This window comes from Oryx dammah, unplaced genomic scaffold, assembly GCF_014754425.2.
Source record: "Oryx dammah isolate SB20612 unplaced genomic scaffold, SCBI_Odam_1.1 HiC_scaffold_3, whole genome shotgun sequence".
NCBI lineage: Eukaryota > Metazoa > Chordata > Mammalia > Artiodactyla > Bovidae > Oryx > Oryx dammah.
The window spans coordinates 2555683-2627771 of NW_024070187.1; the positions used below are offsets into that span (position 1 = coordinate 2555683).

General features: G+C 38.4%; 2 protein-coding genes across 5 annotated transcripts; one reads left to right on the forward strand and one right to left on the reverse strand.

Annotated features, from left to right (window-relative positions):
• Positions 1-6597: 6597 nt before the first annotated feature.
• Positions 6598-9029, reverse strand: NPY5R (neuropeptide Y receptor Y5). Its single transcript, XM_040237359.1, has one exon. It carries the CDS (start codon positions 8289-8291, stop codon positions 6921-6923), a length of 1371 nt encoding a protein of 456 aa, XP_040093293.1. The 5' UTR covers positions 8292-9029; the 3' UTR covers positions 6598-6920.
• Positions 9030-31341: 22312 nt separating this feature from the next.
• NPY1R (neuropeptide Y receptor Y1) lies at positions 31342-39750 on the forward strand. 4 transcript variants are annotated; one of them, XM_040237364.1, is made up of 4 exons: positions 31342-31543; positions 32771-32903; positions 36754-37372; positions 37711-39750. In XM_040237364.1, the coding sequence occupies exons 3-4, from the start codon at positions 36905-36907 to the stop codon at positions 38161-38163; spliced, it is 921 nt and encodes a 306-aa protein (XP_040093298.1). In that variant the 5' UTR covers positions 31342-31543; positions 32771-32903; positions 36754-36904; the 3' UTR covers positions 38164-39750. The 4 variants fall into 4 exon arrangements, with proteins under 4 accessions (XP_040093298.1, XP_040093296.1, XP_040093295.1 ...); XM_040237362.1 differs by having other exon boundaries at positions 31343-31543; positions 32771-33128; positions 36754-37603; XM_040237361.1 differs by having other exon boundaries at positions 31343-31543; positions 36754-37603.
• The last annotated feature ends 32339 nt before the right edge of the window (positions 39751-72089 follow it).

Below are 72089 nucleotides of genomic sequence, written 5' to 3' on the forward strand. Positions count from 1 at the left end.
GTTGGTCATAACTTTTCTTCCAAGGAGTAAGCGTCTTTTAATTTCATGGCTGCAGTCACCATCTGCAGTGATTTTGGAGCCCCCCAAAAAATAAAGTCTGACACTGTTTCTACTGTTTCCCCATCTATTTCCCATGAAGTGATGGGACTGGATGCCATGATCTTTGTTTTCTGAATGTTGAGCTTTAAGCCAACTTTTTCACTCTCCTCTTTCACTTTCATCAAGAGGCTTTTTAGCTCCTCTTCACTTTCTGCCATAAGGGTGGTGTCATCTGCATATCTGAGATTATTGATATTTCTCCTGGAAATCTTGATTCCAGCTTGTATTTCTTCCAGTCCAGGGTTTCTCATGATGTACTCTGCATATAAGTTAAATAAGCAGGGTGACAATATACAGCCTTGATGTACTCCCTTTCCTATTTGGAACCAGTCTGTTGTTCCATGTCCAGTTCTAACTGTTGCTTCCTGGCCTGCATACAGATTTCTCAAGAGGCAGGTCAGGTGGTCTGGTATTCCCATCTCTTGCAGAATTTTCCAGTTTATTGTGTTCCACACAGTCAAAGGCTTTGGCATAGTCAATAAAGCAGAAATAGATGTTTTTCTGGAACTCTCTTGCTTTTTCCATGATCCAGAGGATGGTGGCAATTTGATCTCTGGTTCCTCTGCCTTTTCTAAAACCAGCTTGAACATCAGGGTGTTCACGGTTCACATATTGCTGAAGCCTGGCTTGGAGAATTTTGAGCATTACTTTACTAGCATGTTAGATGAGTGCAATTGTGCGGTAGTTGGAGCATTCTTTGGCATTGCCTTTCTTTGGAATTGGAATGAAAACTGACCTTTTCCAGTCCTGTGGCCACTGCTGAGTTTTCCAAATTTGCTGTCAAATAAGTGCTGAACTGATCATAAATCTGACTTTGTTTGCACAAAACAGTAGAGTAACCTTACACCTTCTTGCCTCAAACCCTTCTTTCTTCTCTTGCTTATTAATGAATATCTTTTATGGCAATTTTTCCAGAAAAGGACTATTTTATCTGCATTAAAAACCTGTTCAGGCAGATACCCTTTCTTCTCAATTGTCTTAATGTTATTTTGGAACTCATCGCTGACTCTTGGTGTGCAGAAGTTTCTTCTGTTCAGTTCAGCCAATCAGTCATGTGTGGCTCTTTGCGGCCCCACGGACTGCAGCATGCCAGGCCTCCCTGTCCATCACCAACTCCCGGAGCTTGCTCAAACTCATGTCCATCTAGGCAGTGATGCCATCCAACCATCTCATCCTCTGTCATCCCCTTCTCCTGCCATCCATCTTTCCCAGCATCAGGGTCTTTTCCAATGAGTCAGTTCTTCACATTGGGTGGCCAAATATTGGAGTTTCAGCTTCAGTTGGGATCTTGCTCCTGTTATCTTGACTTTTTTAAAGGCAAACTTCTTTTCTAAAATTATCAAACCATCCTTTACTGGCATTAAATTATCCATCTTTGGATTGTTCATCTTTCTTTAGTTGTCATATAATGGCCTCATGTTAGTCTAGAGATGTAAATTTCTTATAACAATCCTGTATCCACAAAAAAAGCTAATTTCATGGCTGCAGTCACTGTCTGTAGTGATTTTGGAGCCCAAGAAACTAAAACTTGTCACTGCTTCCACTTTTTTCTTATTTGTCATGAAGTGATGGGACCTGATGCCATGATCTTAGTCCTGTGATGTAGTCCACTGGCAAGGACCATCAAAGACTGCTGATAAAAGATATTCATTAATACCTAGAAGAGGTCTTGGTAGACATCAGTCATTCAATACATATCTGAATAGACTCATCCTCATATATGTTTCTTCATCATTTAGCCATTTTAGATGCTCTTTGTACATTTCCCTTTGGGCTTTTGCTCTTTGGGCTTCCCTGGTGGCTCAGATGGTAAAGCGTCTGCCTGCAATGCAGGAGACCTGGGTTCAATCCCTGGGTTGTGAAGATCCACTGGAGAAGGAAATGGCAGCCCACTCCAGTGTTCTTGCCTGGAAAATTCCATGGACAGAGGAGCCTGGTAGGTACAGTCCATGGGATCACAAAGAGTTGCTCATGACTGAACAACTTCACTTGTGTATTTCCCAGCTTCTCCCCCCCCCCCAACTTAGTGCTTTATTATCTATAATAATGGGCAATATACCTAGCAGGAAAATTTAAATAACAATTAAAATTTAATTTACCATCTTTTTTAATTGAATACTTTAAAACTATTGTTAAAATTTAGTGAGGGTGACCGTTTCTAACTTCATCTCCATTTATTTTAGCCATGCTTTCTTTGTGGAGGTGTTACAAAAGAGGCAATCAAGTCAAACACCAAAAGAGAAAAGGAAAAAAAAAAACCAACTCTTGAGCAACTGAGAGTAGACGGAACATAAATTGTTTAACTCACTAAGCAAGTCTCCATGGAGGAAATTATTATGCATAATGGCTCTAAAACCATAATCCTCCCCTTAATGACTTCTATCTACTGATCTATTCAAACTTCTCATCTTTCAACTATTAAGAACATTGAGTCATTTCTGGTTAGGGAAGATAAATGGCTTCCTTTGAGTTCAATAGTTTAAGAGCTTCAATAGATTAAGATTAAATTAGTTAATCCTATTTAACTAAACTCATCTATTAGGAACCATAAAATCTGTGGTTTGACAATTATTGTATATTTGCTAAATAAGATACTCTGACAGGATAAACCCACTCTTATGGCAGAAAATGAAGAAGAACTAAAGAGCCTCTTGATGAAAATGAAAGAGAAAAATGAAAAAGTTGGCTTAAAACTCAACATTCAGAAAACTAAGATCAGGCATCTGGTCCCATCACTTCATGGCAAATAGATGCGGAAACAGTGGAAACAGTGACAGACTTTATTTTCTTGGGTTCCAAAATCACTGCAGATGTTGACTTTAGCCATGAAATTAAAAGACGCTTTCTCCTTGAAAGAAAAGTTATGACCAACCTAGACAGCTTATTAAAAAGCAGAGACATTACTTTACCAACAAAGGTCCATCTAGTCAAAGCTATGGTTTTCCCAGTAGTCATGTATGGATGTGAAAGTTTGACTATAAAGAAAGCTGAATGCCAAAGAATTGATGCTTTTGAATTGTGGTGTTGGAGAAGACTCTTGAGAGTCCTTTGGATTGCAAGGAGATCCAACCAGTCCATCCTAAAGGAAATCAGTCCTGAATATTCGTTGGAAGGGCTGATGATGAAGCTGAAACTCCATTACTTTGGCCACCTGATGCGAAAAACTGACTCATTTGAAAAGATCCTGATGCTGGGAAAGATTGAAGGCAGGAGAAGGGGATGACAGAGGATGAGATAGTCAGATGGCATCACTGACTCAATGGACATGAGTTTGAGCAAACTCTGGCAGTTGGTGATGGACAGGGAGGCCTGATGTGCTGCAGTCCATAGGGTTGCAAAGTAGGACACAATTGAATAACTGAACTGAACTGAACAGGATAAAATACCTCCCTATGTTTTTATATTTGTCCTTATCAGCAAGTTTCCCCCCTTTGGACACTAATGTTAAATTGATTGTCCTAATGAAAGTGAAAATAGCTATTTCTTTTAAATAAGAGGTCATTTTTAAACTGAGACTTTTTTGTTTTGGGTCTGAGGTGACACTATAGTCTTGAATTTAAGCATTTAAAAGGGAAAGTGTTTTTTTTTTTTAATTTTTTAAAGATATTTTTAATGTAGACCATTTTTAAAATCTTTATTGAATATGTTACAATATTGCCTCTGTTTTCTTAGCTTTTTTTGGTCACAAAGCACATGGGATTTTAGCTGCTTGACCAGGGCTTGAGCTCATACTCCCTCACTAGAAGGCAAAGTCTGCACCACTGGACCAATAGGGCAGTCCTGGGGGAAAGATTTTAAATCACAAAAGCTTTCTTTTCCAAAAACTAACCTTGATATTCTGTAGTTTTACCACATGCTATAGAGCAGAGAAAAATGAAGATTTTATTAGTAAGGGACATTCTTAGTAGGCAGAAAGAAGCAGAAGACCTTACAGTAAGAAGAAGAAGGAAAGAGAAAAGAAAAGTGAACCAAGTTTTCTCTGCTATCATGTCAAAATTTAGGACACTCATATAACCCCAGACAGATTAGAGGAAAGCTAAAAGCAGAGAGGCTTGTACCTAGTTTTGTGTTAGAAAATCTAGAAAGAAACTGAAAAGCAGATGTTTTTTGTCACAACATGAGATGACATAACAGTATGGATGGGGAGGCTTGTAGTGATTGGCAGAGAATGCCCTGGGAACCCCAAGCTGCCTCATTTCTAGGTGAGCTATGTGAGCAGTGCATTCAGCATTATAATAATCCAAGGCTATGCCCCAACCACTGATGCTGAAGAAGCTGAAGTAGGATGGTTCTGTGAAGACGTAAAATTCCATATAGAACTAACACCAAAAATACAGGGGACTGGAATGCAAAAGGAGGAAGTCAAGAAGTACCTGGAGAACAGACAGGTTTGGCCTTGTAGAACAAAACAAATCAGGGCAAAGGCTAACAGAGTTTTGCTAAGAGAGTGCTCTGATCATAATATACATCCTCTTCCAACAACACAAGAGATAGCTCTACACATGGACATCACCAGAGGTCAATATTGAAATCAGATTGATTATATTCTTTGCAGCTGAAGATGGAGAAGCTCTATACAGTCAGGAAGAATAAGACTGGGAGCTGACTGTGGCTCAGATCATGAACTCCTCGTGGCAAAATTCAGATTTAAATTGAAGAAAGTACAGAAAACCACTAGGAAGCATTACTACAAACAAGGGTAGCGGAGGTAATGGAATTCCAGCTGAGTTATTTAAAATCCTAAACTGTGATGCTGTTGAAACGCTGCACTCAGTATGCCAGCAAATTTGGAAAAACTCAGCAGTGGCCACAGGACTACAAAAGGTCAGTTTTCATTCCAACCCCAAAGAAGGGCAATACTAAAGAATGATCAAACTACAGCACAATTGTGCTCATTTCACATGCTAGCAAGGTAATACTTCAAGCTATGCTATAACAGTACATGAACTGAGAACTTCCAGATGTATAAATTGGACTTAGTAGAGGCAGAGAAGCCAGAAATCAATTGCCAACATCTGCTGGATCACAGAAAAAGCAAGAGAAATCCAAAGAAACATTCTCTTTTGCTTCATTGACTGTGTTAAAGCCTTTGACTATGTGGATCACCACTGTGGAAAATCCTTAAAGAGATGGGAATATCAGATCGCCTTACCTGCCTCCTCAGAAACCTGTATGCAGGTCAAGAAGCAACAGTTAGAAACATCAATAACCTCAGATAAGCAGATGATACCACCCTAGTGGCAAAAAGTAAAAAGGAACCTAGAACTTCCTGATGGTGAAAGAGTAAAGTGAAAAAGCTGACTTAAAACCCAACATTCAAAAAAGTACGATCATGGCATCAGTCTCATCACTTCATGGCAAATAGATGTGGAAACAATGGAAACAGTGACAGACTTTATTTTCTTTGGCTCCAAAATCACTGCAGATGGTGACTGCAGCCCTGAAATTAAAAGATGCTTGCTCTTTGGAAGAAAAGCTATGACAAACCTAGACAGGGTATTAAAAAGCACAGACATTACTTTGCCTATGGTTTTTGAAGAAGTCATATACAGATGTGAGAGCTGACCCACACAGAAGGCTAAGTGCCAAAGAATTGATGCTTTCAAACTGTGATGCTGGTGAAGGTTCTTGAGAGTCCTTTGGACAGCAGGAGTTCTAACCAGTCAACCCTAAAGGAAATCAATCCTGAATATTCATTGGAAGGACTGATGCTGAAGCTGAACCATCAATACTTTGGACAAAGTACTTTGATACGAAGAGCTGACTCACTGGAAAAGCAAAACAAACACAACTCTTTCCCTGGTGCTGGGAAAGATTGAGGGCAGGTGGAGAAGGGGTCAACAGAGGATGAGATGGTCGGATGGAATCATTGACTCAATGGACATGAGTTTGAGCAAACCCCAGGAGATAGTGAAAGACAGGTAAGCCTGGCATGCAGCAGTCTATGGGGTTGCAAAGAGTTGGACATGACTTAGCAACTGAACAAAAACAAGGAAAATAATAAACTGATAACTTGAGCAATCATCAATGATAGGAAATAAATATTTTCCTGTGGAGGTTCCAAAACTGTACCCACTGTTGGCAATTAAATTTATGACTTAGGCCTATATCCAAGGGGGAATTCCCTAGTGACTTAGCAATAAAGAATCCACCTGCCAATGCAGGAGATGGGGTTCCATCCATGGGTTGGGAAGATTCCCTGGAGAACGAAATAGCAACCCATCCAGTATTCTTGTGTGGGAAATCCCATGGACAGAGGAGCATGCAGTCTCAAAGAGTCAGACATGACTCAGTGACTAAACAAGAACAACAACATATATCTGTCATTTAGTTATGGTTTTCTGGGCATACTGAAAGTTTTCTGTATTTTCAGAAGTAAAATATTAAGAAATCTGTGAAGTAAAAGTGAAGACTAATAGATATTTCTCATATTTGAAATTAAATGTCTTAGGAAGAATAAGATTTTTTTTTCTACTTAAAATTTTGAACAACAAATGCTGAGATGGTTAAATACAATTTTTATTTTAAGCAAGAACTTACAATTCATTGGTTTACAGACAAGCTGAAATAGAAGGTAATATCACTACTCTTTAAAATGAAATTACAGACTGGATTGACAATGACTTTATACAACTAAATGAATTTATCTTACATAACACATTAAAATTATCTTCTATATATTATGAACTGACATCCAAATCCACAGCTCTTATACATAAACTCCACATGTTAACAGAATTTGTTGATTTTAAATACATAGTTACTATGAATATATTTTAGGTGATCACCACACTTTTTTTCTCCTTAGTAAACACTGAGAATTATGACATATGCAGACAGTGTATAAGAGACCTTAAGTCGGCTTTGATCCCATTATTAAGAAATCCATACAGAATTGGATTAAGACAACAGGACATCATGCCTAGCAAGTGACATATGCAATACACCAACTTGAAATGTCTGTTTGAGATCAGGTTATCATTAAAATCGGTCACCACGTGGAAAAGGTGTAGAGGCATCCAGCTCACCGCAAACACTAGTATCAAGATAGTCAGTCTGTAGAAAACACTTCGAGACCTCTTTTTAATTCTCATGATAGACTGGTTTACTCTCATTTCATGAACATCTGAATTTTCTTCCGGTTTCACCTCAAAGCAGGTGGGCACCCCTGGTATGAACTTACTGGATGAAGGGAGCGGACTCTTCCTGGAGCCCGTGTGCTCCAGAAGCCTTCCGGGGCGGTTCTCCAGAGGCGGCCTGGCTGGGGCGGGCAGCACACAGGCCGTCTTCTTGCTGTACCGCCTTCTGTGCTTCCTGATGAATGAGTAGCTCCACTTCTGGCTGCTGGGGAGCTTCACTTGGGGCCCACTCTTTTGGGAAGGATGGAGCGTTAAGTCGATCATCTCCTTTTCTTCCAGTTGGTTTTCTTTGCTGGACAATCCACAGCTTATACTCCTGCAGACACTGGTATGACTTACAGTCAGACAAACTAACGGCAGAATATACTGAACAAGCAATAAACAGATAGTGAAAGCAATTCGATATGCATCAGATGGCCATGACTCGACACATAGATACCTGTTGCTCAGCAATGCCGAGCCAAAGGTCTCCTGAAGTTCCACGAGGCTGTGAAACACTGGGAGAGGAGAACACATTGCAAAACCCAGTGTCCAGACAGTGGCGATCAGGAAATAGCCATGGTTAGCCGTTAAATGATTAGATACAGGATGTTTTATCATATGATACCTGACAATGGCGATGGATATTAAAATTAAAGTGGATACCAGAACCGTCACACACTGAAGGAAGGGCATAAGGTGACACATGACCCTGCCAAACATCCACTGATCCAGCAAGACCGAGGTCAGTGTGAAAGGTGAGCAGAACAGCACAACCAAGATGTCAGAGAAGGCCAGGTTCCCTATGAGGAAGTTGACTGTAGTCTTCTGATTTCTCTTCCTCATGAGAGCCATCAAAATAAGTAGATTCCCCATAAAACCAAGAAGACTTACAAGTGTATAGAGTCCAATCAAAAAATACTGCAAGTCATCAACACTGCTTTTATAGTCATCCCAGACTGGGAAATCAGAGTTCTGAAGAGCAGCAGTATTGTTCTCACCAGCAAATGTTTTATTATAATAATCCTTGAACTCTGAATCCATATTATACTCCTGCTTGGAATAGAAAGACATTAGTTAGGAACAAAAAAAAAAAAAATTCATGACAACTATAAATTAATCCTTTGAGAAGGAAACAAAATTTTACCATTTTCTCTTGTTACCTTATTAATTTACTAAGAAAGGTTAGTGAAGTCTTTACCTGGCACCAAGTACCGTGCAAATATCAGCCATAACATTTATAGTAAGTTTAAATCTTTCATCATCATTTCTATGATGTATTGACTCATGTTAAAATAGTAGACAAAAAAAAAGTAGACCTTTTTTTTCACTTATGTAGGAAAAATGTAAGGGAAAGAAAAGGAAAATGTGGATAAGAACTTCAAGATATCTAATTATAATAGCTAATTAATACTTTGTCTAGTGGAGATACATGTTGTAGTCATATCTTAGACATTTCTTTCTATCCTACATCAATCAAGGTCAAACTTGAAAGTAACCTACCCTAAACTATTCCTTGATCTATTCAATTGGATGTGATCTCCTTTGAATCCCCAATTATTTCTGTTTATAGAATTTGAGACTATATGACACAATTTGCTTTGCACTGCAAGTATAATAAAAAACCAGTTTATCTTATTTATGTATAAGCAATGGGAAAGCAGAAACTGTCCTTTACTCACTGTGATATCGACCATAAAACATGGCACAGTAACTTCATCATGGCACTGTTAAGTACATATATGTGGGAAAATGAAAAATTCAAACCAGAGTCTAATATCCCAAATATACCAAGTTCATAAAATCTTCAGATTTGAGCTTCTCAAGTGTAGATACACTATCATAGGACCTACATGTACAGAGTAGGCACTCAGTAAATGTTTATGTGAACACAATCTTGACAGCAAAATCATCCTGTGATCAATTCTCAGTTCTCTGAGACCTGCAGATTATGGTGAATTAGACCACTTGACTGTATATATATGCTGGTATATTTAAAAACAAAATTTACTTGTTTATTTTTTAATTTAAAAATTGAAAATATATTTCAGCCTTAAAAACACTGAGTAAATTCATTTTGTTTAAGGAAGATATTATAGCATAAAGAAGTGATACTAATATGCTGCTGCTGTTGCTGTTGCTGCCAAGTCACATCAGTCGTGTCCGACTCTGTGCGGCCCCATAGACGGCAGCCCACCAGGCTCCCCCGTCCCTGGAATTCTCCAGGCAAGAACACTGGAGTGGGTTGCCATTTCCTTCTCCAATGCATGAAAGTGAAAAGTGAAAGTGAAGTCGCTCAGTCATATCCGACTCTTAGCGACACCATGGACTGTAGCCTACTAGGCTCTTCTGTCCATGGGATTCTCCAGGCAAGAGTACTGGAGTGAGTTGCCATTGCCTTCTCCAGATACTAATATAACATATAAATTTTGTCACCTCAGGGATATTAATAATATTAATACCACAATGATATTACTTATTTACTGTTACATATTACAGATTTTATATTATTGTCTAATGAAGTACACAATTGCTTATAATATATCAAGAAGAGGCAAAAGGAAAACCTTCTTCCCTTTAAAAAAGCAAGTGCTTCCCATTTTTTTCTAAACAAGAATATCCTATAGAATACTCAGGATAGCAACAGTTAGTTAATTCTGATGAGTATACCTTGTAACAGAGATCCTGATATAGATAGACAGATATATATATATATATATGGAGATATATGGAGATACATATATCTTAAAAAATCAGCATAATCAATCTATTTCTAGATCTATAGTTGGGTAATTATGTTTAAAACTATAAAAATACATATATATTTAAATTAATAGTAAACAATTATCTCCTATTTATAAGGGATATATAGATCCTGGGCCAATAAATTTCCAAAGGGCAAATCTTACTGTGCACATACATTTGTCATAAATAACTTTTCAAGTATACATAGAGCAATTTTCAAATAGCATGATATAAGCATTGTTGTACTATGAGAAACTTAAAAGTTTTTTTCACAACTTCTATAACAGATCCTACATTATTAAATTTCTGAAGGCCAGTTGCATTCCTTTAAAGTGAGACATCACTCAATCATGTCCGACTCTTTGTCCATGGAATTCTCCAGGCCAGAATACTGGAGTGGGTTGTCTTCCCTTCTCCAGGGGATCTTCCCAACCCAGGGATCAAACCCAGGTCTCCCACATTGCAGGCGGATCCTTTACCAGACAAGCCACCAGGGAAGCCCCTTTTAAAGATAAATGAATTCAAAAATTCAGGATCTTATTCATTTATTCTTAGGTATTAATCAATAATTTACGCTGATATTGTCTCAAGTTGAAAAAGATAACTGGTAAGTACGATAATGACTCACCTGGCTTACTGAATCATCCCACTCATCATATTCCCAGTCAATGTGTTTCCTACCACTCCCCTGGACAGGTCCATAAGCTTTTAATCAGAGCAGCCTGGATTGGCCTTCCTGCCTCATTTCCTGAGCTCCAGTGACCCCCTGGCTCCATCTGGCTTCTTCTCTATCCTATTTACACTATGTACACTCACAGTCTGTAAGGCTGCTTGTTACTATGATTCCTTTATACTCAGCTGTTCTTCTCTGGATTCACTTTTTGAAAACAGTCCTTTTTAGTTGAACAGCAGTAGCTACTGATTGTCCCCGCTGTGACCCAGGCAAAGACAGAAGAGAAACTGGACAGTATACTCCATAATGGCTTTGTGTTTTCTGGGGACATGTAATTGTAGGGTAAAACGTCTTGAGAGTAAAAATTACTGTCCCAAATGTGAAGTAAGCGGAGAAGCAGCACTTATTGGTGATGACAGAAGACTGTGGCGTGAGTCTAAAATTCAGACTGCCTCCAGTGCATGGTCAGGTCTCTCTGTGAGACTCTGATGGAGAAAAGGGAAAATGTCTTAATTATTTTCATGATTTGAATGATGCTTAATAGAGTATGTTGTACATAGTAGATGCTAAATAAACATGTTACTTAATCAAATGACAAAAGTAGTTTAATTTTCTCAGCTTTAAAATAACAGAAATGAGTCACCCTGGAAACATGGACAAATTTAGCATAGAGTATGACTATATGTGTATATGTGTGTGTGTGTGTGCTTAGTTATGTCTGACTCTTTGCAACCCCATGGACTGTAAACCACCAGACTCCTCTGCCCATGGAATTTTCCAGGCAAGAATACTGGAGCAGGTTGCCATTTTCTCTTTCACAGAATCTTTCCCAACTCAGAGATGGAACCTGGGTCTCTTGCATTGCAGGCAGATTCTTTACCATCTGAGCCATGGTTCTAGTATATGTGTATATATAAACATACATGCATACATATATGTACATATGTATAAACATGTTATATCTATACAATGTATACAATAATATATGTATATATTCATGTATTGAATATACATGGACATATTAATACATATTAATATATTGAATATTGAATGTCTACTTATATTCTATATTCATATATATTTAATACTCAATGTATGAATATATAGAATATTGAATATATATGCATATATGTATGTATGTCTATTTACATATACACATATATTAGAACCATTGAAATTAGACAAGGTTTCAAAAGGCCCCAAAATGAAATGAAGAGTACCTACATAGACAATTGTGATAATTTACCATGTTTCAACTTTAAATTATGATCAGGCCTCATTATAAAATGTGTCCACTTTATTTCACTTATAGTGTGTTTTTACAAACTGAAGGTTTGTGGCAACCCTGCATAGAACAAGTACATCAGCATCATTTCTCCAACAGCACATACTTACTTTGTGTCTCGGTGCCACATTCAGTAATTCTCTCGATAGTTCGAATTTTTCATGACTACTTGTTATTTTGATCTGTGGTCAGTGATTGTTGATGTACCATTGTAATTGCTTTGGGACACCATGAACTGTATCCATATAAGATGCGACTTAATCCACACACATTGTGTCTGTTTTGACTGCTCCACTATCTGTTCCCCCACCTCTCCCCCTCTCCTTAGGCCTCCCTACTCTCTGAGACACAACAATATTGAAATTAGGCCAGTTGTTAATTCTACAATGGCCTCTAAGCATTCAACTGAAAAGAAGAGTTTCAAGTCTTTCACTTTAAATCAAAAGCTAGAAACAATTAAGCTTAGTAGGCAAGGCATGTCAAAAGCCCAGATAGGCTGAAAGCTATGTTTCTTGTGCCAAACTTGTAAACGCAAAGGAGTTCTTGAAGGAAATTTAAAGTGCTACTACAGTTAATACATGCTGCTGCTGCTAAGTTGCCTCAGTCGTGCCCGACTCTGTGCGACTCCATAGCGGCAGCCCACCAGGCTCCCCCGTCCCTGGGATTCTCCAGGCACGAAAGTTAATACATGAATGATTAGTAAAGAAACTGCCTTATTGTAGATGCAGAGGAAGCTTTAATGGTCTGGATAAAAGTTCAAACCAGTGACATTCCCTTAAACCAAACCCAATCCAGACCAAGGCTCTAACTCTCTCCAATTCTGTCAAGGCTAAGAGAGGTGAGGAAGCTGCAGAAGAGTCTAAAGCTAGCAGAGATTGGTTCATGAGGTTTAAGAAAAGAAGCCTTCTCTATAACCTCAAAGTGCAAGGGGAAGCATCTAGTACTGATGTAGAAGCTGCAGCAAGTAACCCAGAAGATCTAGCTCATAAAAATAATGCAGGTGGTTACAATGAACAGGTTTTCAATGTAAACAAAACAGTCTTATACTGGAAGAAGATGCCCTCTAGGATTTCCATAGCTAGAGAGGACAAGTCAGTACCTGGCTCCAAAGCTTCAAAGGACAGGCTGACTCTCTTGTTAAGGGCTAATGTTCTAGTGACTTTAAATTGAGCCAATTAATGTTTATTATTCAGAGAATACTGGGGCCCTTAAGAATTCTGCTCAGTCTATTCTGTCAGTGCTTAATAAATGGAACAACAAAACATGTCTATTGAAAACATGGCCTACCAAATTTTTTAAGCCTGCTGTTGAAATCTACTGCTCAGAAAAAAAAAAAAAAAGTTCCTATCAAAATATCACTGCACATTGACAATAGAACTGGTCACCCAGAAGGCTGATGAGATGTAAGAGAATTCATGTTTTTTCCATGCCTGCTAACATGACATCCATTCTGCAGCCCATGGATCAAAGAGTAATTTCAACTTTCAAGTTTTATTACTTAAGATAAAGAATTTTGTAAAGCTATAGCTGCCATAGATAATGATTTCTCTGATGGATTTGGGCAAAGTCAATTGAAAAACTTCTAAAAGGTATTCATCATTCTAGATACCATTAAGAATATTTGTGATTTATGAGGACAGTCCACATGTCAATATGAACAGGAGTTGGGAAGAAGTTGATTTCAACCATCATGATGACTAGGAGGAGTCAAGACTTCAGTGGAGGAGGTAACTGCACCTGTGGTGGAAACAGCAAGCGAAGCCTGAAGAACTAACTGAATTGTTACAATCTCATGATAAAACTTTAAGGGGTAAGGAGTTGCTTCTTATGAATGAGCAAAGGAAGTGGTTTCTCAAAATGGAATCTTCTCCCAGTGAAAATGCTGTGAAGTTGTTGAAATGACAACAAAGGATTTAGAATATGACGTAACTTTAGTTGATAAAACAGCAGCACGGCTTGAGAGGACTGACTCCAACTTTGAAAGGAGTTCTACTGCAGGTAAAATACTATTGAACAGCATTGTTTGCTACAGAGAAATCACTCCTAAAAGATACGATTAATGGGACAAACTTCATACTTTAAAAAACTGTCACAGCCACCCCAACCTTCTGCAACCATCACTCCCCTGATCAGTCAGCAGCCACCAACACTGAGGTAAGACCCTTTACAGCAAAAAAATCTATGACTCACTGAAGGCTCAGATGATAGCTTTTTTTTTTTTTTTTAGCAATAATGGATTTTTAATTAAGGTATGTACATTGCTTTGGGGCTCCCCGGATGGTGCTAGAGGTCAAGACTTGCCTGCCAATGCAGGAGGCATAATAAGAGACACTGGGTTCGGAAGATCCCCTGGAGAAGGGCATGGCAACCCACTCCAGTATTCTCTGTCCATGGGATTCTATCCATGGAATTCTCCATGAGGCCCTTGGGATTCTGTTCATGGGATTCTCCATGGGGTTTGGAGAATCCCACGGACAGAAGAGCCTGGTAGGCTATAGTCCATGGGCTTGCAAAGAGTCAGACACAGCTGAAGCTACCTAGCATGCATGCATGCACTTTGTTTTATTAGACATAATATTATTGCATGCTTAATAGACTATAGTGTAAACATAAATTTTATATACACTGGAAAATGAAACTCATGTGACTTGCCTTGTTGTAATGGTCTGGAACCAAGTCTGCAATATGTCTGAGGTTTGCCCCAAAATATCTTCATTGATAAAGGCTATCACATAAGAACACAAACCTGAAAAGGTAAAAAATATTTACAACATTTACACTTAAATGAAAAAGAAGTACATCAGGTTGTATGGTTGGTGGCTGGTACAATTCTATTATAATATATGCACATAAATATTGAACTCATTAAATAAGGAAAAAACCACTCTGTCATAAAAATGTCATCCTGAATATTAACTGGACATGACAAAACTGAAGGCAACACTTCTATCCTTCTCTAAAAGACACTGATTTACACATAATTTAAAAGGGAGGCCTTTTTTGTTAATGAATAGCTAAGAGAGATCAGTTGTTCCTTTATTCATTCAACCAGCATTTATTGAATATCTAATATGCTACGTGCTTTGCCAGGCTGTGGCAAAAGAAAGATAACTGATACAAGGTATGATGTGAAGAATATTCTGAGAGATAAATTAAAGGTCTCTGATGAGTTGTTGCAGACTACAATTGTCTCATACACCAAAGGCCCTCGATGGATGATGAATAAATGAAAGAAAGGCATTCTCCTGATGTCTTTTTTCACTACAGCTTGAACACGTATTTCTGGGGAATCCTATGAATATTTACTTGTACCTACTGATAGATTATCTTTTTTCCCTTATGCTTTCTCTCACCTCACATTCATTCATTCATTCACCATTCATTTATTCATTTTATTTTGCTGTGACTATGTAGTTAAACTTTCTGTGCTCTTCCTGTAGCCCCACTCCACCCCAAGTACACACATAACACCAACGATCATGCTCGACACTAAAGGAACCTTCTGTAAATTTTTTCTTGGATGGATAACTTCTCACAACTAAATAATGGATATTGCAAATGAGAGAAGGGGCCAAAGAGGGAATGTTAAACTTTCTTTCAAAGTGTCTCCTTGTAGCCTGGGAACATTTTGCACATCAGGAAAACTCTCTCTAATAAGATTCAAGTCTTCTGTTTCTTTACTTGAAAAATTTATACCATAGGAATAACTTTAAAATGAAAGGTGAAAAAACAAAGAGGGTTTCTTTCCTTAAACTTACCCCCTAATTTCTCTTACTTCCTGAAAAACACAATAAACAAGCCTATAATAGAAATGGAAATATCTTTAATAACAATCTGCTTTTCAACAAGTGTTGTAATGAATGTGTACAATTTTATGCAGCATAAATATTTTACAGATAATAAAAATAATATTAAATGTGAACTTCTCTTCATCTTAGATCACTAGAGAAATTATGAAATAAAGAATGTTTTTAAAATGAAATATTATTTAGAAGAAATCCGATATTGACTGTGTGAAACCTTTTGTGGTGCATAATTTTTGTTCACTTTTTTACACCTGGTTTTAACCCCCCTCCTCCGCTCAGAATTCCCAGGCTGAAACATCAAACTTTTATCCTCAGCGTAACAAGTTAAATAAACAAAAGTTCCTGGTCCAACTGTGGTGACGTTTTTTAAAAAGCAGTATCTTGTAAAGACACTGTAATTTTGTTATCTTGTAATCGTTTATAAAAATTGATCTATATGTGACACCAAGACTTATGGAATCTTGTGAATAGACTTTCAGTATTTTAATAGTTCTTAAAAAGAATGGGAGGAGCTGCATGGAACTCAGAGGACATAGAGGACTGAGCTTATACATTTAAATAGGTCGCTTTGCTGTGATCTTTTCCTGCCTTATGGAAATACACATCTTTCTTCTCAAAAAGGTTACTAATCACACAAAATAATAAAATATGTGCAATTGTTTCCCCTCTAGCAATGATAAAATATCACCTGTTGCCCACTTTGCTGTGATCCTGGGACAATGGCTATGTTTCACGTTCTCAAATATCCCCATGATCTACTTCTAAAGCCAGAATCTGGCAAAATGTGAATTGTAAAGAAATACTGTTCCGGTCAGCTGATAAACGCGCAGGCACAAGCCACCCTCTCTCCCCATTTCTAACATCAGTTTCTTTTCTCTTGAGAAATCTGAAATTTAAAATTGCATTTGGGAGGCAAATTTCGCTGAGTGCGCCTTAGGTGATTTCCACGGTCTCCCAGCAAAGGTCCGCAAGCTCGGGGATGAACTCCCAGCCTCAGAACTCGAGGCTCTGGGACGTGTCGGGATACCTGCCCCCGGAGCTCAGACCCGGGCGCACCGCTGCGGGGTTCCGGGCGTCAGCGGGCGGCGCTGCAGATGGTCGGCGCCCCGGGCCCCCGCCTGGAGCCCCCCGGAATCCCAGCTCCGAATTTGCCGGGCTTCCCCGGGCTCGCCCTCTCAGGGAGCCGCGTCCTCCCTGCACCAGTGCCCGCAGGACCCTAGACACGCTCTTCCCGCTCAGCTCTGCTCACCCACGCCCCGGCCCCCGGACTCGCACGGAAGCGCCGCTGAATCCTTCCCTCTCCCTCCGCGCCCCGGAGGCGCCCGCTCCCAGCCCGGACCCCTGATTTCAAGCCCGGCCCTACGGGTACCTAAGGGCGCCTCGGCTCCCGGGATCGCGGCTGTTCCTGCTCCCGGCGGCGGCAGGGACTGGGGCCGCCAGAGTAAGGGACCGCTCCCGCCGAGCTCCCCGGCCCTGCTCCCCGAACCCGATCGGGGCGCCCCCTACCTTCCGATTGGTGGGGGAGAGGAGGCACCTCGTCTCCCGGGTAGGGCCCGCCAAGGCTGTGCAAGGAGGTGGGCTCGGGGCCGCCGTGGGCGCAGCAGCGCCGTAGCTCGGGCTCCCCGGGCACTCTTCAAGGCCCAGGTTTTCTCCTTGCTCGAAAACAGAAAAATAATAAAAACCCAAAGCAAGCAGAGCGCCTGTCTTTCTCGCACCTTCCACAGTGAGGCGGGGAGGCGTCTGGGCGGGGGTCGCCTAACCTTCCCGGGCGCGGGGTTGCGAAGGCACCCGGCGGAGCGGGGCCGGCTTCCTCCCCGCGCGGCGCGGGCGGCGCGTGGGCGCCAGGCGGGGAGGCTGCCGCCGAACCCTCGCTTCCACGGGCTGCGCCTGGCAGCTACAGACGACGGGGAGGGAAAGAGTTGTCATAGGTTAAAAAGACCAAACAAAACTTGTCCTCCGTGTCTGCTCAACGTGATTTCCGTCCTGAAGAAGTCCAAATCTGTATCCATCCCGTAGGTTTGCCTTATTTTTGGTTATCAGTTGTCAGGAGCCTATGGTTTCTCTGTGTGAGAGGGTGTGTGTGGGTGTGGATGGGTGGATGAGAGAGAGAGAGAGAAATTAGGGATGAACCGGTAATAAACCCCTGTGTCCCTATTCTTTAAAGTAAAAGTCTTTTCTTTTAGGCTACCGGGTCTCTGAGTTTCTAAGGCTGCTTCAGAGCTAATAATTAGGAATGTGAAGATGTAGAAATAAAGAATAGCTGTTGGACTGGGGAACTGGTAACAATTTAGAATAAATGGACCACGTGGCGGAATCATTAGGTCCCTGAAAGATACAGGCAAAGGGCCGACACATTCCCGGGTTGTTTTTATAGGAAGCAGATCTCCACTAGATGAAAATTTATGACCGTAAGAATATAGACGCTGGACTGTTTGAATCCAGAAGGTTGCTGATGCTTGAAACTTAATATTGAGGACAACCAGTTCAAGAATCGTGCATAAGCTGGTCACTCACCCAGCAGCACTCCCTCTCACACTGCTTTTAAAACCCTCTCCCTGAAAGCCATCTGGGATTTGATTTTGAGCTGCCCATTCTCCCGTGCCTGGCACCTGCAGTAAACACTGCAGGTTCCTTCACGGCAACCTAGTGTCAGTAGACTGGCTTTACTTGCGAGGGTGAGCAGAACCAAGTTTTATTGTGTAACAGGAAGAGGGTCACAAAGAGGGTCTTTGACCATAGCTAGGTCTGAGAAGGGGTGTGCTTATTAATGCACACTTTAAAACTGAAAGCTGCTATAAGACAGTCACAGTATCCCATGTCTAGTGATGAGTGCAATCCGGCGGGAATAGCACTCTCTGAACTGGAGAGGACTGTGTCCCCTGGGAGCAATGTTACTTGCAAATCTAATTTCTGGGGGCAGTAAATATTAACTATTACCCCAGAAGTCAGAGAAAAAAATTCCTGTGCCCCTTTTCTGCTGAATTTTAGTATTTGATATTCAGGGGACCTGTACAGACTGTTGTTGCAGCAGCCAGAGCCATCCAAGAGCTCACGTATATAAACGTCCTATTTCATTTGTCACTATTTTAACACAACAGGCATTCTGAGAACACCCATAGGCTTGTGTGGTGGGTGAAAGGAAAGATGAAAGTGTCAAGAAGCTATGCCTGGGAAGAACAGAAAGCTTGGTTCTTAGACTTCCTTAACTCCAGCATCTATACTGTATAGTGCCATACCTGCCATGTAAATTTCTACCCTTCTATCCCCTGTATAGTTACAATACATGCCTACTTCTGGGACACATGGGCTTTAAAACAACTTCCAAAAGAGGCCCCTTGTGACTATTGTCTGGGAGGGGGGAATGTCCCCCCTCTCACTTTTGGAGTCCTTGTGGCTGGACTAATGATAAAATGGACACAAGGTAGATTTACAGGAGAAAAAGAAGTATATTTAAATTCATTTCCATGGAGAACTTGTAGAAATGAGACCTCAGAAGTGGCCAAACCAAGAAGCTTTTACACTTTTTAGACAATAAATTTGTGAGAAATTGACAGGACAAGGGAGTTTAGGCTTTGGGTGCTTAATTAGTAAGGCATCTAAATAGAGTTTGTGCTTGGAGCAGTAAATACAAGAAATAATGTGGTTTGTTTATACAGGCTCAGTCGTGTCCGATTCTTTGTAACACCTGGACTGTAGCCTACCAGGCTCCTCCATCCAAGGAATTTTCCAAGCAAGAGTACTGGAGTGACCCAGGGATCGAACCCAGGTCTCCCACATTGAAGGCAGACGCTTTACCATCTGAGCCACCAGGGAAGCCTTATACAGGCTTCTCTGCCCAGATTTCCTATCTCGGGTGATGACGATATCTTTCTGCCTCCACAAGCAGGGAGAGGACCTGTCACAGGAGAGATTATTTCTTGATTCCAGAGAGACAGAAGAGTCAGAGTGTCTCTCTCACACTGGTCTTTTTTTTTTTTTTTTTAATAATTTTTTGATGAGGACCATTTTTAAAGTCTATCGAATCTGCTATAATATTGCTTCTGTTTTACGTTTTGGTTTTTTGACCAGAAGTCATGCAGGATCCTAGCTCCCCAACCAGGGATCAAACCTGCGTCCCCTGCACTGGAAGGCTACGTCTTAACTACTGGACCACTAGGGAAGTCCCACATCGGTCATTTAAGTAATTTGATTAGAGGTAACAAACATGCCATCTTGGCATATTTTGAGGTGGCCCACCATGAGCCCTAACACTATCTTCCAAAAACAAATACAGCTGGTCTATGCAATAAGCTTTTGTATGTTAAAAAGAAAATTGTATTTTGTTCTTTCCACAAATTTAGGTTTTTTTCTTTCGATATTAATCTTTAGGTTGGAATTAATTATTAGAGAAAAAAAAAGGACAGCATGTATTTGAGATGCAGATTGTGTTTAAGCCACCATTTCTGTTCTCACCACATGCACAAACATGCAAGCCTCAAAAAGAGAGTCAGAATTTCTTCTTTAATACACATTTGCCATACATCATTAGAAATCCTTTCTTTTGAAAAGAATTGTCAATTTGTAAAATTTCAACAATTTGTTACATAAAGAAAATATGAAGATAACTGTGCTTTTATTTTCAAATTTCTCAGGAAGGATTCAAGATGAATCATTATAATTCTGTAGAGTATAATAGTGTAATTTTGTTTCTACTTGATGGAGTGTCATTCAAACAGAGGAAGTATCAACACTACCCCGGGAATAGATATAGTAATGTCCACCTCTGTTCTATGTATTTTTCCCACTCACTATTTGCAAAATGCTCATTTGGGAAATTAAGTTGGGTTTTATGTGTGTTACAAAATTAAACTGGCCATTTTCCAGTTTTCATGGTTCTTTATCAGTTATGGAAGGAAGCATATCTATAAAGGTAAAAGTTAAAATTGCTCGGGAACTCCTGAGACAAATTATTGAATAATAAAACACTCCAGACAATGCCTGGGGTAACTTTTCTCTGAGGAACGTCTGTTGTTTTTATCAAAGTTATTGCTGCTTTTCAATAACAACTACCATTTGTGCAGACTAGTTACTGAAGTGCTTTGATATAATCTCAAATGATATGTGATCTCAAACATTAGTTATAGTGGGAGTAAATCAATGAAAGAAAATATTTTAGTTGTATTTTTTTCTCTGAGAATTTTTGTTATATTCGCTAAGGGTAAATGTTTCTTTGTCCACTGTTTCTATCATGATAAATTTAAATCTTTAATTCTTAAAAGGTATGGAAAGGGCCATTTCTGTGTATTAAACATATTTTTATGAGCTCGCTGATGCATTGATTTCCTTGGAATCTAGTAGATTGTCATCTAATCAATATTCAGGACTTAAGGCAAGGAACTAACTTATAATTGTGAAATACATGCAATTTAAATAATGAAAGCTAGTTTTTTTTAAAAAGTTACTCCAAAGTATTTGCATGCACAGAGCCGTTTTCTCAGGGAATTCAATTATAACTTTGAGGTGCTAAGAGGAAACTATAAACATTTCATAGTCTTCTGAGTTGCACTGTGCTACTTAAGTAAGCAAAACTCTTTCTTTTTGATGCCTTAATAATTAAAGCACTAAATATAAATCAGTGACTGATGCCAGTTTTTTTCTCAAAGTAATTTTTCATGTTAAAAATACCTACATACTTACATGTAACAAACATTCATATAGTTATATAATCACATATCACCTATGTATTTGTATACTCATCATTTGTCAAAATACCTGGACTGTAGCTAGGTTTTATCCCAAATTAATTATGTGGTTTTAGACATACAATTTTATCTTTTTAGTCTTTACTTTTTTTGTCTGTAAAACAAAATATTTTGACTAGCAGATCTGGAACTCCCTTTCATTAGGCAGGAAGTTAGCTGAGAGCAAGGAGAGGTGCCCCTTCAGCTAAACATCCAATAGCCACCTAATCTCCACCCCCACCTAGCAATTTACTAGCCCTGCCCTAACATACCCCCATCAGTACTCCAAAATAGTCAAGAGGCTGGAAAAATTCCCCACAGGCCTTCTGGCAGGACTTTCCCTACTCTGAGACATGCCCACACTTCACACTATCATGTACTAAAGCAACCTTCGGTGGCCATTGGATTTATTAACTGCTCATAAATATTCCATGAATACATACATCTAGTTATAACAGACTGAGTTATGGGAAGGACATGCTACAGTAGAATTTCTTGTTATATAACCTGCAGCTGTCAATCAAGACTGTCAATGAACAACTCCCTGGATTAGGCAAATGGCCATTGCCTTTCAATCTCTGTACCCCAGCTCTTCAGGGCCGTTGCCTCCCTTGGCAGGACCCACCTCTCTCTTGAGGTGTTCTTCTGTTCTTTCTTTCCTTATTGTCAATAAACTTTCTTGCAACAGTTAAGAACTTAGGTTTTTTGCGTCTTTACGGAGAACCAAAGCCCATGGAGAGGTCTCCACTATCACTCTGAACTCTGAATACCTATGCCCTTAACAAGCACACATTACAAATATATGGGTAGAAGAATAGCTTATCTGGGTCTGCAGAAAAATTTGATGGTCATAAACATTATTTGTTTCCCCTTCATATTGGGTAAAGGGGAAGAAAAAGAAGAAAGAAATACTGTTGATACAATTTCCTATTATTTTTGCTACAACTGGTAATAATTCTATAGTAATATTTAATTCATTCTTAAAAGTTGTGGTGTTTCTTAAAGCAAATTATTTTATATCTAATTACATTATTTAAGACTTTTATTACAAAAAATATAAAAAATGAGAACATGGATTCCTTTAGAGACACAATATTCTATCAAAAAATTCACAAAAAGTCATATATTCTTCCCTTTTGTAGGTTAAAACCCCTCACAAAAATGTTGATAAATATCACCTCAATATTATTTTAAGATAAATTTCCATTTCTTAGTGAATTTTTATGGCTAAAATATTAAATCCAGTTTTAAGTCTAAATATGGCTTTGCTATATTTAAGTGGAAATGAAAAGGAAATAGTTTATTTATTTTTGGTATGTCAGTTTATTTTTAAGTCTTTAAAAAGGATGTTTAGAGAATGGTTCAAAGCATAAGCTCAGAATCAAAAGTGGATATGGTTGAATGCTCTTCAAAAATCTGTTACCACCTTCTTACTTTTATGCTCATGGATAATCCAGCTTTTAAAAGTATATTATTCAGCAAGTAGAAAAAGTTATGAGACATTTTCATTACTAGGCATTATATTCATTTTCAAAGGCAGCAAGGTCCATTACTCAAGCCTACACTGAATGGTGAAAGCAGAATTCAACATTTAGAAAAATCAAAAAGTTTAAGAAGAATCAAGAAGAGTCTATTAATCATATGTAAAAAAGGTATACATGTGTGATTCATATGCATAAAATGATAATAACCATCATAGGTACAAATGCTAAAGATACGAGATAGACTATAATTCAGAAGGAGAGCGGCATGTATTTGGAGAGGATCCAGCCTGGAGATAAGTGTCCAGAAGTGGCGGTAACTCAGGAAGGCACAGTGTGTGTTGATTCTGAGAGATTTGGGGAGAATGTACTTAGGGGGTCAGGTAGTGGAGCACCAATGTGTTGGGGGGAGGGTGATATTGTACAAAAACATAGTGCAGAGTAAGTTGTGATAAAGAACCAAGAAAGTGCTGAAATCAGTACACCAAAGTCTATACATGACTAACTACCATGACTATACAAGACTATACAAGTATACCAAGACTATACAACACAAAGAAAGCAACTGTTATTGGGGCAAAATTCTGGAGATGCTTGGACAGTGGAGCTAGGAGAAAAGCAAAAAAAAAAAAAAAAAAAAAATTAAAAATGGGTTTTTTTTTTGTGTTTATTATATTTTATATAGTCTACTAATTCTCATCATTCAATCCCTCAAGAAAACTATTTTCAGTATCTTATGAAAAACCAGATATTATTCTAGACTCTAAGCTTTAAGAAGTGAAAAAAATAAAAATAGTTACTGCCTTCCAGAGATTACAGTATAGCTGTAGATCGCTAGAATATATAACTGTCTGCAATATAGTGTGTTTGGAATAAACTCAGAGTGCAGTAGGAATAAAAATAGGAATATAAATACAAATTCAGCCCATGGGAGGAATCTGTAGAGATGGGAGATAGATCTAGGAGAGGGCTTTGTAGTTGAGAAGATACTTGAACTGAAGTTGAAAGAATTGGTGCAAGTTAAACCAGCAGATGGAGGGGGTGGGCAAGTAAGGAATAGGGGAGAAGACACAGAGGTGATAAACAGCAACATTTGGAGACCTGAAGACAGTTCAGTTTAACCAAAGTTTGGGAAGTGGGTAGAGGATCACACTGAAAATGTTTGTTCAAAAGAACACTGTTCACACTTTTCTTGAAGGTTCTGGAGAGCAACTAGATGATTTCAGTTGAGCAGTTTTATCACTGAACTGCTGTGACAGCAGCTGGTGGCAAAAGGACAACTCAGTAGAGAATTAACTAGAGCTTGATGGATATAAAAGAACACATTTGAGAAATATCATGCTGTGAAATCAATGGCAATGTGTGACCAGTTGCCAACTGACCCATCACCCTTGAGGACAGCTGAATCTAAGTGTGTGTAAGAAAGGGAAATGCCGGGAATGATCCTCAGGTTCTGGCTTGAGGGGCTGAGATGATGGCATGGGTTTGGATCACATCGACTAGCTGTGCAGCAAGTTTGCCAAGGAAACCTGGGAGAGGTCTGCACTTCACATGGAGTGCAAGAGAGTTGTTGATGGCAGAGGGTATGACTATGCTTCAATGTGAAAAAATATAGATTAAGAGCTCTGTTAAATGTGGGAGTTTCAGAGCTGATCAAGGAAGAGACAGTAGCAGGAAAAGCATGGTGCACAAGTTTTATTTGGCTATTCTTGAACAGGCTTGCATGACAGGGAAGTTTCTCTCAGCAAGACACCTCCCAGAGATAGCAGTATGGGCTACCACTTAGAAGGAGGATGGGACAAGGAAACCCCTGGGGAGAAGAAGAAAATAGAGAGTGGTTTAGAGACATTTAGAAAATGCCACTCACCAGCAAGATGGGGAGACTTGGGTCAGAAAGCTCTGAAGGGCAGCATCAGATGAGTGTGTTTCTTTGCTGCAGGATTTGTCATTCACGGTTAGCAGATGTTGAGTGCAGTTTCTCAAAGTATATAAAGTAGGTAGGCTCTAAATAGCTAAAAATATATGTATTTGGACTCTATTAAAACAGTTAGATGTGTGAGAATTTGAGATTGGTGCGGTCTGGCATTGATGTCTTGGTCTGCTGTGAAGAAGTAAACAGTATGGGTACCATTTTAGGCTAATACTCATTGCCCATCACTGGCTCATTGATATAACAGGATCCTAGGGAGAGAGGCACCTAAGAAGGAGGTGGAAATGCAAATCCTGGGGAAGAAGGCTGACAAATAGCAAGCAAGAAAAGAGAATCACCTGAAGTGTAGTTAGTAAAGTCAAAGGAGAATAAAAAAGTTTGACCATCCAGGGGTCAAACGAGACAAATGCATCCTAAAGAAAGTCTGAATTCTGTCCCCAGGTGTAGTCATTGGTGACACAGGCAAAACTAGCTTCCAGTGGGCCACCTGAGGCCCAGTGAGAAGACTGGAGTGAAAGGCTTCATTCCTGGAGGAGTGGCCAAGACAGACACAGCAGCTAAAGAATCTCTGACAAGGGTGGACAAGGGCGAGGAGTTGTTTTTAAGTGTTGAGTCAAGAAAAGTGAGTTGTTGAACAAACTGGTATTTTGGGTTATGTTTTTGTTATGTAACAAGCGTCTCAGAACTTAATGGGAAAACAACAACTCATGGGATCTATGCTCATGGATTAAGTCAGTCAGTATCTCAGGAGAGGACAACGGCAGTAGCTTGTCTGTGACATGGTATTTGGGGCATCATCTGGGGAAATTCAGTGTGTTGGTATGACTTAATGCTTGGTGTCTGGATCAGCTAGGCTGGAGGACCCACTGCCAAAATGAAGCATGCAAAAGAAAATAAATACCCTATGGTAAACAGCATTATTTCCTTCTTTTTATGGCTGAATAATATTGCCACCACATCTTTTTTATCCATTCTTCTGTCAATGGACATTTAGTTTGCTTTCATGTCCTGGCTACGGTAAATAGTGCTGCAATGAATACTGAGGTGCATGTATCTTTTTAAATTAATATTTTCTCCAGATACATGCCCAGCAGTGAGATTTCAGGATCATCTGGTAACTCTATTTTTACATGGATGGACCTAGAGATGATTATACTAAGTGAAGAAAGGCAGACAGAGAAAGACAAATCTGATGATACCACTTATATATGAATCTTAAAATTTGTGCAGATGAACTTATTTACAAATCAGAAATAGACTCACAGAAATAGAAAGTAAATTCATGGTTACCAAAGGGGAAAGAGGAGGTAGGGACAAATTAGAAGTTTGAGATTAACATATACACACTACTTGATATAAAATAGATAACCAACGAGGATCTACTGTATAGAACAAGGAACTATACTCAGTGTTTTGTGATAAACTATAAGGAAAAGAATCTCTGTCGATGACTCTTTGCGACCCCGTGGACTGTAGCCCACCAGGCTCCTCTGTCCATGGGATTTCCCAGGCAAGAACACTGGAATGGGTTGCCATTTCCTTCTCCAGGGGATCTTCCCAACCCAGGGATCGAACCTGTGTCTCCCACCTCTCCTGCACCGGCAGGCAGGTTCTTTACTACTAGCACCACCTGGGAAGCCCTCATAAGGAAAATAATCTCTTTCTTTCTCTCTTTATGTATATACACGTACATATAATTGAGGGCTTCCCTGATAGCTTAGTTGGTCAAGAATCCACCTGCAACACAAGAGACCCCGGGTTGATGCCTGGATCAGGAGGATGCGCTGGAGAAGGGATAGGCGACCTCCTCCAGTATTCTTGGGCTTCCCTTGGGGCTCAGCTGGTAAAGAATCTGCCTGCAATGCGAGAGACCTGGCTTTGATCCCTGGGTTGGGAAGATCCCCAGGAGAAGGGAAGGCTACCCACTCCAGTATTCTGGCCTGGAGAATTCCATGGACTGTATACTCCATGGGAGCGCAAAGAGTCAGACACAACTCAGCGACTTTCACTTTCTTTTCTCCAACATATAACTGAATTACCTTGCTGTACACCTTAAACTAACACAACATTGTAAATCAACTCTACTTCAATTAAAAAAATACCCTAGTGGCTTTTAGTCCTTTCAGAAAGAAGTGGGGGGGGGGGGGTCCACTGAGGCTGAGGATATGAGGTAGGAGGCTGGAGGAGAGGGGTGGAGAATCGAAATAGTTTCTAAGAGGAGAGGAATTGGGAGTCCCCAGGCCTGAGAATTTCTGAGTAACATTTAAGGCTCAACTGAGATTTTGAACTTCTTGTTGCAATACTCTGCACAGTTGAGTTATTTCCAGCAATATACAATACTAGTGGAGAGTGGTAGCTATACAGTTTCCTAGGGTAAGAAGGGTTGGGTTATATCACAGACCATACTTGGATATAAACCTTATTCTAGATTTATTCATATGTATACCTGAGGAAAGAAAAGCTCTAGCTAAACCTTAAAGAAAAGGGTGAATGAGGAATAGTTACCCTACCAAAGTGATACCTGGGAACAGTTCTTGCCACCTCTGTGCTCATTTGTCATATTATTTAAATGCATATAAATGAATCTTTCTCTTATTTTGGGGAAAAACTGCCCAATCTCAAGTTAAGAATTAGCTTTACTTCATGGGGTTAAGTTTGATCTTCTGATGTGCTGTGTTGAGAAGGGGTCTAATGCCAAGCCTGGGATTTCAGGGGTGGGGCGGGATGAACAGAGAACTTTGTCATGGATGATGGAAGGTCAGGGGTAGTGTTCATCCTAGCCCTTCTCTCTAGCTATACCTACTCCTGTTTGAAAGGAGATATGAAGGGAATGGTAGTAATTACAATAAAAAGCGATAGTAGTACAATGACAAAGCTCTTTTCATTATATCCTGTAAGACATACATAGCATTGCACTTTTGTAAAATAACATTACACGTGTGTTGAATGTTTAAAGAGTGTCTAACAGGACGAAATCTGCAGAAAAATGTTCAAATATTTTCTAAGTAATTTTAAGATCATTGTCATATAGAATTTATTCTGACAGAATTTTATAACAAATGCTCTAAATTTGTAGCCTACTTCCTTGAGTACATTCCCATTTCAAATCAAGAGCAAATCTATGACCAATATTTGGTTTCTTCTATACTACGAAGATAATTGAATTGTCTATATACTTGCATACTAACATTTTAATTAAACCAACTGTCACTTCTTTCTGTTAATTCTCTCAAAAAGATAGCTGAATAAAGTGACTAAACGGATCATTTGTACTAACCAATTTAGTCAAAGTTCTTTACCTACTATATTTTATTGGCTCAAAGATGAGGACTTAAAAAATATTTTAATATTATGAGATTTAATTACAACTGATTGTATGTCATTTCTTTACGAGAAGCATTTTTTCTTTCTTGGTGGTCCATAAAGTAACATTGCAACTTACATTCTATGGCATCATAGATTCAAAGAAAAGCAGAAGGTAAGTCACAGAAAGAAGGAAAAATTGGCATCTAATAATTCATAGAATAATGAACTGATTCACCAACATACTTAACAGTAAGTTCTTTCCAAGTAGAATTTTCTTCTAATCAATATTACCTACATTCTAAATTTCACAGGTAGTATTAATTCCTATCAAGATTTTTCTGTTGACACAACATTGTTAGTCAACTACACTTCAACAAAATTAAATAAAAAATATTTTTCTGAATGATGTTGTGATAATTCTCATGTATCAAGACCTTACAACATTTCAGGAACCTTAAGCTTTATAGCAGAAATTCATCAGGCAGACAATAAAGTAATTACAGTGAGTAAATTCCAGAGTGAATATAGTGACAGACTTTTATCTAGCCAAGGAGTGAATCATGTAATTTACAGCACCAGACCATAAAGCTCTTCCAATTTTTAAATGATAAAACTAAGATCTACAGAGGTTTAAGGTGTAGATCCTATGCTTCTGTTTAAATGGTAGAACAAGACTGTTGCATGAGAGAACATGAGAATAAATCACTAATTTAATTCTCCCAGTCATGATTTGTAGATCTGGCTGTTGTGAAATTTCACAAGATGCCAAAAATTTTCTCTCTCTAGCAAAGGTTAGGTTTTACCAGGGCAGGTAGCAAAGTATGCAACTGACTGTTCACTTAATAGTAGACAGAAATGAAGATCTTTAACACATACTTTTTAATCTTTTTGAGAAATTCAGATTATTGTTTAACACATTTTCTGAGCAACTCATACTACTTTGCTTATTTCAGATCTTCTATATGATTACATTATAAGAAGATCTTATACTGTGCTTATAAGTTTTTTTATTTCACATACTGCAAAAAGAGTCTTTAGTAAATGATATTCCTAGAAAACTGTATAAATCTGTTTTCATTCAGAGTTTCAAAACCTCCCTTGTATCATAAAATTTGAAGTGGAAAAAAGTCTTTGAAACCAACAATTTTTCAAAGATTAGTATTTGACATTAATGTCTCAAGAATGCAGCTTTATAAATTGGCCTTGGTGGGGACACTTTATAAAAAATTAAGAAGATGATTAAATACAATGGACATCGTAATTTGGGCATTCTTGCAGACATACTTTTATTAGTATTCTTGGAAAATACAGAAAAGAAAGTGTCTAATGACTCCAAATTATATTCTTAAATCTAAAATATTTGCTGATATAGCAAATTGTTTACATAAAAATGTATTAGTCTTAGAAAATTAAATTATTTCATCTGTAATTCTTGCAGCAGAGTAAAAACAGCCAATTTGATGATGAGGAGCTGGGGTAAATCTGTTTCTATGAACAGAATGTGACTTAAGGGATGGAGTAAACAGAGAGTGAATAGAGACCTAAACGAGTTATTTCTCTTTAAACAATTGAAACTCCTAAAGTGTCTTATATTTTCATCCTTAGTTTAGAAAGAAGAAAGTATAAATACCATTTTACTATTCTTTAATCATTACTGGGTTTTTAAAAAATATGATCGTATGTATTGTTATAGTATATTTATTACCTGATGGTGGTATTTTGATTCTTGGTCGTAATCCCTTTCCAACTTTATAAAAATACAGTGCTCAGTCATATATGACTGCGCCCCATGGATTGTAGCTCACCAGGCTCCTCTGTCCATGGAATTTTTCCAGATAAGATACTGGAGCAGGTTGCCATTTCCTACTTCAGAGGATCTCAACCCAGGGATCTAACCCGTGTTTCTTTTCTCTCCTGCATTGGCAGGCGAATTCTTTACCACTAGGGCCACTTGAGAAGTCCCCTTATAAAAATATACCTAATGACAAATATTTTAGAAACCTTTTTTGAGGGGGAGGCACTACAGAGATTATTTATATAAATAATGAGATATAATTTCTATTGAACTTTAAATAGTATTTCATCAGTCTAACAATTAGAAAGATAAAACATTTTCCAACAAAGTTTAAGTAATTCCATTTGTCTTGGAATTTTGTTCTGTTTTTAGTTTGAAAGCAGATTGCAATCGTAGTTGTTATAGCAATAAAGGTTGTATGTATCTCCTAGACAGTGTTCTGTATATTTATTAGGAAGACTTTTTATTATTTAAGTTTGATTTGGAAGAAGTTGTAGTCGTCTACATCAATAAACAGTGTGTGTGAGAGAGAGAAACTTTGGCTTTTCCAAGTACACTGCTGCTGCTGCTGCTAAGTCGCTTCAGTCCTGTCCGACTCTGTGCGACCCCATAGACGGCAGCCCACCAGGCTCCCCCGTCCCTGGGATTCTCCAGGCAAGAACACTGGAGTGGGTTGCCATTTCCTTCTCCATCCAAGTACACTAGAACTATGTAAAACATCTGAGATCATTGTATCACAATTGGCCTGAATGATCAGGCACCAGGATGGCTTTGCTCCATCAATGCACTCTAGGTACATTGTATTCTTTTATTCTTTCATAGCGTTCCGCACGGTAGTAGATTAAGTACCTAGGAAACGGCACTGACTCTTTCTGACCCAGGAAAATGTTCCGTTCCTCATGCTCCTCGAAAGGAGTAGCTCGATGCTGGGAACACATCTGACTCACTGCATTTTCCTAGCGGAAAAAGAAAGAAAGAAAGAAAGAAAACCTTCAGAAAAGCCAGTCCATCTTATCTGAGATTTGCTATTTGTGCTTTTTTAAGGTTTTCTCTTTGTTCGCTGTTAAAACAAACTTCTGGTCTGGCGTAAGAAACAACCGAACATCACAACAGAGGCGAGAGATACAGGAGCGGCGCAGTCGGGATGGGCTTAGTGCCCGCTTCCCCGGAGCTGGGCTTCTCTCGGCTTCCCGCACAGCCTCGGCCGCGAGGTGGCACCGACCGCCAGCGACGGCGCGCGGGCGGGACCTCAGCCGGGCGCAGCGCCTCCCTGCCCGCCCCTCGGAGCGCCGAGCGCGCTCCCCGTCCGGGGCGCGTGGACGGACAGTGCGCGCGGCTGTCCGCGCTGCCTCTCGAATTCTCCGGCGAGACCACGGAGAGGGTGCGGGGGGCTGCCGCGCACCCGGGCTGTCACGTGTCTGGGACTAGGTGGAGCTCAGCTTCAGGGGCGGCTCTTTCCTTCCCCACCGATCTTTAGGATTTGTGCCGGAGAAACACCCGCGATCTTTCCACTCCGCTCCGTTCCCTTCCGCGACCGTCCTTTTCGCTTTAATAAACGGGCCAAAAGACGGATCCAGCAGAGAGGGTAAGTTTCAAGTGTACACTTTTGAAGGGACTGACTTTTGAGAAATCTCTCACTGATGAGGTGAAGGATGAGAGAGGAGGGAAAGGCTTTTGAGTCTCGAAATGGGGAGCTGCGGGCGCCCGGGCAGCCTTCCGTTCGGTCCCGAGCAGGCGGTAGCAAGATGCTCCATACCCCCGCCCCCCCCCCCCCCCGGGACCGCTGCGGTGTGGGGTGGACGTCGGTGACCCAGGTTCTGTATGGGATTCGAGTGCCCCTCCTCTGGCCATGGTGAGACTGCGTCCCCCTTCCTTCGCTGTCTTTGACATCTTTCGCGAGCCTCCGCGGGGCGGCTACGCTGGGCTTTTGCCGAGGAACGCGCGGCTGGGACAGCGGGAGGAGGAGGGCTTGCGGGTTCGCCTCGGCCCCGCGTTCCGCTCGTGTTGGCGGGGAGCCGCCCCGGGCCAGGTGGGCGCCCAGCGCGCCGCCTGGGTGGAGCCCTACCCCCCGGAGCTGGCCTCCCCTGTCTGACGCCGCGCACAAAGAGACACCCTCTTCCCTACTTCCGAGTTTCCAGCATCCAACTCTTGAGCTCCTTTTACACTGGTGGTGGTGGTGGAGCGCCACTGGGTAGGAAATTGTGGATGAACTGGAGATGGGGGTGGCCAAAGTGGTCCATTGGTCTCCAGGTAGACTGGAGAGCGGAGAATGTTTTAAGGACTGACACAGGGTTGGATCTCTGGGTGGGTAAGATCGCCTGGGAAGGGAATGGCTGCTCACCCCAGTATTCCTGCCTGGAGAATTCAATAGACTGGGGAGCCTCGTGGGCTACAGTCCATGGGGTCGCCAAGAGTCGGATGGGACTGAGCAACTAGCACTTCCACTTTTCCCGTTGGGCCAGAGAGAACTGAGTCTGGGCTCCGCTTGTTTCCGGCCGTTGTGGATGTTTTCTGCTTCGCCAGTCTCATCGTTATTGGTAGAGACATCTCCAAACAAATGGATGACAAGCGTGTGAGTGTGTGTGAGGCGGAGAGGGAAGAAGTGGAAGTGTTAGGAATGAGGACAGTTTGAGGCAATTCACCTGGTTACACAATATGAAAAAGGTGGGCGCGTAAGCGTGCCGACAGGAATTTTGATTTAACACATCCCATTTGTTCTTTGATAACTCAGGAAAATCTAGGGGAGGGGAAAGTGAGGGAATGTGTTTTGACATTCCTTTATTTTTTCTTTTGTTCTTTTCTTTTTTTAAAGGGCTTTCAGATGTGCCTTCCCACCAGGATCCCAGGGAGAGCATAACTTGCCAGGTGGCACACGGGCAGGGGAAGCACAGAGCTTTCCTGGCTCTGCCTGAACGGGAAACCCCAGCAACAGTGTTGCTTCCCCGGTGAGAGCAGAAAGCTGTCTGCCCGGTTGCGTTGCATACCGATGACCAAAGACCTACTGCTTTTCGGGGGGTGACTACTGCTTTATTAGTCTTTCCTAATTGTTATATGGCAGCTGTCTGTTGAGCAAGCCCTCCCGGAAGAGAAAAAAAAAAAAAAACAAACAGAATTATGTAACTCACTTCCATGAACTAGCAATAACTTTGCTTATTAACAAAGTTAATTTGGTAAGTAACAAGGCTGATACTTCTTTTCCAAAGACTAGGGAGTTGAGCAGCCAGTTTTGAATAAATGATAAAATGTACCTGAAGCAGACCCAGAACAGCAAACCATGAAGGCCAGTACTGTAACTGTAATGGAGAAACATTTCCATTTGGAAGGGGGCTAATTTGCCAACTGGTGATATATGTAGTGTGTCTGTTTTGTCCCTAGGAGCACAACAGCTCTATTGAGATTTAACAACCATTCGTTCTTATTTTGGGTACCTATTTCATTTTAGGTATATTGGAATAATAAATATTAAATCATTTTCTTTTTCAAAGATGATGTATGTAAATTCTCAGTATTGTTATTTTTTGACAATTATCCTTGAGATTATGTTTACGTAGGCTGAAAATATACCTTTTATCTAATGCAGAACCGTTTTACACAAGTAGAATGACATGCACTTAGCAAAGGAGTCTTTTGAATACTCTAAAAAAATAGTTTTCATTTTCTATGTAGCTAAAGTGACTTCAACTTAATAAGAAAACTGCTATTCCTCAACAGGTATGTGTAGCAAATATAATTTCAAAGGATATACATTTCAAATATAAATTCAAAGATAATGTCAAAGACTGGAGTTTCAGTAGATTTAACCTAAATTCATCTGCAAGAAAGCTTTGTAGCCCATAAACTGTAATAATTTAATAAGTGTTTACATTAAGTCCCATATGTAGTGACTTTTGTCAAAGTCAAAATTAGATATAGATGTAAAATAGATATAAACTGTATTTTTCTTTGTTTTCACTGCAAACATCTTGGTGCCTCCATTACCTGTTGCCTAGGTTAATGGACTAGCCTCTAAATGAACCTACCTACTTCTCTCTCCTGTCTTAAGTCCTTCAAAACAGCTAGAGTAAGAATTTTAAAACACTATGATAGGACCACGTCTTTACCAGAGACTCTCTGGCGAGTCCTCCTCTCGTCTCAGAGACAAGTCAAGGACTCTCCCTGGAGTCACACTCTGCAGTCTGTTTCTCCTCTGCTTACCCTCCAACTACTGCCCCATAGTCCCTCCCTTATTTGTTTCACTTCTCATCTACTTGCACCACATACACTCCAGTCATAGGATTTTGGCTGTGTTTTCCAAGCGGGCTGCCTCCCTGAGGTGTCTGCCTGGCTCCGCCCCCCCGCCGCCGGCGGGGTCTTGGTTCATAGCCCTTTTCTCAAGCAGTCAGAGGCCTTCCAAGCCACCCAGCAGCAATGCCCTCCCAACAATCCCAGGTCCCCTGCCTTGCCTTTTTCTTCTCCACTGCACTTGCTACCATCTGTGTACTGTCTCTTTTACTGATTTATTGTTTCATGCCTTTCTCTGTCCATAAGACTAGAAACCCAGTAGGAAGGTTACTGTTGTTTCCACGAAAACCACGTCTGACACAAAATTGTGTCTGATAAATATTTCTTGGATGAGTGAATTCTCTTTCAGAAACAATTCCTTTTTAAATTTTTCACGAAGTGGAACATCCCCCACACCTGGCCTAGTAAAATGATTCTTTTAACTAGCATCCATTTTGCATGTAAAAGGACTATGATAGTGTAGACAAGGAAGTCACCTTGGAGTCCATATCAGCAAACAAAGAATGCTGGGCCATCAAGCCACCAGCTACTGCAGCTGCCCTGAACTGTGTACCCTGAGGAAATTCACACAGGAAAGAAGAGGACACTAGCCCTGACAGTATTTCAGTGAGCCCAGACTCTTGTATAGAAATGCATTAAATTCATTAACTTAAGGTGTCTTGTTTTCTTTAATTAACAGTAATATTTTGATGTTCCAACTACCTGATTTTTGTTGCAAAAACTCCTATATATGTATACATATGACTGATTCGTGCTGTTGTACAGCAGAAACCAGCATAACATTGGAAAGCAATTATCCTCCAGTTAGAAATTCTTTTTCCTGAATTCTTAAGTTCAAAATTTCCAAATAATTTTTAGATTAACACTTGCTTCCTCTCTGTTCATTTTCAGACACTGATAGACACAGATATCCTCTGTCTTTGGTATTCTTGAGAGAAAAGTGTGATACCAAGGAAGTTCAGGAGTCTTTCCAGGCTGCTGACAGAGGAGAGAGTTTCTACAGCATTCACACTTGATATCATTCCACTGCCTTTCCTAGCCATGATACTTTCATACTCATTACATGGTAGCAACCTTTACCTTTATTCAGTTTTATAAGTTGTTTTATAACAGACAGCACCTCATATTCTAGAAAGCAAAAGCACTCAAGGAAAGATTCAATAGTGGCACCACTTAAAAGGCAAAAGCATATTTTATTCATGAAATGTCTTATCTCCTTTTCAATGGAAGTAAATCTGCATGATTTTCTTTATTGTTCTCATGGAAGAAAGGAAAGCACTGCAATGCCCTTTCTTAACACAGGCACAATGGCTTGTTAATTAACATAAGAAACCCCATGTCGTTTATTTACTTAGTAATCTAAGGAATATCAGAGATTTTTTTTTTTTAAGGAGGTTTTAAGGTCTACACGACTGTTGTCTGTGATTTGTTTTATTGGTAAGAAAAGAGTATTCCTATTACAAAATGCTGTGAAAGATCAAAAGTACAACTAAAATTTACATCTCAGCCTTGTATCTGTATACGTATAGCCTAGTGGGGAGGGAAGATATTTACATGAACAAAACCTCAGAAATCCATAGAAAGCTTCTGACATGTTAATAAAATTATTGAATATTTAAGTCAGAAATAACTTCAGAGTTACCCCAGTTGAATCCCCTACACACGATGAGAACTTGCCCAGACTTTCTAGTAGCAATTACAAATTATGTGTGGGGAACAGTTTGCAGGCAGTTTGTGCCATTTGATTAAACTCTTGTTCCTCATAAAGATGTGAAATAGTTCTAATATAATCCACTTCCCTTGGTCCTGCTTCTAACTTGAGTGGACATAATATTCTGAACCAGAAGCCATGGACCAAATGCTGCCCATTCAGATGGGAGAAGATGTGTGTATGATTTCTAGGAAGTCTTTCCTGGATTAAACATCTCTTGTTCTTTCAGCAGTCTTTCATAGGACAAAATGTCTTGGTGGTTCACTGAATTGATCATTTTCTTAAGGTACTTGTGCCAAATAGTCCTCTCTGAAGAGCAGTTCAGTGTATGACGGGGCTATTGCTATCAATACAATTTGATAAATTCTTTTTTAGAATAGGAGAAAGAATTAGGTACAATTTTTTTTTGTTTTCCTTTGTTAGTTTCATATCTGTTTCATATGTTCGAACCTGTGCATTGTTTTTTTAATATGTTAATATTCCTACAATGTTTAGGAATGTGCTGATGGTCCTTTATGTAAAACTTATAGGCAGGTGATTTATACATACTTTACTAATGCACAGACCACTACATTTTCCTGAAACTCAATACATAAATACATTCAGTTAAAAGTATTAGTAGTGTTTTCAAATTGTTTGCACCATTTCTACTATATTAAAAAAGATGTATATATATATATATATATATACAGAATACATTTTGTTTATTTCAGTGTATTCACTTTAAATTGTACTATGAATGAGAACTTGTTGCAACTGCCCTCAATAAAATTAATAAAACAATGGTCATTTTCTCCTTACAGATTGTTCAGTTCAAGGGAATGAAGAATTTAGAATAATTTTGATAAATGGAATTTAATATAGAGAATAAAAATAAGTTGAGTCTTTGACCTGCTTTGAAGAAACATACTGTCCATTTGTCTAAAGTCATCTATAACAGCCAAACCAGTCAAAATGAATTCAACATCATTTTCTCAGGTGGAAAATCATTCAATCTATTATAACTTTTCAGAGAAGAATTCCCGGTTTCTGGCTTTTGAAAATGATGATTGTCATCTGCCCTTGGCCATGATATTCACGTTAGCGCTTGCTTACGGAGCTGTGATCATTCTTGGGGTCTCTGGAAACCTGGCTTTGATCATCATCATCTTGAAGCAAAAAGAGATGAGAAATGTCACCAACATCCTGATTGTGAACCTTTCCTTCTCAGACTTGCTTGTGGCCATCATGTGTCTTCCCTTCACATTTGTCTACACGCTGATGGACCACTGGGTTTTTGGTGAGGCAATGTGCAAGTTGAACCCCTTTGTGCAGTGCGTTTCCATCACTGTGTCCATCTTCTCTCTGGTCCTTATTGCCGTGGAACGGCATCAGCTGATTATCAATCCTCGGGGTTGGAGACCAAGTAATAGACATGCATACGTAGGTATTGCTGTCATCTGGGTCCTAGCTGTGGCTTCTTCTCTGCCCTTCCTGATCTATCAAGTATTGACAGATGAGCCCTTCCAAAATGTGACCCTTGATGCGTTCAAGGACAAATACGTCTGCTTTGATAAATTTCCATCAGACTCTCACCGGCTGTCTTATACCACTCTCCTCTTGGTGCTACAGTACTTTGGCCCGCTCTGTTTTATATTTATTTGCTACTTCAAGGTAGGAAAACCTTTTCCCCTTAGCATTTTCATTTTTACCTTCTTTCCGCAGGAGTACTCATTCAGTGAATGGTTCTATTTGAATTCTTTATTTCTTCCCTCTTGTAGATATACATACGCTTAAAAAGAAGAAACAGCATGATGGACAAGATGAGAGACAATAAGTACAGGTCCAGTGAAGCCAAAAGAATCAACGTCATGCTGCTGTCCATCGTGGTGGCGTTTGCCGTCTGCTGGCTGCCTCTCACCATCTTCAACACTGTGTTTGACTGGGACCATCAGATCATTGCTACCTGCAACCATAATCTGTTGTTCCTTCTCTGCCACCTCACAGCCATGATCTCCACTTGCGTCAACCCCATATTTTATGGCTTCCTGAACAAAAATTTCCAGAGAGACCTGCAGTTCTTCTTTAGCTTTTGTGATTTCCGGTCTCGGGATGATGACTATGAGACCATCGCCATGTCCACCATGCATACAGATGTTTCTAAAACATCTCTGAAGCAAGCAAGCCCAGTCGCACTTGAAAAGATCCACACTGATGATAATGAAAAAATCTGAACCTGCCATAGCATTTGGTCCCAAATGATTGACATCTGCTTAAAAACAAGCACAACCTGAATGGACTTTCATTACCTGTTCTCTTATGGAATGGGATTGAAATCATTTAAGGAAGACCAAGATTTTCTTGTGTTGCTTTTTACTGCTTTTGTAGTAGTTGTCATAATTATATCTGGAACAAAATGTGTGGGCTTTAGAAAATGTTGGCAATAGCCTTGACCAAACATCTTTGAAGTGCTTTTTTGTAAACTTATGCATAGAGTAGAAAGGCTTTTATATTGTGTTTATTAGAAAGAAATTTCTTTAATATATTTGTATAAACTGACTTTAGAAGCACTGTACCCGATGTTCTCCCTCCATTGAGCCACCCTGGCTCACTGAGCTTGTTGGTAGATCAGACAGTCCTGCTTAGATGAGATTGTCAATAGGTTGGGCAGTCCTGTGCAGTATACACATCCTTTCAGCCTGTTACATGTGACAGCTTGCAAAAGCAGCATTCAAGATGTGAAGCCTACTCTGAGATCGTTCAGAAGTGACTTGCATTGTTTTTGAAATTTTAAGACAGGATTTAGTTTGCTCCTAATTGATTATCACTTCAGATGAAAAAATGCATTTAAAAATACTCAGTGGTGAATATCATGGGGAATTGGGTCATCCACAAGAATTAAGTGGGAAACCAGTTCCCTAACCTCAATACTATTTTGGTTTCTGACAACCAAAGGATTTCAGAGTATAACAAGTAAATTAGTATTGCTGCATAGAGTTGGAATATATTTATTTGAATGAATGGTCAAGAGGCTTCCGTTCTTCATGGACTGTTCAGTGTTTGTCAAGCTTTCTGGCATAAATAAATATATATGTAACTTTAAAGCATTTATTTCTAACTTATATATGACCACAAAGTGTATTTTCTATACATCAGTGCCTACATACTCATTTTTAATATTCAGTGGCCATATTTCAAAGGGCACAAAGGTGTACAGAGTTGAAAGACTGTCCACCCTGCCTAGGTGGGGTAGATACCAGAAAACTGAGGTCACTTCCTGTAGCTCATGTTAACTTATGTGAACTGTGTGCTTTGTGGAGTCTTAACAATCATGCACTGTGTACCAAGGCATTTTGTCACATTAATATATTGATACTTCATTTCAGGTACCCTGTAATCATGATTGAACCTCAGAATCATTGAAAGGAGAGATATTTTAAAAAATAAGCATATCTTTGATGTATTATACAAAATATTAAATGTGTCTGATTTTAGAGGGGCAGACATTTTCTTTACTAAAATTGTTTCTGTTTTCTGAACAGTCTCTTTTGTGTCTCTCTTTAGCTTCAATTTTGTTTTTCTTTTTTGGTCCCTTGTCTTCCCTCCTGTGAAGCATCCTCTATCTGCTTGCCAATAAAGCATTTTCTACCTTGTGGTGTAACCCTTGGTGGTCCAGCCTCTCTCCCTGGCTTTCTGAAGCTTAATGAAGACAGCAACTGTTTATAAGATTCTGTGTCCCAGTGTATTTAGCAAGGTGCAAGCAAGTACACAGAAGGTTTTTAAAATTTTTTCTTAAAAATGATTAAATAATGGTCCAAATCCTTCTTTCTCATTTATTATTGAATTGACTTTACATGCTGAAATTTTACTGGACTCCTTCTCCTAAGTTCTTTCTTACCACAGAAGTGTTTTCTCTTTTATTGTATAATTTTCATTTCTAAAATAACCAAAATGACACTTTAGAAACTTGCATGGTTTGTCTTGTGAGACAAATATCAGTCTTTGCATCGAATGTTAATATAAATTCAAATTATAGTCGAAGAATGAATTTTAGTTAACTGAAAAAAATTCTAAAACCATCATTTAATGCATAATGAAAAATATCATCTTTCCTTACCAAAACCTGGAATTTGAAACTCACTGGTGTTTTCTGCTTTGGGGGACAAATGGGAGATTTTGTCTTTGTCTACTTAGGTGCTATGGAAACAAATAGCTGCTTGAGAACAGCCTGAATATGCAGGTGCTTTTTTTTTGTCAGCACATTTGCTGAGATGCCATTTCTAGAATCTTCATTCAGCTGTATAGGCTGCTCATTCTTTAGCTTTTCATGAATACTGAACTAAATACCAAATTATTCTCTTTCATCCAAAGATGTCCATGAGCTAGTAGTAAAGTCTACAGATCCATTGTGATTCAAGAAGAAATAAACATTCATGTTAAACACAAAACATTGAGTTGTCTTAAACTCAAGAACAAAAATCAATTGCTGGTTTAGTACAAGAGCATAATTATAATGTAGCTTATATAAAATAGAAAATGATAATAGGGTTTCAAGCACTTAGCCTAATCAAGTAGTATATCAAATACTTAAGTACATGTGAGGTTGTGTGACTGGTGTGACCACTTCACAGAAGAGGCAACCAAAGCTCAAGCTGAAATATCTGAGCCCCACACACTGAGCAGCAGATGCAGCAGGAACCAGGCTAAGGTGTGGCCAGTATTATCAAACCCATTAATGTTCTGAACTTTAGGAAGTGATTTCTCTTTCCCTCCTTACAAGTAACATTATTAAGGCATAACAATGACATTCACCTTCTTTGTCATTTCAGTTGCAAAAAGGACTGACATGGAAGAGGGGAGAGAACATGGCCATGGTGATTATTTGTATCCAGAATTCCCTTCTGAGAGAATTCCATTTAAAATAGAACTGGGTTATTCATACCACCTTTATTTCTTTACTGTTGACTGGATATTGTCATTCCCTTCTCTACTCCACAAATTTCCAAGGATATATCCGTGCATGCACATTTTACCATACCTTCAAAATTCGATAACCAAGTAAATATTTATTTTGACAAAGTATGTTTCCATGAACAGTAAAAGTGGTAGAAAGAAGTAAATTTAAGCTAGGGTCTCAGGGATAACTGGCTTTGTTGAGTGAGTTTAGAGGTAGTGCTAGGCCTTTTTTTTTTTCAGCCAGGATTGCTTTCAGCAATCAGAAATTTTCCTGGAATGTAGTTTCTCAGTGAAGCATGATTTCTTTCATAGTCTCCCTATTTTCTTCATCTACTTCTCCCTGTGGTCCATCAAACAACACATTACACTTAAGAATTGGAGCCCATGAGAATGAGAGTGTAGCTTTCTAGGGCAAATGGATAAGATTTCTCAAATTTCATTTAATGATTCCTTTATTAATATATATTTGTGTGTGTACATGCAACACATTGTATGGGTATGAATATATATATTAAACATATATTTCTACAATGGGCTTATTTTCATTGCTATTTTTAAATTTCTAATAAAAATGATCACATACATAGCACTTATCACAAATCATTCTAATAATACCACTAATGCTTTCCTTACACATCCGAAGATAAAACTGAGGCATGGAGATATTATATAACTCATCTAATGTTGCTCAGCTGGTAAATGACAGCCAGGATTCTAATCCAGGCAACTTGGCTTCTGAAGAGGAGCCTTTGACCTACACCTAGAAAGTTTCCCACATGCCAGACTCTGCATGATTCCCCCACCTCTGCATCCCCTATCTTTCCATTCCTGACCTATATCTCTAGTCCACACTGACCCTAATCCTAAACATCAGAAAGGTTAAAGTTAGATATTTTCAAAGCCATCCTCTGAGAGCTAACATAAATCCCTAATTATGGTGATTCAAGCCCAGGTGCAGAGCTGAGACACAGATCTCCCTCACCCAAGGATTATCAATACCAACCTGCTTCATGCTCTCCAGGTCTTGCTCTCCTCCGCCCTCCTGATCTATACAACCCCTAGTCTTTCTGGTATCCCAGCTTGAGTCATCTTCTAGGATCATTTTACCAATAAGCATGTTGAGTTGAAGCCTGACATTATCACATAGGGTCTCGAGTGGAGACCTGTTACAAGGACTGTACCTACGTGACTCCTTAATCTTGAATTCTCCCTGGGAGAAAATGTGAAGAACTGTCAATTAAAATTGTTGACCAAGGGTGAACAGTATTTTATTAAAACTGTTTTTTTTTTTAATTAAATCTTCAGTATTTTATACTGAAGCAGTTTTTTGATAGAACTTTACAACTGCTCCTTCACTAAGCAGAATTACATCATGAACTGTGACTTTTGACATGTTTTTTAAAGCAATTATATTTTATTATACTTATTCTTTTGTCAAAAAGTAGCATTGCCTAAAGTTCTGTTTGTTTATCATCAGAAATGAAAACTGTGAGGGTCATCTGGATTTCTGGGCAATCTTTCTCTTTATTGTTTATTGAGATATAATTGGCATACTATAAAATAAACTATTTAGAAGTACTTTCCAGTGGTCTTTTGTATATTAACAGAGTTGTCCAATCAATATCACTATATGATTCCAGTTTTTGTTCATCACTCCAAAAAGAAACCCTAACTTCTGGTCTCCAGTCTGGTAAGTAAGAAGCTTAGAAATTGTCACCTTGTCCTAAGAAGTAAAAAACTGAGCAAACTGAAAACCAGAAATTCTCTTTAGATCCATCAGAGAAGTGAGGTCACTGAGCAGACTACTGGACCCAAATGAAGAGACAAACAGATACAGAGAATCACAAGTTACTGGAGAAGAAACTTCTATGGAAGCAATAGTGGGGCAAAAAATAAAACTTGAACTCTAATGGAGACTTAGAGTGGACAGGCTTCCCTAGTAGCAGACAGGGCTCAGCTGGAAAAGAATCTGCCTGCAATGTGGAAGACCTGGGTTCAATCCCTGAGTTGGGAAGATCTTCTGGAGAAGGGAACAGCTACCCACTCCAGTATTCTGGCCTGGAGAATTCCACAGACTGTATACTCCATGGGTTGCAGAGTGAGATACGGCTGAGCAACTTTCACTTTCATTTTTGAGTGGACAAATCTGAGAGTTAAAAACTCCAGTCATATGGGAGGGGAGAGGCACACTGTGTTGTTTACCGTCAGGAGCCTAACTGCACTTTTACAGTGAATATTGGAGAAAAATATCTTGTGCTTCTAGCAGGAGGTGAGGAAGAGGAACCATTTTAAAATATGCCAGAGCATTTTATACTTCATAACAAGGCCTGCTCTTTAGGAGAATTATTTTATCAGAGCCTAACATGCTGGATTTTTATCAAAGCCTAACTGGCCTGGGGGAAGGGTAACACCCACTTCCAGTTACCTTTCCTCTCCCATAGTAGAGAAGGGATGTATCCAACACCAGTCAAATGTAAGCACCTACCTCTCCTAAGAGGGGCAAACAACCTGAGGAGAGCTTGTGAAGTTCACATTTCAGAGACTCACTCAAATAGTGAGACCTAATCTTAGGACAGTTGAGTACATCCCCTCTCCTCACAGTTTACCTCAACATCATTAAAGGCTGTTTACCAGTTACTTTTACCCATAACATCCAGTTAAGAAAAAATTACAAAGCACACTTGAAATCAAAAAACACAATTTGAAGAGACAGTGCAAGCAACAGAGTCAGACTCAGACATGGCAAGAATATTAATATTGTCAGACTAGCATTCAAATAACTTATTATGATGAATATGCTAAGGGATCTAATGAATAAAATACAGATCACGTAAGAACAGATGGTCTATATAAGCAGAAAGGTGGAAATTATTAGAAAGCTTAAAAAAGAATTGCCAGAGATCATTAACACTGTAAGAGAAATGAAGAATACCTTTAGATGTTTCACTTCTAGACTGGACACTGAGGAAAGCATCTCTAACCTTGAGAGTAAGTCAATAGAAACATCCAACATTGAAAAGCAAAGACAAAACAAGACAAAATAAGCAAGCAAACAAACAAAAATTCAGAACAGAATATCCAGGAAATGTGATTACAAAAGGTATAACCTATGTATAATGGGAATATAAAACAGAATAATATAAAATGTAACAGAAGAAATATTTTTAACAATAATGAGGGAGAATTTCTTCAAAGTTAATGTCAGACACCAAACCACAGATCTGGGAAACATGAAGAACACCAAGGAGGATAAACAGCAAGAAACACACACACATTCAATACTATACCTAAGTATATCATATGCAAATTAAAAGTTCTCCCTGCTTTTAATTTGAATGTGAGATAGGTCATAGAAAAAATGATATAGGTCATAAACTCAGATCTGTATAAATAAAGGAAGAACAGCAGAGAACAAGTAAGTTATTATAAAATAAAACCTGTTGTTTTTCTTATTCTAACATATAGTAGTCTGTTAAAAAGAGTAATAGCAACAATAATAGCAATAATTATATCTATATAAAATACAAAATCATTTACACAGTTGCAGTTATTATTTTATCTACATATGTAAACATACATGATTGAGTACATAGCAATATATCCTTATGCATGAACACATTTATGTATAAGTAAAGTGAGTGACAGCAATGTTACAAGGAACAAGAAGGAAGAATTAAGATTATTTTGTTATTACCACCATATCAACCAAAGATTTAAAAAAACACATGATCATTTCAATAAATACAGGAAAAGTGTTTGATAAAATTCAACAAATATTCATGATAAAAATTCTTACCAAACTGAATATGGAAGGAACATATCTCAACATAATAATAGCCAATATTCAACAGTGAAAAGCTGAAAGCCTTCTTGCTAAAATCTGGAATAAGACAATGATACCAAATCTTGCTGCTGCTGCTGCTACTGCTGCTAAGTCGCTTCAGTCGTGTCTGACTCTGTGCGACCCCATAGACGGCAGCCCATCAGGTTCCCCGTCCCTGGGATTCTCCAGGCAAGAACACTGGAGTGGGTTGCCATTTCCTTCTCCACCAACTCTCGCTAGTTCTATTTAATATAGTACTGAAAGTGCTAGCCGAGCATTCAGACAAGAAAAAGAAATAACGTTATCCAACTAAAATTGTCATTATATGCTGATGGCATGATATTCTAAAAGACTTCAGGCTTTAGAAAACCCGAAAAACTTCACACAAAACTACTAGAACTGACAAATGAATTCAATAAAATAGCAGGATTCAAGATTAGCATACAGAATTTGGTTGTATTACTTTATACCAACAATTAAATATCAGAAAGAGAAAGTAAAAAGAAGATTGCTATTATAAGATACTTGAACTACTTACAAAGTGGACAGTACTATTTTGAGTGTGGACTTGGATTAATTGTAAATGTGTGTTACAAACTCTAGGGCAATCGCTTGGTAAAAGTTTAAAAATGTAGTATAAATAATAAGCTAAGAAAAAAGAGAAAATTGAGTCATACAGACTGCTCAATTAAATCCAGAAATAGCAGTAAAAGAGTGGAAGAATAAAATAAAGAATGAGAGAAACAAGTAGAAAATAGTAAAAAGTATAGTGGATATTAACTATATCAATAATCACTTTAAATGTCAGTGGTCTAAATATACCCATTAAAAAACAGAGATTGCCAGAACAGATCCGACAAGAAAACAAGATCCAATTATATATTGTCTATAAGAGACAGATTTTAAACAGAAAGATAATTTAGGTTAAAAGTAAGAGAATGGTAACAAAAAACAAATGGGCTAAGGACTTGAATAGACATTTCTCTGAAGAGAAAATACCAACTAAAAAAAATTAGCAATAAACACCTGAAAATATGCTTAATATTACTAATAATTAGGAAAATACAAACCAAACCTACAATAAATGGTGCCTAATATCATTAGGATGGGTACTATAAAATAATAATGATAATAAAGTGTTGGCAAGCATGTAAAGAAATTGGAGCCCTTATGCACTGTTAGTGGGAATTTCCACACTGTGGAAAATAGTGTGGTGGCTCCTAAACTTATTAGAAATAGAACTACTATATCATCCAGTATCCCATTAGTGGATATATACTCAAAGCGATTGAAAACAGGATCTAAAAAAAATTTGTACTCTTATGTTCATAGCAGAATTACTCACAATAGCTAAATCATGGAAGCAGTGCAAGTGTCCATTGACAGATGAATAGATAAGCAAAATGTGCTATATACATATGTGTGTGTGTGTGTGTATATATATAAAATGAACTATTATTCAGCCTTGTAAAGGAAGGAAATTCTGACATGTGCTATAATATGCATGAACCTTGAAGACATGATGCTAAGTGAAATGAATCAGTCATAAAAGCACAAATACTGTGTGATTCCACTCGTATGAGTTTAGAGTAATCAAAATCATAGACACAGAAAGTAGAATGGCAGTTCCCTGGGCTGGAGGAGGAGGCAATTGGAAATTATTGTTTAATGGGTATAGAGTTTCAGTTTTGCAAGATGAAAAGAGTTCTGGTGATAGTGGTGATGATTGCACAGTAGTATGAGTGTACTTAATGGCATTAAACCATACATGTAAAAGTGGCTCAGATAGTAAATTTTATATTATGTGTATTTTATCACAATAAAAAAGTGGAATAAAAGTAACAGATGGACAAGGTGTGTACCATAAATCATGCTGACACTAATCAAAAGAAAGCAGGCATAACTATATTAATTTCAAAACAGAGCATACATAAGTGCAAGGAAAGTTATGAGGGCTATGGAGAGGCATTTCATAATAGTAACATGCATTATTACATAAAATAATACTATCTCCTAGGGGATCTAATGATCTTTGATGTTCACATACCTAACAGAGTATGTGAGGCAAAAATGTATAGAACTCGAAGGAGAAACTATATATACTATTATAGTCAGATACTTACAGACTCTTCTGTGAGGAATGGATGGTATAGTAGGCAAAAAATCATTTAGAACTTCAGTGAACTCAACAGTACCATCAATCAACTGGATTAAATTGCCATCTATTGACGACTTTATCTAATAACAGCAGGCTACACATTCTTTACAAGCTCACATAGAACATTCACCAAAATATACCACATTCTTCGCTAAGAGTCAGATACGACTGAGCGACTTCATTTTCACTTTTCACTTTCATGCATTGAAGGAAATGGCAACCCACTCCAGCGTTCTTGCCTGGAGAATCCTAGGGACGGGGAAGCCTGGTGGGCTGCCGTCTCGTCTATGGAGTCACAGAGTCGGACATGACTGAAGTGAATTAGCAGGCTATGCAAAAACAAGCAAAAAACCTTAGCAAATTTAAAACAACCAGAATTCATACAATGTCTGCTCTGAGATCAAAATGGAATTAAGCTAGACATCAATAGTAGAAACATAGCTGGAAAATCCCCTAATACTTGGAGGTTTAACAAAACAATTTGAAGTAACACACAAGTTAAAGAAGAAATATCAAAAGAAAAAATATATGTATTGAAGTAAATGACAGTGAAAGTACAACTTATCAAAATTTTTGGAATGCAGTGAAAACAATGTTTATAGAAAAAATTATAACATTGAATGTATGTATTTAAAAAATAAGAAATATCTAAAATTAATAGTCTCTATGCACTAGGGTAATAAATCCAAAATAAGCATAAGAACAAAAAATTAAAATTAGAGCAGAAATCAATGAAATTGAACAGAGAATCAATAGGGAAAGTAAATGAAGCTGAAAGTTCATTCTTTGAAAAAATTAATAAGGTTGATAAGACTATAGTCAGGCTAAGTAAGAAAAAAAGAAAGGATAAAAATAACTAATGTTAGAAATAAAAGAGATTGAATAGCTACAGATCTTACAGACATTAAAAGGATAAAAAGGATATTATAAACAGCTCAGTTCCACACAATTGCTAACCTAGTTGAAATGGACAAATACTTAAAAGACACAATTAGTCAAAACTCACAAAAGAAGAAATAGACAGTATGAATATATCTATTAAAGAAATTGAATCAACAGTTAAAAAACTTCCAAGACAGTAAGGACCAGGCACAGATGAATTCACTATTCTATTGAAAATTCAAGTTAGAAATTACACTAAATCTATGCAATGTCTTTCAGAAGATAGGAGCAGAGAGAATACCTTCTAATTAATTCTACAAAACTATTATTGCCAAATATCAAAGTGAGACAAAGTCATTACAAGAAAAGAAAAGTAGGTATCAATATATTTTGTGAAAATAGGTTCAAAAATCCTAAAATATTTTAGCAAATTGAATCAAGGTATAAAAAGAACATTTCACTAGAATCAACTGAGTTTTACCACAAGTATCCAAGGCTGATTCAGTATTTAAAAGTCAATTAATGTAATTCACCACATCAATAGGATAAAAAGATAGCTATCATATCAATTGATATAAAAAAAGATATCTGAGAATACCCAACACTTATTCACAATAAAAACTCATCAAACTAGGAATAGAGATTTCCTCAATTTAATAAAGAATATCTACATACAAATCTATAGTTAAAATCAAGCTTAATGAGAAACCTGAAGCCTTCTCACGTAGGTGTAGTACAAGACAAGGATGTTCCTTCTCATCATTTCTTCTTAGCATAGTATTGGAAAAGAAAGTGGTAGTTGCTCAGTCGTGTCCCACTCTTTGCAACACCATGGACTGTAGCCCACCAGGCCCTCTGTCTATGGAATTCTCCAGGCAAGAATACTACAGTGGGTTGCCATTTCCTGCTCCAGGGTTCTCATGACCCACAGATTAAACACGGGTCTCTTGCATCTCCTGCATGGCAGGCAGATTCTTTACAGTCTGAGCCACCAGAGAAGAACCATTTGTGTAGTATTGGAAGTCCTAGCTAAAGTGATAAGACAAGAAAAGGAAATTTAAGGCATTGATTCAGTTCAGTTCAGTTCAGTTCAGTCTCTCAGTTGTGTCTGACTCTGTGACCCCATGGACTGCAGCAGACCAGGCCTCCCTATCCATCACCAACTCCCAGAGTTTACTCAAACTCATGTCCATTGAGTCGGTGATGCCATCCAACCATCTCATCCTCTGTCATCCCCTTCTCCCCTTGTCTTCAATCTTTCCCAGCATCAGGGTCTTTTCCAGTGAGTCAGTTCTTCACATCAGGTGACCAAAGTATTGGAGTTTAAGCTTCAGCATCAGTCCTTCCAATGAATATTCAGGACTGATTTCCTTTAGGATGGATTGGTTGGATCTCTTTGCAGTATTGCATTATTGATTGGGAAAGAAGAAATAGAACTGTTTTTGTTTGCAGGAGATGTCACCATTTACGTAGAAATATAAAAGAATCACTTAAAAAAAACTTTGGAATCTAATAATCAGATGTGACAAAATTACAGGATATAAGAAATATACAAGTCAATTGCTTTCCTGTATATTAAGTTGACCAAAAGAGATGTTCATTGTTTTTTTCCATAAGATGGCTCTAGTAGTACATAGTTGTCTTTCAGTTCAGTTCAGTCACTCAGTTGTGTCTGACTCTTTGTAACCCCATGAACCGCAGCATGCCAGGCCTCTCTGTCCATCACCAACTCCCAGAGTTCACCCAAACCCATGTGCATTGTGTCAGTGATGCCACCCAACCATCTCATCCTCTGTTGTCCCCTTCTCCTGCCCTCATTCTTTCCCAGCATCAGGGTCTTTTCCAATGAGTCAGCTCTTCGCATCGGAGTGGCCAAAGTATTGGAGTTTCAGTTTCAACATCAGTCCTCCCAATGAACACCCAGGACTGATCTCCTTTAGGATGGGCTGGTTGGAAATCCTTGCAGTCCAGGGGACTCTCAAGAGTCTTCTCCAACACCACAGTTCAAAAGCATCAATTCTTTGGTGCTCAGCTTTCTTTATAGTCCAACTCTCACATCCCTACATGACTACTGGAAAAACCATAGCCTTGACCATACGGATCTTTGTTGGCAAAGTAATGTCTCTGCTTTTTAATATGCTGTCTAGGTTGGTCATAACTTTCCTTCCAAGGAGCAAGTGTCTTTTAATTTCATGGCTGTAATCACCATCTGCAGTGATTTTGGATGTATTTAACTTCAATCAAAAATTTGTGTTAGATTGTATTGTGACAGCTATAATACCAATATTAATTTTTAAAACCTTATCAAAAATGAGGAATTTCTGTGTTATGGTTTTTCAGTTGCTCAGTTGTGATTGACTATTCAAAACCCCATGGACCGCAGCACACCTGGCCTCTCTGCCCTTTACTACCTCCCAGTGTCTGCTCATATTCATGTCAATTGAGTTGGCGATGCTCTCTAATCATCTCATTCTCTTCTGCCCTCTTCTCTTTTTGCCTTCAATCCTTCCCAGTATCAGAGTCTTTTGTGATGAGTCAGCTCTTCTCATCACGTGGCCAAAGTATTGGAGCTTCAGCTTCAACATCAGTCCTTCCGATTAATATTCAGGATTAATTTCCTTTACGATTGACTACTTTGATCTCCTTACAGTCCAAGGGACTCTCAAGAGTCTTCTCCAGCACCACAATTTGAAAGAATCAGCTCTTTTTGGTCCAACTCTCACATCCATTCATGACTACTGGTAAAACCACAGCTTTGACTATACAGACCTTTGCTGTCAAAGTGATGTTTCTGCTTTTCAATACATTGTTTAGGTTGGTCATAGCTTTCCTTCCAAGGAGCAAGAGTTTTTTAATTTCATGGCTACAGTCACAATCTGCAGTGATTTTTGAGCCCAAGAAAAGAAAAAACCTGTCAACTGTTTCCACTTTTTCCCCTTCTGTTTGCCATAAAGTGATGGGACCACATGATATGATCTTGGAAGTTTTTTGAATATTGAATTTTAAGCCAACTTTTCCACTCTCCTCTTTCACCCTCATCAAGAGGCTTTTTCATCAAGTGAAAAGTTCCTCTTCATTTTCTGTCATTAGAGTGGTATCATCTGCACATATAAGGCTGTTGATATTTCTACCAGCAATCTCAATTCCAGGTTGTGAATCATCTATCCCAGGATTTTGCATGATGTATCCTGCATATAAATTAAATTAGTAGGGTGACAATATATAGCCTTGATGTTATCCTTTCAAAATTTTGAACCAGTCTGTTGTTCCATCTAATGTTCTAATTGTTGCTTCTTGACCCACATACAGATTTCTCAGGAGACAGGTAAGGTGGTCTGGTATTCCTATCTCTTTAATATTTTCAACAGTTTGTTGTGATCCACACAGTTAAATGCTTTAGCATAGTCAATGAAGCAGAAGTAGATGTTTTTTTCCTGGAATTCTCTAGCTTTTTCTATGAGAAAAATTTGAATGTTGGCAATTTGATCTCTGGTTCCTTTGCCTCTTCTAAACCCCACTTGTATATCTGGAAGTTCTTGGTTCATGTACTGCTGAAGCTTAGCTTGAAGGATTTTAAATATAGCTTTACAACTGTGAGAGATGAGTGCCATGGTAAGATAGTGTGTACATTATTTGGCACTACTTTTCTTTGAGATTGAAATGAAAACTGACATTTTCCAGTCTTGTGGCCACTGATGAGTTGTCCAAATTTGCTGGTATATTGAGTGCAGCACTTTAACAGCATAATCTTTTAGGATTGTAAGCTCAGCTGGAATTCCTTCACCTCCAGTAGCCATGTTTGTAGTGATGCTTCCTAAGCAGATATCACACTCCAGGATGTCTGGCTTTAGGTGAGTGACCACACCATCATGGTTATCTCTGTAATCAAAACCTTGTTTGTATAGTTCTTCTGTATGTTCTTGCCACTTCTTTTTAATCACTTCTGTTAGGTCCTTGCTGTTTTTATCCTTTATTGTGCTAATCCTTGCATGAAATATTCCCTTGTTCAGTTCAGTTCAGTTGCTCAGTCATGTCTGACTCTTTGTGACCCCATGGACTGCAGCACACCAGGCCTCCCTGTCCATCACCAGCTCCTGAAGTCCACCCAAACCCATGCCCATTGAGTTGGTGACGCCATCCAGCCATCTCATCCTCTGTCGTCCCCTTCACCTCCTGCCTTCATTCTTTCCCAGCATCAGGGTATTTTCCAATGAGTCAGCTCTTTGCATCAGGGTGGCCAAAGTATTGGAGTTGCAGCTTCAAAATCAGTCCTATCAATGAACATCCAGGACTGATCTCCTTCAGAATGGACTGGCTGGATCTCCTTGCAGGCCAAAGGACTCTCAAGAGTCTTCTCCAACACCACAGTTCAAAGGCATCAATTCTTTGGCACTCAGCTTTCTTTATAGTCCAACTCTCACATTCATACATGATCACTGAAAAAACCATAGCCTTGGCTAGATGGACCTTTGTGGACAAAGTAATGTCTCTGCTTTTTAATATGTATCTAGGTTGGTCATAACTTTCCTTCCAAGGAACAAGGGTCTTTTAATTTCATGGCTGCAGTCACCATCTGCAGTGATTTTTGGTCCCCAGAAAAATAAACTTAGCCACTGTTTCCACTGTTTCCCCGTCTATTTCCCATGAAATGATGGGACCGGATGCCATGATCTTAGTTGAGATCTGCATGTTGAGTTTTAAGCCAACTTTTTTACTCTCCTCTTTCACTTTCATCAAGAGACTCTTTAGTTCTTCTTCACTTTCTGCCATAAGGGTGGTGTCATCTGCATATCTGAGGTTATTGAGATTTCTCCCTGCCATCTTGATTCCAGCTTGTGCTTCTTCCAGCCCAATGTTTCTCATGATGCACTCTGCATATAAGTTAAATAAGCAAGGTGACAATATTCAGCCTTGACGTACTCCTTTTCCTATTTGGGACCAGTCTGTTAGTCCATGTCCAGTTCTAACTGTTGCTTCCTGACCTGCATACAGGCCTCTCAAGAGGCAGGCCAGGTGTCTGGTATTCTCATCTCTTTCAGAATTTTCCAGTTTATTATGATCCACACAGTCAAAGGCTTTGGCATAGTCAATAAAGCAGAAATAGATGTTTTTCTAGAACTCTCTTCCTTTTTCCATGATCCAGCGGATGTTGGCAATTTGATCTCTGGTTCCTCTGCCTTTTCTAAAACCAGCTTGAACATATGGAAGTTCATGGCTCATGTGTTGCTGAAGCCTGGCTTGGAGAATTTTGAGCATTACTTTACTAGCGTGTGAAATGAGTGCAATGGTGTGGTAGTTGGAGCATTCTTTGGCATTGCCTTTCTTTGGGATTGGACTGAAAACTGGCCTTTTCCAGTCCTGTGGCCACTGCTGAGTATTCCCTTGATTTCTCAAATTTTCTTAAATAGTTATCTAGTCTTTCCCATTTTATTGTGTTCCTTGACTTCTTTACACTATTCATTTAACAAGCCTCTTATCTTTCCTAGCTATTTACTTCTCTTCTTTCCTCAGTTGTATGTCATGCCTCCTCAGATAACCACTTTTCTTTCTTACATTTCTTTTCATTTGTGTTGGCTTTGATCACCACCTCCTTTACAGTGTTACAAACCTCTGTTTATAGAGCTTCACATACTCTCTCTACCTTTGAATCTATTGGTCACATCCATTGTATAATCATGAGGGATTTTATTTAGGTCATACTTAAGTGGGCTAGTGTTTTTTCCTAGTTTCTTCAATCTAAGCCTGAATTTTACAATTAGGAGCTGATTATCTAAACCACAGTCAGCTTCAGGTCTTGTTTTTGCTAACTGTATAGAGCTTCCATCTTTTGCTGCAAAGAATATAATCGATCTGATTTTGGTATTGACAATTTGGTGATGTCCATGTGTAGAGACATCTCTTTGTTGTTGGAAAAGGGTGTTTGCTATGACATGTGTGTTCCTTTGATGAAACTCTCTTATGTTTTGCCCTGCTTCATTTTGCACTCCAATGCCAAACTTGCCTGCTACTCCAGGTATCTCTTGACTTCCCACTTTTGTATTCCAATCCCCTATGATGAAAAGGGGATCCAATCCTGTTTGTATTCCAACCCCTTATATTAAAAAGCAGAGATGTTACTTTGTCAACACAGGTCTGTCCAGTCAAGGCTATGGTTTTTCCACTTGTCTATGTATGGATATGAGAGTTGGACTATGAAGAAAGCTGAGCACTGAGAGTTTCTTGGACTGCAGGGAGATCAAACCAGTGAATCCTAAAGGAAATTAGTCCTGAATATACACTGGAAGGACTGATGCTGAAGCTGAAACTCCAATACTTTGGCCACCTGATTCAAAGAGCTGAATCATTGAAAGAGACCCTGATTCTGGGAAAGACTGAAAGCAGGAGGAAAAGGGGATGAGAGAAGGTGAGATTGTTGGATGGCACCATCGACTCAATGCACATGAGTTTGAGCAAGCTCTGAGAATTGGTGATGGACAGGGAAGCCTAGAATGCTGCAATCCATGGGGTCGCAAAGAGTCGGACATGACTGAGTGACTGAGCTGAACTGACTGATGATGAAAAGGACATTTTATTTTTGGTGTTAGTTCTAAAAGGTCTTAGGTCTTCATAGAGTCATTCAACTCCAGCTTCTTCCTCATCAGTAGTCGGGGCATAGACTTGTATTGCTGTGATATTGAATGGTTTACCTTGAAAATGAACCAACGTCATTCTGTCATTTTTGAGATTGTACCCATGTACTGCATCTCAGACTATTTTGTTGACTCTCAGGACTATATTTCTTCTGAGGGATTCTTGCACATAGTAGCAGATGTAAAGGTCATCTGAATTAATTTCACCCATTTCTGTCCATTTTAGTTTACTGATTCCTGAGACTTTGATGTGCACTCTTGCTATCTCTTGTTTGACTACATCCAATTTATCTGTATTCATGGACCTAACATTCCAGGTTCCTATGCAACAGTGTTATTTACAGCATTGGGCTTTAATTTCACTACCAGACACATCCACAGCTCAGCATCATTTCTGCTGTGGCCCAGCCACTTCATTCTTTCTGGAGCTGTTAGTAATTCCCCTCCACTCTTCCCCAGTAGCATAGTAGACACCTTCTGACCAGAGGTTCATCTTCCAAGGTCATATCTTTTTGCTTTTTCATACTGTTCATGGTGTTCTAGCAGCAAGTGTACTGGAATGGTTTGCCATTCCCTTCTCCAGTGGGTCATGTTTTGTCAGAACTCTACTATGACCCATCTGTCTCGGGTGGTACACAAGCCCCTGTGATCCATGAAGGGAGAGTTTTGGGCAGCAACTTTAATACTGAAGATGGAAGAAAACTACAACCTTTTTTGCCATATTATGGTTTATTATTTCAAGAAATGTAAAAATGCAAACTGAGACACCAAAAAATTTTATGTAGTATATAAAGATGGTGCTATGACTGATTGTACATGTCAAGAATGGTTTGCGAAGTTTCATGCTGGTGATTTCTCATTGGACAACGATCCATGGTCAAATAGACCAATTGAAGCTGATAGCAATCTAATCAAGACATTAACTAACAACAATCAGTTGGGAGATAGCTAACATACTCAAAATATTTAAATCAAGAGCTAAAATTAGCCCCAGCTTTGTTATGTTTATCACTTTGATGTTTGAGCTCCACATAAACAAAAAAATGTTCTTCACTGCATGCAATTCTCTACTTAAATGTAATGAAAACATTCTGTTTTTAAAACGAATTGTGATGGAGGATGAAAAGTGGATACTGTACAATAACATGGAATGAAAGAGATCATGGGGTAAGCAAAATGAACCACCACCGCCAACTCCACCAAAGGCTGGCTTTCATTCAAAGAAGGTGATGTTGTTTATATTCTGGAATTGGAAAGGAGTCCTCTGGTAACCAAAGGGTTAGTTCCAACAAGTACTGCTCCCATTATACCAATTGAAGGCAGCACTTGACAAAAAACATCCAGAATTAGTCAACAGCAAATGGATAATGTTCCATTAAGAGACTACAAGACCGTGTGTTTCTTTGACGACCAGGCAAAAGCTGTTATGGGTTGGTTGGAAAGTTCTGATTCATTCACTGTATTCACCAGTCATTGCACCTTCAGATGTCCATTTATTTCAGTATTTACAAAATTCCCTCAATGGAAAAACATTTAATTCCCTGGAATATTGTAAGAGAGACTGGGAACAGTTCTTTGCTCAAAAAAATAAAATGTTTTGGGAAGACGTAATCATGAATTGCCTGAAAAATGTCAGAAGGTAGTGGAACAAAGCAGCCATAAAGTTTTTCAATAAAGTTCTTAGTGAATATGAATATGAAAATTGTGTCTTTTATTTTTACTTAAAAAACTGAAGGAGCTTTCTGGCCAAATCTGTACCCTATATAGGCTTTCCAGGTGGTGCAGTGGTAAAGAATATGCTAGCAAGTGCAAAAGTGGTTTGGGAAAATCCCTTGGAGGAGGAAATGTCATCCCATTTCAGAATTCTTGCTGGAAGATTCTCATGGACTGAGGAGCCTGATGGGCTACAGTCTATGGAGTCACAAAGAATCAGACATAATTGAGCGTCTGAGCAGCAGCAGCATACCAGCAGTGAATAAGTAAAATTTGAAGTTAAAAACCCCATCCCCACTAGCAGTTGCTTTTTATGCCTTTATCCTCCTTCCTCTTTGGCAACCACTAGTTCAGTTTCTGTAAATACGAATTGCTAATTCTGGGCATTTCTTTAAATGAAATTATCCAATATGTGGTGTTTTTTTGACTTGACTAACTTAGCATAATGTTTTCAAGGCTCATTCATGTTGCAACATATATCAATTTCTTGATATTTCTTTCTTATTGCAAATAATATTCCAATATTTGGATATACCATATTTTATTTATGTATTCATATGTTGATGGACATTTGGGTTGTCTCCACTTCTTTGGTTACTATGAATAATGCTGTTACAAACATTCATGTATAAGTTTTTGTGTAGACATGTTTCCATTTTACTTGGATATGTACCTAAAGGTGAAATAGTTAGATGATCTGTTAACTCCATGTTTATCTTTTTGAGGAACTACCAAACTGTTTTCCAAAGCAGCTGCACATTTTACATCCTTATAGCAATGATGAGTTTCCCAGTTTCTCTACTTTTATCTGTCATTTTGATCATTGTCATGTAAAGTGTGTAAAGTGATATCTCATTGTGATTTTGCTTTATATTTCCCTAATGACTAACATTGTTGAGCATCATTTCATGTGCTTAGTGAGGATTTATCTTTCTGTCCTGAAAGAATGTTTATCCAAGTCTTTAGCCTGTCTTTAAATTGAGTTATTTCTCTTTTTTATTTTTGAGTTGTAAAAGTTCTTTATATATTCTGGATACTAGTTTTTTTTATCAGGGATTTGTTTTGCAAATATTTTCTCTCATTCTGTGAGTTGCTTTCTTAATTAAATAAGATAAACTGACATGAGTTACTTGAATTATCATCAAAATCTTATTTCATCTTAAGGGGAGAAACAGATACAGAAAATCAGAAAAGAGAAAATATATGAGCACCTACTATGTTTCAAAAATTTTATATATGTTATCTCATTTGATCTTCACAAAATATCTTCAAAGCAGCCTCTTTTATCCTTATTTCACAGGTAAGGAAACTGAGGCTCAAAAAGATTAAATAACATTCTAAACTCACTTGAGTTCACAAAGAGCAATGCAGAGATATAATTGCATGTTTATCAATAACTCTAAGTCTTGTGCCAGTTCTAGTTTACCTGATTATCACCTAATTCTAAAAATTTCTAAACTTGATCAGAAAAAAATTATTCAGATGATTATCATTTGCCCTTAATGAGAAAATTTTGTACAATGCTTCAACTATTTCCAGTGAAAGCTTCAGTATTAAGGTTCATATGCATTCACTTGACATCCCCTAGACACAGCGTCACAGATCTACAGTCTTGTACTGAAGTCAGCCTTTGCATTTGCATCTTTTTTAAAAAAAATGTATTTATTTATTTATTTTACTTTACAATATTGTATTGGTTTTGCCATACATCAACATGAATCTGCCACAGGTGTACATGTGTTCCCAATCCTGGACCCCCCTCCCACCTCCCTCCTCATACCCTCCCTCTAGGTCATCCCAGTGCACCAACCCCAAGCGTCTTGTATCCTGCATCGAACCTAGACTGATGATTCATTACTTATATGATATTATACATGTTTCAATGCCATTCTCCTAGAAACTAGAATGTGTTCTAGTTTCATTCTTTTACAAGTGGTTGACCAGTGTTCCCAGCACCACTCGTTAAAAAGATTGTCTTTAATCCATTGGATATTCTTGCCTCCTTTGTCAAAGATAAAGTGCCCATAGGTGTGTGGATTTATCTCTGGGTTTTCTGTTTTGTTCCATTGATCTATATTTCTGTCTTTGTGCCAGTACCATACTGTCTTGATGACTGTGGCTTTGTAGTAGAGCCTGAAGTCAGGCAGGTTGATTCCTCCAGTTTCATTCTTCTTTCTCAAGATTGCTTTGGCTATTCGAGGTTTTTTGTATTTCCATACAAATCTTGAAATTATTTGTTCTAGCTCTGTGAAAAATACCACTGGTAGCTTGATAGAGATTGCATTGAATCTGTAGATTGCTTTGGGGTAGTATACTCATTTTCACTGTATTGATTCTTCTGATCCATGAACATGGTATATTTCTCCATCTATTAGTGTCCTCTTTAATTTCTTTCACCAGTGTTTTATAGTTTTCTATATATAGGTCTTTAGTTTCTTTAGTTAGATATATTCCTAAGTATTTTATTCTTTTCATTGCAATGGTGAATGGAATTGTTTCCTTAATTTCTTTTTCTATTTTCTAATTGTTGGTGCAAGGGATTTCTGTGTGTTGATTTTATATCCTGCAACTTTACTATATTCATTGATTAGCTCTAGTAATTTTCTGGTGGAGTCTTTAGGGTTTTCTATGTAGAGGATCATGTCATCTGCAAACAGTGAGAGTTTTACTTCTTCTTTTCCAATTTGGAATCCTTTTATTTCTTTTTCTGCTCTGATTTCTGTGGCCAAAATTTCCAGAACTATGTTGAATAGTAGCGGTGAAACTGTGTACCCTTGTCTTGTTCCTGACTTTAGGGGAAATGCTTTCAATTTTTCACCATTGAGGATAATGTTTCCTGTTGGATTGTCATATGTAGCGTTTATTATGTTGAGGTATGTTCCTTCTATTCTTGCTTTCTGGAGAGTTTTTATCATAAACGGATATTGAATTTTGTCAAAGGCCTTCTCTGCATCTATTGAGATAATCATATGGCTTTTATTTTTCAATTTGTTAATGTGATGTATTACATTGATTGATTTGCGGATATTGAAGAATCCTTGCATCCCTGGGATAAAGCCCACTTGGTCATGGTGTACAATCTTTTTAATGTGTTGTTGGATTCTGACTGCATCTTATACTCCAAAGTGAGATAGAAGAGAAAGATTTGTTGATTAAAACTGTGTCCCTACAGAATATTGCATTAAAATATGTATCTGATTCAGTCTTTTGCCACTTGCTTTATTTGTACATGATCTGTGATATTATGGGTAAATGGATAGATTGATGTCCATAAAGATGATAGGATTCAAACCTATATCCATGTGATTGCAACATTGATGGATTTTTCTTCCTTTCCATTCATTTACACCAGTGAACAATTACTTTGTTCAATAAAATTTACTTATTTTTCCTGTGTTCCATGTAATCCACATGACTTGTTGAAAAATGAGTAACAGCAATCAAGCAAAATATTGTACTTTTCCCAAAAGACAAGCAAATAAAAGGTGTGACTGACTTGTTTTTCTTGGTTTTGTTTTTATTTCTAAACTACATTTTACAGACTGTTGTGGTCCTCACTCATTTATATATATATATGTTCATCTTGAGCCTTATTATTCGATGACTTTTTAAAAAATTAATGAAATGACTGAGCATGCATATCAAACATTTTCTCTAGTTCTATAAGTTTTGTTTTGTCTCTTACTTCCTTTTGGAACTATTTTGGAGACTCCTCTATGTAATATCAAATAAAACTCTGAAAATAATAGCTTCCAGATATGAAGCATTTATCTGTTGGGTGGTTATCATGATTCATCTAATTCCTAGGTGAGGTTCATGTTATTGTTCCCATTAAGACCCTTAGAGATTTCATGACCTAACCAAGGCCATGAGGTAGCAAGTGGTAAATTCTGATCTAGACACATCCAGCTCCAAAGCCTATGAACTAAGTTCTAGAACATAATAGTTTCCTTTTGGGGCATAGATTTTATCCCAAGGCCTACAGAGGGCAAGCAACAACCATAGAAATATGGCTTATGCAAAACTTCCAAGTCATCTCCTGCTATTGTCATTATCTACTGAAACAAGTACTACATTTTCTAAAATAAATTATTTTATTTATTATTGTCATTAGAGCTGCACAATCAAAGTTGTCTTTTCACTCTCTGTGTTTTGTTAACATGAAATTAAACAGCAGTTATAAGCAAAAGTTGGTTGCCTTGAGAACAATAATTGTATATTCAGTTTAACATAAATAAAATAATATTTGTCTTATGCAATTACATTATAACAATTTTTAATTTCCAAAAGTGAAAATGATGTGTTCTGTTTGAGCTCAAAGGGGGAATGTTTCAGTACAACATCACTGCTTAAAGAAAAAGACAAGTGATCTGGGATGTTTCTCCACTGCAACACCTGTTATAGGCAGTGCTTTGATAATTAGGTACAAAAATTACATCAAAATCTTTTATAGTGTTGATTTATTTTATTAGCACCAAAGCAACTTAGATTTTATAGACACATGAGATGTGCATAAAAAGTAATCTTTGCATTCAAGGAGTAATTTCAATTGAAATTCAATTCAGTTAAAAGAAAAGATAGGCAATGATTTTTGTGCACCAGTCTCGCTGGGCCTCTGCACTCTCATTTGTAAAATGAAGGGATTAGACTAAATAATATCTAAGATAGATACGTGAAAAAGTGAAAATCTATCACTAAGTCATGTCCTATTCTTTGCAACCCCATCGACAACAGTCCCTCAAGGTTCTCTGTCCATGGGATTTCCCAGGCAAGAATATTGGAGTGGGTTGCCATTTCCTTCTACCAGAGATCTTCCCAACCCCCGGACCAAACCCACATCTCCTGCTTGGTAGGTGAACTCTTTACAACTGAGCTACCAGGGAAGCCCCAGGTTAGACATAAACTCAAAAATCATGTGATCCCATTTAAATAAACCTATGAATGGGTTAATAGAAAGGAGAGACCTGGTCAAGGACTGTTTGCAATACAATATACTGCCTATAACAAATCCTATAAGAGGAGGTATCCTGAAAAATAGAGACATAGTTTAGCGAAGTAAGAGAGACACCTGTGCTGCATATGAGCAGATTGTGAAAGATGAAGAGTGTGAGGCTGAAGTTGACTTCAGTTGTGGTGGGCCTGATGAGGAGAATGCATTTCTTTGCAAAGTACACAACAATTTTAAAGGTCATTTACAGGATATTTTGCAACTGGGAACAGAATAAGACATTTAGAAATATATCTGGATATGGGTCAAGTTGCCAAGAGATAAGCAAGTTGACCAAACTATACTCAACATAGAACTCAGAACTGATGTATCTTATACTAAGCATAGGGTCACAGAAGCCAGGGAATGTGGTGAGGCTCGGGAAAATTGAGAAAATCGATGGCAAGTATTAAAAGGAAGATATGATCTGTCTTTCCAATCAAAGCCTTGAAATTTGAAAATATTCACTTATAAAGTAGTAATACAAAATGACAAAAAAAAAAAAATAACAATAGCAATTAAACAATTTCATCCTGAATGGAGGAAAATGGTTGTGGACAAAGAAATCCTTATCATGAAGAAACTAGTAATAAAAGTTGTTTCATAAAGGCCACACCAATATTACCAACAGAACATTTAGTGCCTCACAAGCCATAAATCAGATAATGTACTATTTTACAGATGAGAAAGCTGCAGCTCTCAGACTACAGAGCAACCCCCAAAGTCACAGTTAATAATTTGCAAAAAGTAAATTTAATCCCACATCTGGGTGACTCCAGAACATGTTTACCTAACCACTGGATTACTACTTCTCACTCACAGCCAAATGAAAGTTTTTTAAAGTTACATACCTGGCTTTCAGCTTGAGCTCCTCCACACACAATGAGTCTCTTTCTTCTCAATCTCAAGATATTATTGTTAGTCTGTATTTAATGCTGAATAAGAATACAAGAGAATTCAGAAAAAGAAAAACAAATACCATATGATATCCTTATCCATAGAATATAAAATATGACACAAATGAACTTATCTATGAAACAGAAACACACAGGCATAGAGAATAGACCTGTGGCTGCCAAAGTGCTGGGAGGGACAGAAGGGGTGGACTGAGAGTTAGAGATTAGCAGATGTAAGCTGGATGGCATCACTGAGTCGATGGACGTGAGTCTGAGTGAACTCCAGGAGTTGGTGATGGACAGGGAGGCCTGGCGTGCTGCGATTCATGGGGTTGCAAAAGAGTCGAACACGACTGAGCGACTGAACTGAACTGAACTGAAGCTATCATGTATAGAACGGATAAACAACTATGCCCTACTTCACAGCGCAGGGAACTATATTCAGTCCCTGTCCTAAACCAGAATGGAAAGGAACATGAAGAAGAATATATATATATACATATATATATATATAAATAAAAAAACTGAATCACTTTATTGTACACCAGAACCTACCACAAGATTGTAAATCAACTCTATTTCAGTACAATAAATTGGAAAAACAAGAATACTACAAGAATACTAGACAATTTTGAAAAAATTGAAATAGTTTTCAAGCAAATATTATCTTCCCTTTTAAGTATTTCTTTAGGGAAAATTGCACCTGAACATAATTAAATAATGTTTTAAAATTTTAAAAATCATATCTCAAAATTAGAACTTGTAATAGCCATGATTAATACTCTAAATATGTCAGTATGACTATAGTGTATTAGAAAAAAATCACCCAAATAAGAAAAACAGTGGGAAAATAAAATAAGCTAAAATGCTAGTAGCTGTATAATAGAGTTCACTTAATAGTTCTATTCACAATTTTCCTTTTGAGGAAATCACAAAGTTGGCACTTTTGGTTTCTAAGTCATCTTAATGCTTCTTTTATTTATTTTTTATGCTTCCTGTAGTTTGGACATAATATTCTCTTGCCAGATAGCTTTACCTGAATAGTTTGATACAGTAGTCTTGCCTGGAGACTGGGTGAGGAAGAAACAGCAGACTATGAAGTTAAAAATTTATATCCAACCTTTGTTTAGCAGAATATGCTCATCTCATTATCAGTTTATCAAAAGACTGGATCTCAGAAGAGGGTAGTAGCAGTTCAATACCATTTAACTGACATTTAATGAGTAGTCCCTCTGATGCCAGATTTTGTGGAAGATGCTGGCAATAAAGACTGTCCCTACTCTTGACAGGCATTGAATTCATGAGACATTTGGTGAGCATAAACCCAGATGTATTGTCATGGTTTTCTGGAAAGCACTTAAGTCAAAACTGAAGGAAGCTTCTTGAAGACACTTGAACCAAGCCTCAAAAGTGAGTCAGAGCAACAGGAGCATAAATCTGTCTACTGTGTGACAGGAAGAATTACAAAGGATCTTTACTTGGCCAGGTTGTAGAGCATATAGCAAAATTATCATTTTTTTTTTGCTTTTTTTCATATGTTATGCATAACTTATTCACTTGAAACAAAAATTATCTTTATTTAAAAATAAGAAGAATTATTTTAGTGGAGAAAGGAGTTAACATTAATCAAAAGACAAACATAAATGAAGCATAAGCTGATGTTCACAGTACTGGAAAAATAACATACCCAAGAACCCCTTTTTTTTTTGAATGTGCTAGTTCCTAGTCCAGTCATAGATATGATGTTTCTTCCTTGGATACAGCTATCATCATGTGAGCAGCACTAGAACAGTGGTGAAGGATGAACTAAGTCTGAAGATCTAATGCATAACATGGTGACTATAGCTGATAACATTGTGGTGAATAATTAAACTTTGCTAAGAAAGTGGAGGTGATGGAATTCCAGCTGAGCTATTTCAAGTCCTAAAACATGATGCTGTTAAAGTGCTGCACTCAATATGCCAACAAATTTGGAAAACTCAGCAGTGGTGACAGGACTGGAAAACATCAGTTTTCATTCCAATCTCAAAGAAAGGCACTGCCAAAGAATGTTCAAACTACCACACAATTGCCTTCATCTCACAAACAGCAAAATAACGCTCAAAATTCTCTGAGTGAGGCTTCAACAGTACGTGAACTGAAAATTTTCAGATGTTCAAGCTGGATTTAGAAAAGGCAGAAGAACCAGAGATCAAATTTCCAACACCCGTTGGATCATAGGACAAGCAAGAGAGTTCAAAAAAAAAAAAAAAAAGTCTACTTTTGCTTTATTGACTATGACAAAGTCTTTGACTGGGTAGATCACAACAAACTGTGGAAAATTCTTAAATAGATAGGAATACCAGACCACCTGATCCACCTCCTGAGAAATCTGTATGCAGGTCAAGAAGCAACAGTTAGAACTGGACATGAAACAATGGACTGATTCCAATTTGGGAAAGGAATACATTAAGACTGTGTACTGTCACCCTGTTTATTTAACTTATGTGCAGAGTACATCATGAGAAATACTGGGCTGGATGAAGCAAAAGTTGGAATCAAGATTGCTGGGAGAAATATCAACCTCAGATACGCACATAACACCACTCTTATGGCAGAAAGTGAAGAACTAAAGAGCTTCTTGATGAAAGTGAAAGAGGAGAGGGAAAAGCTGGCTTAAAACTCAACATTCAAAAAACTAACCTCATGGCATCCATTCCCATCACTTCCTGGCAAATAGATGGGGAAACAATGGAAACAAGGACAGACTTTATTTTCTTTGGCTCCAAATTCACTGCAGATGGTGATTGCAGCCATGAAATTAAAATATGCTTGTTCCTTGGAAGAAAAGATATGACAAACCTAGACAGCCTATTAAAAAGGAGAGACATTACTTCGCCAACAAAGGCCCATCTAGTCAAAGCTATGGTTTTTCCAGTAGTCATTTATGAAGGTGACAGTTGGACCATCAAGAAAGCTGAGCTTTCTTGGATGCTTTTGAACTGTGGTGTTGGAGAAAATTCTTGAGAGTCCCTTGTACAGCAAGGAAATCAAACTAGTCAATTCTAAAGGAAATCAATCCTGAATATTCATTGGAAGGGTCGATGCTGAAGTTGAAGCTGAAGCTCCAATACTTTGGCCACTTGACACAAAGAACTGAATCATTGGAAAAGACCCTGATGCTAGAAAGATTGAGAGCAGGAGATGGGGATGACAGAGGATGAGATGGTTGGATGGCATCACTGACTCAATGGACATGAGTTTGAGCAAGCCTCAGGAGATGGTGAAGGACAGGAAAGCCTGGTGTGCTATAGTCCATGGGTCACAAAGAGTCAGACACAACTGAGTGACTGAACTGAACTGAAGAAAGTGGAACTTAAGTGTCCTGACAAGAAAAAAGAAGGTTAAATACAGGAGCTGATGGACGTGTGAGTTCATCTCATGGGGGATCTTTTCACAATGTGTACATATATCAAATCATCACATTGTACAATTTAAATATCTTAAATTTTGTCGACTATACATCAATAAAACTGGAGGGGGACCCCAAAGTGCTGCTATCCAGATATTAAATTAAAAATACTGTTAAGAAAAGGGAAAACTATAGAAAGATGGGAAAAATATTTAAACTTCCCCAAAAAAGGAAATTTAATTTTTACTAAATAAATGAGGTATTATTCAGTGTCATTAGTAGTCAGGAAAATGTGAGTGAAAAGTACAATAAAATATCATTACACATCCATAAGATTGACTAATACAGGAATGGTGTGAGTTGTATACACTGCTGGCAGGACTGTAAATGGGTACAGCCACTTTGGAAAACTATTTGAGATTAGCTAGTAAAGCTGAAAAACTGCATATTTGATCATCTTACAATTTTAGACTTAAGATAGAACTCTTGTGCATGTGGAGCAGAATACATTAGGTGTAAAAAGTGTCCGTAGCATCATTGCCCTTTAATTATCCAAACTGGAAGCAAACTGAATGTCCAATTAGAATGAATAATCATAATATATTCCTAGATCAGGACATTTTCTAGCAACAAAACTATATAAAGTCTGTCTCCATTCCGAGTCTTCCACAGGTAATACTGAATAAATGAAACTACTGCAGACAAGAAATTATATCTTTTGTATGGTTTCATCCATATGAATTTCAAAAAAACAAGAAGTTAAACTACATTTTTAGGGATGCACATATATTTGAGAAAGCTATAAAACCAGGGCAATGGTCATCTCAATCGGGCAGGAAAGCAGCAGGCTCTGGAGAGGCACAGAGGGACAGGGTGCAGAGTCCTTGGTGGTGGCACATTTCCTCATTCCGAGTGTCATCGTTACAGTTATTCCTGATGCTCTTCACTTACAGTTTCTATAGTGCAGTTATGCTATATGTGTGTTCTATTTCACAATTTTGAAAAGACTTTCAAAAGAGCTTAAGAAGAAATACCTCACACAAATGCCATCAAATTGAGCATAATAAGAATTTGGGATTAGGAATTGATAAGGAGAGAGCCTGTACTTGGTTTACCGTTAAATTGTATACATATGTATAATGGTTAGCACCCATCGACAGCCTTTCCTTTGTACTGCATGTACTGGGTGTGGTTGGGGATTCTCGAGCTGCTTTCTTCAGCTAAAATACAAATTTCAGACAATAATCTCTAGAAATCAGAGAATGACAATCAAGCATCGCTACTGCTGAAAGTAACAATAAGGCACCCACTGGCAAGGCCAGGGGAGCAAGATTTTAATTAATGAGCATGTTTATCTAGATATGAATGATACTGCCATCACTTCCTGTGTCCAGAGTCTCTTATTAATATTTCTATGGGTAGCATAACTTTCTTCCAAGAGCTCTCCTTTCTTTTATTGTTGTCTTGGGTATTTAGGAAAGGGTTGTGATTTACCTTATGATTGATTCTCACATGAATCTTTTCATAATAATCTGATAAAAAGAATCAACCATTGGATTTTTATTAAAATGCAAAATATAAAACTATGGGCAACATGGCAACAGATCTGGTCATAAAACCAGTAGCACACAGTGTTAGGACTAAAGCATATTTACACATTAAATGAGAACATTATGAGCACACACAGAGAATAGAGCAATCATGACAATGTAAATGGAAACCAGCCCTTATCTAATTTGACACTTACAAAATCCTTCACCCTTCACCATCTGGGAAAACAGAAAAGAACCAAATTACAAACAAATAAGTATGTTATTTCCAGCATGTTTAGGTTTTTTGTTTTACCAAGAGATGTACTATTCCCTTTCTAGTTCAAATTCATGGGTTGTGGTCCTAACAAACTAAACAGAAAATGATCACTTTTCTGAAACGAAAGTAGTTTTTAGCTCTTTAACCGAGTGTAGCAGCTAACATCTTACATATGTTATTTCCTTTAATCTTCACAAAATTTTATAAGATAAGCAATATTACGCTCCCCCACTTTATCAGGAGAGAAACTGAGCAAATCAGTGCTCAGGGAAGCTGGAAGCTACTCCCAGAAGCCTAATTCCAGAGGCCACACTTTAAAGATCATCACTAGGATAGTGCGCAGACAGCATCCTTAACAGCCTCAAGAAAAGATGGCAGGTTTTAGAACCACATAATTTACTCAGAAATTTATCCCTGGAGAGTTTAGCATAGGCGATAGAGAACCAGAAACAGTTCTGGAAGTTTGCATTAACAGACTTTCATTTGTAAACACATCAAAAGCTTCATGTTGCCTTGTCTGTGACCCCCTGCCTCCACAAGCTATGTTCCCATGTCTCGCTGTCACTGCACTTCTCACATTACCTGGTCATATGTTTGTCTTTGCTTGTGTCTACTCGGTCTTGAGAACAATTAAAGGAAGGAACTTTAAATTCTTACGTCCTCAGTACTTCACACAGGATCTGGAATATAGCAGACATGATAAGTATTTCTAGAATCCATCATTAAGCAGTAATATACAGTAAATCCCCCACATGCCAATGATATTCATTCTAAGTGGATGTTTGTAAGTCCAACAAAGTTAGCTTAGGTACCCAACTGACACAGTCAGCTATATAGTACTGTACTCTCATAGGTTTATGATATTTTTCACAGAATAATACATAAAAAGCAAACAGAAAAATCAAAGAAAACATGTTTAATCCTACAGTACAGTACCTTGAAGAGTGCAGTAGTACAATACAATAGTGGGCACATGGGGGCTGGCATCCAGTGAACAGGCAAGAGCAGTTACTAACTGGAAGAGGTGGGAGATGGCAGAGCCGAAAGATCATCAACAATAGGTGATGGAGGGCAAGCTGCAATTTTACTCATGCCTGATGCTGATGGAACACACATTTGCATCTTCAAAAGCTTGCAACTTGAGCCTTCATATGTAGAGGATGTACTATAACGGTGCTTACATTTGTTAAGCACTACTGTGTGTCAGCTGCTATAAGGGATCATTCTTCTGCGTTATCTCATGTATTTCTCACAGAATTTAACGGGGTGAAATTCTTGTATTAGCCTTATCTTTAAGCATTTAATTATAGGCTTAGATTTAACTATGAATAACTTGCTCAGGGTCATATAGGTGGTAAAAGTGAAGCCAGAATCCAGAGTCAGAGCTGTCTAATTCTGGAGCTTTCTCTCTCAAACTCTGCACTGTCCTGTTCTCGTGTCTTAAAGTCAGTAGCATTTATTAGAAAAAAATATTAGTCATTCTTGGTAAGTTCTATGTTTTATATAACTTTGTGGTAATCTTCTGGCTTCCCTTTCAGCTCAGCTGGTAAAGAATCCACCTGCAATGCGGGAGACCTGGGTTCCGTCACTGAGTTGAGAAGATTCCCTGGAGAAGGGAAAGGCTACCCACTCCAGTATTCTGGCCTGGAGAAGTCCATGGAATGTATAGTCCATGGGGTCACAAAAATTCAGATACAAATGAGTGACTTTCACTTTCACTTTCATGCTAATCTTCATTCTGTAGGTAAGTATGTAAAATATTTCTCTTGAAATATCTTTACTTTCCTAAATGGATGATTCCTTAAGAGTTAGACCCTTCAACCTGGTTGTAACTGTCTTTTGTAATGGCATGTAGAGAGAAATTAGTGATGCTTCTTTCTGGAGGACAAAGATTGAAGAGCTGGTTGGTGAATGCACGTCCCTGCTGACTGCATATTAGCTATCCGAATATAGTGGCACTAGATGACGGAAAACACAAATTGTTCTTCTGAAATTCGGTGCTTCACTTTTAGTAGTTCTGATTGTCTTCAAATACAATCTCTGCTTATTTAAAGAAACAAAGAATCATTCAAAGCACACTCCAATTAAAAAATAATAATACTACAGTTTGAGGAAAGAATAAAATCATCCCATTAATCATCTGGAATATGATACAGACATTGTGGTCTGGTTTCATCTAAGACTGACCATATTTATTAAAGTTAATTTTTTCTGTACAGTAAGCTTTCTACTTTTTGTTAATGAGAAATTTAAGGAACATTGCCAGAGCTATGAGAACATTTCACACTTCAAGCAAGAGCTTGGGGAAAACATCAAACCATGTATTTGAAATAGATACAAAAAAAGAAATTACTTGTCCTGGAATTTTTTTCAAATTTTGGTCACAATAGTGTGAACTTTTGAGAAATATAAAATAGCTTTCTCTAAAGTGATACAATTCAAAAACAGTCCAAAGGAAATGTTTTCCAAGAATCATATATCCATAGCAATTTATGGATTCTGAGGTACAATTATTCCTGCAAATAAAACTGATGAAGCTGCAATGCTGTCAAACTACTAGGCCAAGATTTAATAACAGCTGTTGTTGTTTTTCCTTCCATTCTCCTTTTTACTTCCCATTCAAACAATGGTGCAAGAAAATAGAACAAAATTAAAGACAGCCCTCAATTAGGAAGGATTAAATTAGGCAGGCAAAAATTAAATATACATTGGAAGGCAGTGAATCGCCTATGACTGGGATACTGAGGCAGAGTACCAGCCCCATGGACCAGGATGACAGGATTAGGCCATGGTTACAGCCTTTTCCCAGTTTGTAGGTCTGTGTTTCTTCTTGGTGCTGCTGGCGTGTGCCCTCCCTCTGTGAGATCCTCCTATCCTCCCTTGACATTGTCTCTCAAAGGGCGGGATCTACTCTCAGATCTTTGACTCCTTCTGGCCAGAAATCTCTCTGCTGGGACCAGGAGCAGCTCTGTCCAGAGGCAGTTTGACATAGGGCAGAGGGTAAAGCCATCTTTGTACTTGTCCAGAGTTGGCCTACCCTGGTCTTTCTTCAGTCTTGATCCACCTCTCTATTTATAGATGCAGCTGGTGAAAGTTGGGCAGGCATCCAAACCAAAGTCTGTCTTCAAACCTCATGTTTCTATTGTACCACACATCAGCAATTATGCTAGATTTACAGCAATTCAGCAGCAGAATTTTAATGTATTTCTCCTGTCCCAGCATAGCTCAAAGCCTGAGGGGTACAAAGGTACAAAAGCCATGGCCAAGCCAGACAGTTATAGCCCAAAAGATTCTCCGATGTATCATCAAATTTATCCTGGATGCCCCAAAAGTATTAGCTGTATCCTTTCAAAGAAATGAAACTGCATTCCTGCTGATAATATCCTGTACAAGGGAATGATGGCTATGGAACTGAATTTGCATGCATCACCTGAATTGAAGACTCAGAGGATTATTGAGTTAAACAGAGAAAGCAACTTGGAAGATCTTGTACTTATAATTTTCACTTTAAAGATGGAGACATGGAGGCTCAGCAGAGTCTGAGTTGGGTTGGGTTTGAGTTGGATTTAGGGCTGCCGTGGGCCCTTCCTGCAATGTTGTCCTTCACTCCAGCCTGCAGAGCAGGCTGAGTCAGCACCACTTTTTCCAACAACAATAAAATGAATTTTCACAAAAGCAAGAGTTACAGAGGAGAGTGCTCTGAGTAATCCTGAAGCAGATAAGATCACAGAGCAGCTGCAGGAGAAAATAATTGTAAATTGAGATTATGTAGAATTTGAACACCTGTTCTGACTTTTGGATTAATTCTACCATTAAAAAAATGTTTTAATGGACTTTCTAAATACTTTTCTTTGCACCAACTTTACCTACAAAATAGGAGACAATCTGACTGTTGGACAAATGAGGATATAACTTAGTTAGTGCTAAAAATACCTTCAGTTCAGTTCAGTTCAGTTGTTCAATCGTGTCTGAATCTCTGTGACCCCATGAATCGCAGCACACCAGGCCTCCCTGTCCATCACCAACTCCCGGAGTTCACCTAGACTCATGTCCATCGAGTCAGTGATGCCATCCAGCCATTTCATCGTCTGTCGTCCTTTTCTCCTTCTGCCCCCAATCCCTCCCAGCATCAGAGTCTTTTCCAATGAGTAAGTTCTTCGCATGAGGTGGCCAAAGTACTGGAGTTTCGGTTTTAAGCATCATTCCTTCCAAAGAAATCCCAGAGCTGATCTCCTTCAGAATGGACTGGTTGGCTCTCCTTGCAGTCCAAGAGACTCTCAAGAGTCTTCTCCAGCACAACAGTTAAAAAGCATCAATTCTTCAGCGCTCAGTTTTCTTCACAGTCCAACTCTCACATCCATACATGACCACTGGAAAAACCATAGCCTTGACTAGATGGACCTTTGTTGGCAAAGTAATATCTCTGCTTTTCAATACGATATCTAGGATGGTCATAACTTCCCTTCTAAGGAGTAAGTGTCTTTTAATTTCATGGCTAAAGTCACCATCTGCAGTGATCTTGGAATCCACAAAAATAAAGTCTGACACTGTTTCTACTGTTTTCCCATCTATTTCCCATGAAGTGATGGGCCCAGATGCCATGGTCTTTGTTTTCTGAATGTTGAGCTTTAAGCCAACTTTTTCACTCTCCACTTTCACCAAGAAGCTTTTTAGTTCCTCTTCACTTTCTGCCATAAGGGTGGTGTCATCTGCATATCTGAGGTTATTGATATTTCTCCCAGCAATCTTGATTCCAGCTTGTGCTTCTTCCAGCCCAGCGTTTCTCATGATGTACTCTGCATAGAAGATAAATAAGCAGGGTGACAATATACAGCCTTGACATACTCCTTTTTAAGCAGTGCTATATATAGCACCAAGGGCAAGAAGTAGACCCATTATTCACAAACAGGCTTTAT

What these genes read in the sequence shown, in the direction of transcription:
- NPY5R (XM_040237359.1), bottom strand. Translation starts at nt 8,291, where the DNA reads ATGTCTTTCTATTCCAAGCAGGAGTATAATATGGATTCAGAGTTCAAG.
- NPY1R (XM_040237362.1), top strand. Translation starts at nt 36,905, where the DNA reads ATGAATTCAACATCATTTTCTCAGGTGGAAAATCATTCAATCTATTAT. An exon ending in TATTTATTTGCTACTTCAAG is followed by an intron (nt 37,604 to 37,710) that starts GTAGGAAAACCT and finishes TCCCTCTTGTAG; the next exon opens with ATATACATACGCTTAAAAAG.